At 42.1% G+C, this 70,836-nt stretch overlaps 6 protein-coding genes across 6 annotated transcripts in view; 3 read left to right on the forward strand and 3 right to left on the reverse strand.

Annotated features, from left to right (window-relative positions):
* Positions 1-7,254, reverse strand: part of snx30 (sorting nexin family member 30) — a 15,039-nt gene extending 7,785 nt beyond the window's left edge. Inside the window, exons 1-4 of the mRNA XM_028602068.1 lie at positions 6,973-7,254; positions 2,558-2,776; positions 204-314; positions 1-87 (exon numbers count right to left, since the gene is read on the reverse strand). The exon at positions 1-87 is cut by the window's left edge and continues 72 nt beyond it. Coding sequence (XP_028457869.1) covers positions 1-87; positions 204-314; positions 2,558-2,776; positions 6,973-7,095 — 540 coding nt within the window. The 5' untranslated portion in view covers positions 7,096-7,254. The remainder of the gene's footprint in view (positions 88-203; positions 315-2,557; positions 2,777-6,972) is intronic.
* A 657-nt stretch (positions 7,255-7,911) lies between these two features.
* Positions 7,912-10,561, forward strand: LOC114571154 (SOSS complex subunit C). Its single transcript, XM_028601981.1, has 4 exons — positions 7,912-8,267; positions 8,722-8,803; positions 8,950-9,037; positions 9,698-10,561. The coding sequence occupies exons 1-4, from the start codon at positions 8,243-8,245 to the stop codon at positions 9,797-9,799; spliced, it is 297 nt and encodes a 98-aa protein (XP_028457782.1). The 5' UTR covers positions 7,912-8,242; the 3' UTR covers positions 9,800-10,561.
* A 1,526-nt stretch (positions 10,562-12,087) lies between these two features.
* kiaa1958 (KIAA1958 ortholog) lies at positions 12,088-20,059 on the reverse strand. Its single transcript, XM_028601972.1, has 6 exons — positions 19,774-20,059; positions 18,075-18,383; positions 15,394-15,757; positions 14,296-14,457; positions 13,699-13,890; positions 12,088-13,106 (listed from the first exon to the last, which is right to left on the reverse strand). The coding sequence occupies exons 2-6, from the start codon at positions 18,372-18,374 to the stop codon at positions 12,781-12,783; spliced, it is 1,344 nt and encodes a 447-aa protein (XP_028457773.1). The 5' UTR covers positions 18,375-18,383; positions 19,774-20,059; the 3' UTR covers positions 12,088-12,780.
* An 838-nt stretch (positions 20,060-20,897) lies between these two features.
* LOC114571573 (sorting nexin-18) lies at positions 20,898-31,692 on the forward strand. Its single transcript, XM_028602609.1, has 4 exons — positions 20,898-22,370; positions 22,888-23,181; positions 24,094-24,476; positions 28,838-31,692. The coding sequence occupies exons 1-4, from the start codon at positions 21,574-21,576 to the stop codon at positions 29,062-29,064; spliced, it is 1,701 nt and encodes a 566-aa protein (XP_028458410.1). The 5' UTR covers positions 20,898-21,573; the 3' UTR covers positions 29,065-31,692.
* Positions 31,693-33,294: 1,602 nt separating this feature from the next.
* Positions 33,295-50,916, reverse strand: LOC114571317 (chondroitin sulfate proteoglycan 4). The gene is made up of 22 exons (XM_028602217.1): positions 50,895-50,916; positions 49,859-50,022; positions 48,121-49,239; positions 47,559-47,969; positions 47,354-47,475; positions 46,755-46,863; positions 44,646-45,974; positions 43,916-44,008; positions 43,060-43,557; positions 42,582-42,728; positions 41,813-41,998; positions 41,450-41,632; positions 40,862-41,038; positions 39,984-40,185; positions 39,746-39,877; positions 38,685-38,860; positions 38,350-38,545; positions 38,069-38,240; positions 37,424-37,796; positions 36,913-37,065; positions 35,858-36,439; positions 33,295-35,237 (listed from the first exon to the last, which is right to left on the reverse strand). The coding sequence occupies exons 1-22, from the start codon at positions 50,914-50,916 to the stop codon at positions 34,143-34,145; spliced, it is 7,641 nt and encodes a 2,546-aa protein (XP_028458018.1). The 3' UTR covers positions 33,295-34,142.
* A 16,186-nt stretch (positions 50,917-67,102) lies between these two features.
* LOC114571318 (uncharacterized) overlaps positions 67,103-70,836 on the forward strand; it is a 4,753-nt gene continuing 1,019 nt past the window's right edge. Inside the window, exons 1-5 of the mRNA XM_028602218.1 lie at positions 67,103-67,712; positions 68,005-68,193; positions 68,379-68,494; positions 68,612-68,881; positions 70,606-70,787. Coding sequence (XP_028458019.1) covers positions 67,590-67,712; positions 68,005-68,193; positions 68,379-68,494; positions 68,612-68,881; positions 70,606-70,787 — 880 coding nt within the window. The 5' untranslated portion in view covers positions 67,103-67,589. The remainder of the gene's footprint in view (positions 67,713-68,004; positions 68,194-68,378; positions 68,495-68,611; positions 68,882-70,605; positions 70,788-70,836) is intronic.

Here is a 70,836-nt window from a genome sequence, read left to right on the forward strand (position 1 = left end):
CTTGTCCAGAGCTTTCATCCTCGTCTCCACAAACTCCTCCGAAAAACGATCCACCACGCCCTTCATCACAAACTTCTCCGGCAACGGCTGGAGATAAAGAGAGATTGGAGGGGGGAGGAAAGAGGAGAAGTGGAGACTTTAAAATGAAGCGTTTCTCAACGGAAAGCAGGACAGAGAGTTGCGTCGTGGCTCATTTGACCTACAGGGATGAGGTGGGTAGGCTGGCTGTCCTCCAACTTGATCCTCAGCCAGTCAAAGTCCTGGTAGCGCCGCCGCACGCAGTACTCCGGCAGGTCAAACTCTACCCGTGTTGTCTGAAGGAGAAAAGAAAAACAAAAAACAAAAAAAAAACAGGGTGGCCAGCTTAGCAGGTTTTCTGTACATGCTTATTGACCATGAAATATAGCTGACAGTGCACATGCACACGCACACGCACACACACAGTAAAAGACAGCCCCCACATGCTCTCAATTAACACTCTGTGTTCATATTGGGCTGTGATATTTGTCTTCGTCCTCTGAGCCGAAGCACCACAGTGCACATAGCAACTGTTGTCATGACACTGCTCGGCGGCTCCTGGCAGGGTCTTCATCTGAATCTGATGAAGAACAACCATTTCATTACACGATAGAAGACCTCCAAAGCTACGATTCCCTGCTGAAAGTCAGAGCAAATCAACTTTTGTCAGGCAGAGTGGTGGTTTTGAGATCTGCTGCTATTTACTTACAGACGGACGTGTGTGTGTGTGTGTGTGTGTGTGTGTGTGTGTGTGTGTGTGTGTGTGTGTGTGTATATACACACACACACAATATATATGTTTTTGACATAATCTGATCCCTTAGGTTTTTATTAATGTCTGTGTGGTGTTATTTTTGTAAAAAAAATTTGTTTTAGTTAGTTATTAATAAAATAAAAAGGTCCCATCTCACAAAATAGCTGGAATGTAAAAACTTTGATGCTCAATATCTCAGAACTACCCTAAACAGAGATAGAACCTTATAATTCTAAGCTCACGAGAATATATATATATATATATATATATATATATATATATATATATATATATATCCCGACTCTGAGTACAAGGACCCACACCCAACCTACACTCCACCAGATGACTGGTTTAAGGACCAGGGTAACTAAGTCCACGTCTGGAAAAATAACCAAGGGCCTACAGATTGCGTCGTCTGACACAACATACGAGCTGCCATGCAGAAAGACAGTGATAAAAAGAGTCCAGCAGCTTTATGAAAATGAAAAGGAAGTTCAGGGTTTCCAATGTTCCGAATGTACTTGAAAGTATTGTGTTTTACTTAAAAAAAAAATAGTTTACAGAAGGTCTACCTACCTATAGGCTACCTGAATTTCTGAAATGTACTATATTTCTAAATGTTATTGCTACACTTAATGGCAAAAATTGCACTGGTCTGCTGGACTTGGTTGAACAAAAATAAACTATTTTGTTGCTTAAGCTTATGTATTCAGTCATTATTCAATGGTATACTAAAAATCCATGTGAAAAAAATTACTTCTCACTGTTCTCAGGTCAAATATTTATGCAATTAAAATGCGATTCATTTCGATTAATTAATTACAAAGCCTCTAATTAATTAGATAAATTTTTTTAATCGAGTCCCGAGATAGATAGATAGATAGATAGATAGATAGATAGATAGATAGATATATATATATAGAGAGAGAGAGAGAAACGTCCTCTCACTTTCAACTGCTTTTATTTTCAACATAAAACTTTGTATGAACATAAAACGATTCAACTACTAAGAACTAAACTGAACAATGTATCACAGACATGTGACTAACAGAAATGGAAAAATGTGTCCCTGAATAAAGGATGGTCAAAATCAAAAGTTTCAGTCAGCATCTGGTGTGGCCACCAGCTGCATTAAGTACTGGGCTCTTCGCTGGCCGTGGCAGAAGACTAACATTCCTGTCGTGCAGGAAATCGTGCACAGAACGAGGGCTATGGCTGGTGCCAGTATCATGCTGGAGGGTCATGTCAGGATGAGCCTGCAGGAAGGGTACCACATGAGGGATGTCTCCCTTGTAACGTCCCGCAACTTTTGATTTTGACCAGCCTTTGTTCAGGGACACATTTTTCCATCTCTGTTAGTCACATGTCTGTGAAACATTGTTCAGTTTACTTCTTAGTAGTTGAAATTTGCTATGTTCATACAAAGTTTTACGCATGTTAGGGCTGCAATTTACGATTATTTGAATTGTGGATTAATCTGTCTATTACTTTCTTGATTAATTGATTAGCTGCTTGGTCTATAAAACGTCAGAAAATGGTGAAAAATGTCAATCAGTGTTTCCCAAAGCCCAAGATGACGTCCTCAAATGTCTCATTTTGTCCAAAACTCAATGATATTCAGTTTACTGTCACAAAGGAGTGAAGAAACTAGAAAATATTCACATTTAAGAAGCTGGGATCGGAGAATATTAACCAATATTACGCCAGATGGAAGTTTCATACAGCCCCTACTGTCCAAAGAAAACCAGGTGGACTGTGTCACCATGACACCAGCCAATAGCAGACCTTGGTGGAGACTCTGTAGGTGATGTAGGTCTCCATGGTGGAGACGTGCTTCTTTGGGTCGCTGACTGTGACAAAGAGGTCACGGGTCTCTGTGGTTTCTGCGTAGGGGTCCCGGACATCTGCTTCCAGGTCGTCGTCCAGCTGCAGCCTGTTGAACAGCGAGGACGTGGAGGCGGGACTCGACGTCTCAACCGGCGTGCCGTTGGTCAACCCCGCTTCCTGCGTGGACAGGGACAATGGTGACATCAAATTCAGACGCTGCAATGTGGTAAAGGGTGCAAACAAAGAGCTGATTGATTTGTGGCGATGCGGTTTGTTTCTCTCGGTCAATGAGGCTCTTGTTGGGGCTGCTGCCGCGTACGCAGCCAACATCATCTGACACTACTCCGGTCTCTCTAATTGAATGATGGATGAGAGGAGAGAAATGGAGCATTTGTGGACAGGGGATACATTTCCATAGCCTTAATACTAGAGATGGTCCAATACCATTTTTTGCTTCCCGATACCGATTCCGATACCTGAACTTGCGTATCGGCCGATACCGAGTACCGATCCGATACCAGTGGGTCATAGATTTCATTATGTTTTAACAACTGTATACTACAATCCCCGTATGGATATGATTTCTATCTTTGTTGTCTGTCTGGCTCAGGTTAAACTCTTTGTAAAACATGAACAAACACAAACAATGAATGTCGTACAACTTTCTTTTATTCTCCAGTTTGACAGTCGGTTATAACGGAAAAAGAGTCAGTACTTCCAGTACTCAGTACTTCCCGATACAGATACCAGCGTTTTAGGCAGTATCGGAGCCGATACCGATACTGGTATCGGAACATCTCTACTTAATACAAATCCATTCCAACTGTGTGAAAATAATGGCTTGTTCGACCCTATTTAGGTTGATGAAAGGAACACATTGTCATTTTGTTAATTTTTTTGTTGTTGTGGTTATATTATACATATACACATACATACACACACACATACATATATATATACATACACATACATACACATATATATATATATATATATATATATATATATATATATATATATATATATATATATATATATATATATATATATATATATATATATACACACACACACACACACACACACACACACACACACACATACATACATACATACATACATACATACATATACCTTCATGGCCTGTTTTCTGGACAAACAGGCCTTTTATGCATTGGATTTGATTCTGATATTGATTATTGCATCGCAACGACCAGTTCAACCAAATCTGATTTGACAAAAACCGACCTGATAAATATCACTCTCAAACTGATGCCAAAGTATTCATAGACCATTCGCCCCCCCCACACGCTCCATCCAAACACAGCAAGAGTGCTTAAAAAAAAAAAAGCTATAAAAAGCAAATAACTGGACAAAAGTGGAGGCTGTGGAAAGTAAGTGCAGATTTGGACACGTTATTATTAGAGAAAAAATAATTATGTGGTTGATTTTCCACTTCTAAGCACTGTTTGATTTAATCTGTAAATCCAAAGGATATATATAAAAAAAACAAATGATGGATTAATACAGTATATTACAGCAAATTTAGACGGGACTCGGAAGATCTCATTTAGCAAAGAGCAGGGACTGCAGGCAACACAATGTGAAGTGTAAACAAAGTCTAAAGATGTAAATACTGCAACAGGAAGGCGGGCAAAACACAGATGCAGCAGATATGTATCATCAAAACTGTCTGTGAAAATAAAACTAAATCGCTCACAACAACAACCAGTGCTGCCACATTTGATTTGCTCTAAACTCTTGCGAACCCTTCTCACCAGTCCTCTGGGGTCACATCTTGCCTCACATCAAAGAAGATACAACGTTTAATATTTCATTTGCCTCACATGAGGAAGGAGCTACTTTCTTTCAGGTTAAGGTGTAAGCGGAAAAAGCAGGTAATGTTCAACCTTTATCGCTTTTTCTGACACACACTTTTCTTTTCTTAAAATCACCTGAAGTGGGCATGTGTGCAACATTCCAATTGAACCAGAGAAAAAAGTGCTACCCCTCTGTCTCTCACTCCGTATACACACTCTCCACACACACACACACACTCTCCACACACACACATCCACACACACTCCACACACACACTCCACACACACACTCCACACACACACTCCACACACACACAGCGTTACATCATTACACCACTGTGAATGAACAACCAGGCCACCGCCAAACACAGCCACGCTCCGACAGACAGTCAGGTAGAATTGGAAAATATTACACTGAGGGGGAACCAGATCTGCTTTCAGTACAGTACAGTGGAAGATGTATGGATGTTATAATCAACTGTTATAATCAACATTGTGATCTGGGAATGGATATGTGGAGCTCTGCTTATTGTAATGCTGTGATGGAGCTTAAATGTGGCATTTTAGGGCTATTTACGGTTATTTCAAATTTTCTAAACCTATTGGACAGGTTTAGCTGAGATGTTTAAGCTACTAGGTTTATAGGCCTTTCTCACAGCAGACATTTTGACATTTTGTCAGAGTAGGAAAAGCACAGGTGCTAATAATAACATTAACAATGGCACTGTTCTCTTCAAGCGTGACAAGCAGGTAAATGAAACTCAGCTATTATTTTCTAAACCATTTACACCTGTGCTTTTTCTACTATGACAAGTCAAAATATCTCCGGTGAAATGGGCCTATTAAATGACACCAACCTCTACTTAAGGATAGGACTACTATATATTGCACGCAACCGCTAATAGGCCTAGCTGTACCCAACATCTTACACCGCTATATTATGGCTATTGTGGGACTTAGTCAAAAATGAACTGGCAATGAACTGCAAATTCCAGATTTCCAAAAATGTCTGTATCAACAAAAAGTCCTGTTTGCTTTCTCAGGTTAAGAAACTAAGACTGCGTAAATGACAACATTTGGTTGTTTAACATCGTGTGTACACTAAAGTACTGCAAGTTTTTTCACGTGGACCCCAGTCGAAACAAAAAGAAAAGAAAGGAAGAAAACACAATGAAAATAAAATTGATAAGACAGTTACATTTCTGCTATACAAAATATGTTCACACAGCATTACACCTCTTATGGAAGGTGCATTTGAAAAACACTGCCTCAAAAATAAAATATTTTAAATATGACAAAACACCAGTTGATAGCACATTTTAAGAAAGCCATTCCCAAAAAATCTATACGTGGATCCTGATCCACGCCAAAAACTTTCATTACTTGTTCCGAGGCCCATAATCTAACTTTCCATCAACTTTTATTGAAGTGTGCTGACAGACACTTCTTGGCGGTGGGCGGTAAACAGAGGAACCCTTACAGGCTTCAGGTTTTTTAATAAGTGTGGAAGTACTTCTTGCCTCTGGTTGGCTCTGGGTGTTGTTCATAAATGAAAATTAAAATGTAACCTTGATGGAATGACATACATCATCCCCTATTGGCAATAATTAACTGCAAAAGCAAATTGGTGGCTCTGTGTTACTCCTTAGTACGTACAACACCAGCATGCAGGAAGCCTAAAAGCTTCATGATTTGTTTGCTTGGTGGTTCATCCTTGTTTACACGGCACACTGATGTCAGGTCAGCACACTAGCACTGGGCTGATCATGATAGCCAAAATATGTGGAAACTGGAGTGTGTATTTTTCTTCCCAGTTAACTAGGGCTGCTCCCTCTTAGTCGATTAGTCGACTAATCGGTCGTTTTGGTCTTAGTCAACTTAGATTTCTTTAGTCGATTAGTCATGTTTTATGCTTTTTTCATGCTGAATGACTTATTTCCAAGAAACGTACGAGCACATCTCTGGTAAACACAAGAATTAAAGTGGTGCTTTTGCATGACTCTTTGTGGAGAAACTCAGATTTACAGATATGTCGATTAAATCAATTAATCGATACAATTGAATGAGTGTTAGTCAACTAAGAATTTCTTTTATCGAGCACAACCCTACAGTTAACGTTGTTTTGTTTTATGACTGTGTTGCTGTATTGTAATGAAAAAGTAAGTCCCTTTATGTGATATAGCTAGCCAAAGACAGTGTTTTAAAATGTTGAGATTTAGCTTTCATGCAAAAGTGATTCAGTGGCAAACTCAAAGTGTTCAGGCTCAACTCTAAACCTTCAGTTACGGGCAGTGAACCTCAGCAAACGGATATAAGGAACGTTAACCGGGAAATACGCTGATTAATGTGTATATCCCCTTTTTCTCCATTAAACTTCCATCAGTTTACTTACTTGATGGATTTATAGCCACAAACACTGGTGCCAGCCTGAAAACAGGTTCGTGTGTGGAGTGTAACGTTAGTTTTGGTTAACCGTCCTCTCTCTCCATCCCCTGGGTGTTCTCAAACGACAGAACCGGTCTCGGTCTCGGTGCTGCCACAAGCGGACCCTACCTTGTCCCCTCCGAGGTTGACGGTGACGGAGAGCGGCTCCGCGGCGGCGGAAAGCGGGTGGAGGATCTCCGCGATGGGCTTCTGCCCCGAGCTGGCCAGGCCTCTCGGAGTGCCGACACTCATCCTGCGGGAGGCGGGAAGACGTGGACGGGTTTCGGGGGGTAGCTAACTGCTGTCCGGTTTTCCGCGGTTGATACGGTTAATGTAGATAGAGAGGGAGGCTTCTTTTTTTTCCTCCGTTCCTGGTCTTCTTCAGTGGAGATGTAGAACCCGCTGGTTGGTCACAACTGTCAGCTGACTACTACGGCGAACCTCCGGAAGTTAAACTACACGAACCCGGATGTAAACATTTGCGCCACGTGACATAGGCAACGAATGAAATTATTAAGATCGTCTATTGAGACGATCACTGAACTGTTGCTGACTTTAAGTTTATTGTTTGGAACGTCAACAAAACATACAGCGGAACCCCAGTATATGAATAAAATATAAATAAAAATGAATTATCTTGTTTTGAAAACATAAAACACGTGGCTGGACCTGTTCTATTTATTTGAAAAATGTTTAATTTCATTTGTGCTAGTACTTTTTGCTCTGGAACAACTTGTGCACATGACCAAGTTATTACATGATAAGCACGTCATGACTAATGTACTAAGTTTATGGAGCATATGCATTTAAAATTTGAGGAAACAATTTTTATTTCAACTCCTATGTGTGCCTATATTTTCCCGGACATCTGGGCTCCAAAGTGGGCTTCCATATACCTTTATTCATTTCAATAACTTAAGTTAACAGTAATTAAATTAACAATATTGTTTTAGGTAACATGGGCCTACTTTCATCATCATGATCGTTGGCTCCTCTTTCTCTTGGTTCTTCTTGATAAGGTTTTCTTTTTTTTTTACCGGAAATAGAAGCAGAGTGACACCTCTTCGTTCTTCTATCCAGCCTACCTATCTGTAAACCCGGTTTGTGGCAAAGTGCTGCTCATCAACCGTACATAAGCAAGAGTTTTTATCGCTATTTTAAACTTAAAGTTACTGTTACAACAGCAACTTCTGTGTAGTTTAGTTTATAGTTCCAGTTTAAGTTATAGTTATCATCGATTTTTTTAATCGTTGTCCGTTATCAAGCAGCTAATCGTTTGCTGGGCGAAAGGAAACACACAAAACGCAAACCATTAACGTTAGCTATAATAGAATCCTTTCTGTCATTTATTTTTATTATATTATTTTGACCAGTATCTTGCTACGTTACCTGCACCGACATGGCTACTAATCCTCCAGGACAAGGTAATTCTTTTAGTTTTGGGGCAAGCGATATTGGTATTGAAGGTCTTTGTCTTTATCGAGCTGTAACTCCAGGGGCGTAACGTTAATGTCAGCTATCAGTATTGTAGACCCCCCTGGAAAAAGTTTAGCTTTCTCCTTCCCCATGAGGAAATATAGCTAGCTAATTGTCTTATAGCTTCTGTTGTCCCCCTCCAACAGTGAACCTCTCATTTTACCTGAGTGCTAAAATATTTAGGATATTATCCAAGAAAGCAGTCAAATATATGCAGACATATGTTTTCTTAATTTACCATTGGTTCTCAGTTATTTTGTGGTAAGCACAATCACCGCAGGCATTTACTCAAAAGTGTTGGCCATCATTAGATGAAGTAAGTTATGTTAGCTGATAACATATTGTTCCATCCCTCATTGTCTTTCTGTCTCGATCCTCTTCTTTTTTTTTTTCTTCATCCAGCCTTTCCAAACAAGGCGCGGGTGGCGATCCTGGCCGAGCTGGAGAAGGAGAGGAGACGGCTGATGAGCACTCCTGGAGGCAGGTAGGGATAGGATTCAGCCAAGGAGGGTCACAGTAGTCTCAGTCACAACCTTGGAGAAAAGTTGTATGGGGGGGGGGAGAATTATGTATATCAATATTCAAATTGACACGTTTCCCCCTTGTCCTTTCCTCCTTCTTGTCCTGTAGCATCTCTCTGTCCAGACCTAGTCTGAAGGAGTTCAGGGACAACGCAGAACAGCAGCACATCGCTGCCCAGCAGAAAGCTGCCCTGCAGGTCAGACATTTCCACATACAGCAACAAGTAAAAAAGGACTATACATTGAAAAATGAATCCATACTTTTAGTTGCTCATCCTAATTCTTAATATCTATATTTTGTGTTGATTATTACAGTAGGGCGTCTTATTTCAATTCATAAATAATGTTGTTTGGTAAATATCCAGTTAGGCGTTCATTCAGTTTTCCTGTGTTTTGGCTTCATGATATTTGAGACTGAATTCACCATCACAAAGGCACCTGTACTGAGTCATGGATGGAATACCATTGTCCGGCTTGAATACAGGTCTTTAGAGAGAGAAGAGAGAGGGGGGGTGGGGGTGGTTTGAAGGCAACACGAAACATGTTATTGAAGTATAAAGAGGCTCGATAGTTGCTGCGTGGTTGTTGGTGCATCAGCTTCAATCACTGTGATATGCTTTAATGTGGTGTCAAATCTCCAAAAAAATGTTTGGCAAACACAGAGCCAAAAGGCGGTTCGGTAAGCTTAGCATAAAGAATGGACAAAGGGGGGGAAAAAGCTTGCCTAGCTCTATTCAAAGCTAACGGAATCCGGCACTTCTAAGCACACATCATGTTGTTGGATTAATACAGTTCTGAAATGGTAAACGTGGTCAGTATTATAAAACAAACCGCTGCCTTACTATCTTCTCTTGCAGCATGCACACACACACTCCACAGGCTTCTTCATCACTCAGGACTCCTCGTTCGGGAACCTCATCCTCCCTGTCATTCCACGCCTGGAGCCTGAGACTTCTTGACTTTTTTTTTTTTATTTTTAAAAAATTTGTCCTCCTGCTGCCCGGTGTGAGAAGACGGTTTCAAACAACACACATCACGCACATCAGACCCACATGGCTCCCGGTTTCTCTCTTTTAAGTCTGGGATTAATGGGACAGTTGTCAGGCAGGTTGCTAACAATCTCAGGGGGAAGGGGAATCTGTCATCTTTTTTACATTTTCCAGACTAACAAGCTGGCTGCTGAATTTAGGAAAGCTTTTCAGCAGCAGTCGGAATAAGGTTCCAGATAGCTGTGAAACATCACGTGGAGGGTTACAGGGGCTGAAAACAAACTCTACAGAAATAAATGCTGTCCTGCTCTGTTGCCTTTTTACTGCACTCATCCATAAAATGAACATTTTGTCAAGGTTTTTACATGAATGGATTAGTATCCATATTTGGATAATAAAATTGTCACACAATTGTTTATATATTGAATAGAACTTTATTTGATTTTTTTGCAAAAAGGGGGCAGATGGTCTAAATGCATAGTCCATGGTAGAGCTGGGCGATATGGGGAAAATCAAATATCACAATATTTTGGACCAAACATCTCTGTATCGATTCTGTAGGGTTGACTATTGGTGCCTTCACAAAATATTTTTGACAAATACTCATCAGTAATGTGGATATATATAAGTGGGTAAAGGCAAATGATAAAACGGCTAGAACAGTCTCGTAAATTCAGAAAATTACATCACTTCACAGTAATACAGCCTTTAAAAACACGAAAAGACAACACTTGGGACGTATTACGATATGATATCCAAAATCTAAGATATCCGTATAATATCAATATTTTGCCCAGCCCTAGTCCATGGCTATGTTCACATTATAGGGTTTTATGATCAGTCCTGATTGTCTTGTCTCACTGACTGACTGTCTAAACTGTTCACATCCATGTTTTAAAGTGATCCGTATTAAAAAGGGTAGGGTGTTACCTGAGGAAGGCAAGTGTGCCGATACACATCGGTGTCTTTAGCCACTTGAATGTCTGAAGTTAGTTTTTTTATTTTTTAACACCACGCAGTGCTCACGGACAAAGGCATATTTTCCTTTCTAAAATGAGGAAGACTTACTTACCTTCATAATGCTCACTGTTTCTAAAGTTGTTTATTGTAAAACATTGCTCAGCAGCACACAAATCAACAATTATTACGGTATACTACCATGCATTAAAAAAAACATGAAGTCAATGAACCTTTAATACTTGAAAGCCCGTTTTTCGATCCGACTATTTAACATTAAAGGCAGAGCCACATGATTATAAAGTGGTTTAAGTGACCACCACAGAATTAACCAATCACTCACTGTTTATCATTTTTATTGTTTTGTTCAAAAGCTGAAACTTTGTTCTAATAAATTGAGCTGCCGTTGACTGTCCTGGAGAATCTAAGAGCAAGAGGCTTTCCAGAGTCACAATTTTGCACAGACGTTTCACAACCATACAAGGAGAAATCCTTTGAACAGAAGGCACAAAGTCTTCTTTCTACAACCACACAGCAGCAGAAATGTGGCAAGAATGTAATGCAGCCACATGACGATCAGAAGAACACAAGATTGGGGATAAAAGAAAATGACAACAACCTTGCAATATAAACCCTGGAAGACATTGAAGACCACTGACTTAGACGGTGCAGTATCTGACAGTAGAGTAAGAGAATCCAATGCTTTCTTTTTATATGTACAAGCAGGGGTTAAAGTGGGATCTGGCAGGTGGGGGAACTATTATTTATTTATTTTTTAACCTTTATTTATCCAGGTAAGTCGATTGAGAACAATTTGTCATTTGCAACAACGACCTGTCACATTCACACAGTTACACATTGATACCTGGAAGCTGCCCAGCATGACCACAGTGTGATCTGCTGGCCACTGAGTAGCTCCACTGGAGCGGTTGGGGTTGCGCTGCTCTTTCACTTTCCCCACCCAGATGTTTTTATCTTGTCGGTCTGGGGATTGAACCGGCGACCTCCCACAAGCTCGCTTCTTTAACCTTTAGGCCACCACTGCCACTGCCCAGCTATAAGGTCTGTATAGGGGGGAGGGTGCTGCTAACACAAACTCTCATTCTACCACAACACCAAATTCGATTCTCAAATGTAACACTTTAAAGTTACTTTTAAAAGGTCCCATGGCATGAAAATGTCACTTTATGGAGTTTTTTTTTTAACATTAATATGAGTTTCCCCAGCCTGCCTGTCCCCCAGTGGCTAGAAATGGTGATAGGTGTAAACCAACCTCCTGAAACATTTTCTGTTATGTAGTATTTGGTTGAAATGCCTTTATTTGTGATTTTTGACTGTAGAAAGTGCTGATATTCCATTGTGTCCACTGCTAGTAGCTACACGGCTAACGGCAATAAACAATGTCATCTGGGCTGCCAATGTTAAATTCTCCCCAATTCCGGGTCACGTTACTGCTGGAACATGTCCAACTGGGTAGTGTTGGTTCAGAAGCCTGAAGGAGGGATTAAAGAGACAGGCACTCCTACAGAGCGTCCCATACGGAGGGTGAATACAGGTGCAGCAACCATGGGCATATAGGCTTTTTTTTTTACATTAAAGCATGTACACGTTCTAGTAGAAACACAAAATGCAAGTAGAATCCTGAAAATGCTATATAATAGTTGCCCTTTAAAGAAAACCCACTTTTAAAGCTGGTTCACCTGCTGCTCTATTTATTTCCTTGTTCCGAGCAAATGCCAGGAGTTGAGTTCTCATTTAAACAAAAATAATGACTTGTGTGTTAACTGGATGCCAAATGAATCGGAGCACATGAAGCCAAATTTCCTGCTAAAATGAGGGCAAAACAGCATCCCCCAATCTGTTTCAACTGAACATTCTCTGTCTAGTGAAACTGCCAATTAGATTAATTTACTTATCAAACGAAGATGCCCGAACACCGTTCCGGCCCTCTTTAACCCCTCGAGTACATGATGTGTGTATTGTAGGCCTCTGAGTCAGTGTGTAACTATTTGTATCTTTGACACAATGGGCAGCAGTTCGCCTTTGGCCTTCATCGTTTTGACTTTGGCCTTAATGTTGTCGTCCATGGCCTGTCGGCAGCGGTGGGCGTAATGTGCCAGCGTCTCCTCTTTCTCATCCCACGGCGCCAGCGACTGAAACACCTCCGGAGCGGCCAGACTGAGCTCAGCTATGGACGCCGTACGGGAGATGGTGTTGCGGTCCACACCGACCCGGTCAAAGGCCACCTTCATGGAAACATTGCGGCGATATTCCTGGAGGGCTGCCGTGTAGCGTGCTATCACACCCTTTACGTTTTTCACTGGAGAGGACAGGGACAGCAAGAGAGACACATCAGCACATACAAAACACAAATTAATGCAATATTTAATGTTTTTTTTTCCCCTGGCTCAGAATGAGCTTTTGGGGGGTGACTACGCACTACAGTAAGCATCATCCGTTTGCATACAGTAAAGGCAATGAGTCGGTGTAACCTTATTTGACAGAGATGTATGCATTTGCCTGTTATTTCTGACAATTTGATGAACAAAAATGTCCATTATGCTTGAGTAAATAAAACCCCAATCAATAAAACTGTAAAAAAATATGAATATTTAAATGCTACCGTTAAAATCAGCCTGACTCTGGACGGTCAAAGTGAGATAAGCGCTCCTATTCAAAACAGATTTGGACAGGATTTGAATTACTGTTTCTTATTTTAAATTCTTATCGTTTCCTTTGGTGCTGGCTAAAACCTCTCGGGGGGACCAAAAACTCTTCTATGCAGGAAAAGCCCTGATTTAGTAACAAGCATGCATTCTACTCTAGGCGTGCTCATTAACCACGGAACAACACTTGTACTGTGCCAGTGTTTTGGCGTGGTTAATCCTCCCCTTGTGGTGTCGTGTCCTTACTCCTGACTCGGGGGTTTTCTCCGTCCCGGCTCCTCTTGCTCTTCAGGGTCCGGCGGCGGTCCCGCAAGCTAAGCTCTTTTTCCTCAAATGAGTCAAACATGGTCGACGAGTCGAACCCGGCCGCCTCGTCAGAAGAGTGCATGTGTGAACCTCCCGCTTCCATCGGGTTAGAGCACCCAGGCCACGTCTTCTCTGAAATCAGAAATAGGAAAATGACAGTATGATAGTTTCGAGTACATGGAAAATTATTTTTCGATGCCGCATGAATTTTGATTTTGTTTTCATTATTTGTTCAGAGAAGTAGTTCACGGATTTATTTGACTTTTTTTTTTTTTACTACTACAGTGATCATGAGTACTTTTTTCTTACTGTTTGCAATCTATTGTATTACTATTTCAATCAGGAACTTTGAATTGCAATTTTGCAGGAAAGATAATACACAAAAATAGATGTGATTTGACCTTAAAAGGCCAACAAACGGCTAACCTGCCATCATTTTAAAAGCACTGCAATTTGCTTTCACGGTAACAATAATTTGTAAGGTCACAGTGTGTGCAGTGCTGGTATAATCACAGAGTTTTCCAAATCAAACTCTACCTGGCCGCATGAAGTCACAGATGAGTTCGGCTTTTTTAGTGAGTTCCTGCTGCAGCAGCTCTTTGTCCTGCTTCAGACCGGAGATGATCTCCGTCATCTGCTGGTTACGGTTGCGTTCTGCATAAAGTAACGCTCGCAGCTTCTCCAGCTCGGGCTGCTCGCCTGCAGATTTACACACACAAATAAAACACAGCAACAGTGAGCAACAGGAAGCCAGACTATAGTATACAAACACACATATACATTGGGTTAGAAAGTCTTTTTGGGATCGTATTGTATCATAAATTAATCTAGTGTTTCAATAATAATCTAATCTTGTGTTTTCACTTCTTAACAACTAGCTAGAGGAAACTTTTTTTCCTTTAAGGAACAGGAAATCTTGAGACGTGACTTACAATCAAATGCTGCATTATAAAATGTGCTTATCCCCTATCACAGAAAAACATTCCCATGAATGTCACGAGAAGGGAGACGCTATCTAGAACATTAACTATGATTCCAAATAGAGCCCGACCGATATATCGGCGGGCCGATATTATCGGCCGATATTAGGCATTTTCCAAACTCTCGGTATCGGCATTTATAATGGCCGATAAATGAATATTTAAAAAATAAACGGATGAAACACCCTTCAACCATGTTGCATAGTTTGACCACCAGAGGGAGCTCTACTGCGTCCCTGTTGACAACACTTTGATTTTTGTTGTTGTTATTGTGTTTTTGTTCAAAGGACTTTAAGTTTCATATCTTAAGTTTGTATTTTTATGCATTTTATTTATCAGAACTTTAATATATTTTGATGTTCCTCTGTTCTGTATAAAACAAACAAGTTTATTTTTAAACTGCATTGTATTATTTTAGTGAGGACTCATAAATACCTACAAATAACTAATCTGTTTATGTTTTGTTACGCATTTCTGGATTTTTTTTTTTTTTTTTTTATATATTTCGACCGATATATTGGAATATCGGATTTTTAAATCACCAAATATTTGTATCGATATCGGCCTTAAAAGTCCTTTATCGGTCGGGTTCTAATTCCAAATCGAGACGTGCCGTCTCTGCAGGTCATTCCAAGCCTCACAACATGAGCTGTACCTGCAGTCCTCTCTGTAGTCTCTGTGGCGGAGCTGGAGCCTGTCGTGCAGCTGCCTGCTCCTAGCAGCTTCGTGTCTGGGTCCACTACGCCCTCACACCCCAGATCCACTGCTACCCCCATGCTAGCTACGTTAGCAGCAGTGGCATAATCCTCCGCAGGAGTTGCTTCCTGCTTGACCTTCTTCCCGGTTACTGCTCCTCCTGGTGCCCCGCCTCTCTTCTTGGATCGGGGGGGCTCCCAGTCGCCATCGTCGTCTGTGGCCGACGAATCGCATCCAACGATGTCAAACAGCTGGCTGCTGAACTCCTCCCCCTCCGACGCTGCTTGGCCATAGAAGAGTTCACATGGTGGCTTCGGCGTCCCCTGGAAGGTTAAGAATGAGAGAAAAGATGAGAAATTAAAGTTACAGACTGAATCTATGTCTACTATGTACTGTAAGCACTGAACGCTCACAGTAAATGCCTGCGTATGGAACTTAAAGGGACATTTCAACAAAGAACAGCTGTATAATGTCCTTTGTCACTTCGGATGAGCTTTCTATGGTCTGACGATGTCATCAGGGTTATCTTGGCTTGAGATTGAAGACGAGACGTTTTTTGACAGAAATCCTGCGTTCCAAACTGGGGCAGGGAGACGTGGGCTTTAACCAGACAGGGGAACTCAAACAAAAGATGCAAGTGAGTTGCAGTATTGGAATTGTAGGATCCAGCGTTTTTGGAGCTTCACTTGTACCAAACCAGAATTAAGTCGGGGTCTCTGGGCCTCTACGGCATCGATTTTAACCATTCTTATTTTAATGTGTCTCTTGCAAGCCCCCCGACTCCTGAGGACTCTAGAAGTGCGATACTAAACGTCTGCCTGAATGTCTCGGGTTTCAAAAAAGTGTGACTCCTATGAGTGGTGGAATCAGAAGAAACACTTTGTCAGACAGCAACTCCAGCATCATTTAAAAAAAAAATTGAAGTGCTCATATTATGCTTTTCGGCTTACCCTTTGCTTTATTGTGTTATATATATATATATATATATATATATATATATATATATATATATATTTTTTTTTTTTTTTTTTTTTTTGTGCACGTTATAGTTTTACAAAGTGAAAAAGCCCAAAGTCCACCCACTGCTCCATTGTAGTCCAGCCTTTACTCCTGGGAGTCACTTTGTAACACATTTTATAATGCTCGCCTAGCTGCTAGCGTGGCACATTACATGGCATTTTATCCAAAGCAACTTACAATTGCTATTTATGTCAGAGGTCACACGCCTCTGGAACAACTATGGGTTAAGTGTCTTGCTCAGGGACACATTGGTTGCATTGGAACCCGGATCTCCCGCACCATAGGCATGTGTCATATCCACTGCGCCATCACCACCTCACGCCCTCATACTCTGCCTCTGACTGGCTAGTAGTCCTTACCTAGCTACTGTGCATGTGCAACTCCCAACAAAGATGGAACAGAAGTGAGATGTCTCTCTCTGTAGCTAAAACGGAGAGCTCAACACACAGGGTGAAAAAAGGAGCTGCAGCAATGTGCAGTACAACAAACATGTAAAGCTATTCTGGTACAACCACTAAATACAATTTTGAACCTGAAAATGAACATAATATGAGCACTTTAACACAATAAAATTGACCACATTTCTGCAACAAAATGGTCAGTTTTTTCCAACACAAATTTATTCAGAAACTGTTTTCTGGTCAACAAAATAAAAAGAAGACTAATCACTGCCTCTTTCAAAATCTACATTTCAAGACTGTTTGGACAAATGTAGATGACAAGACTAAGTGATGTGACACGTTTTTTAGGCTACAACATTTGTCAAATACAGCAAACATCTCACTATCCGTGAGCTGCCTGTCCCCTGAACACACTGTAAAAAAAACGCGGTCTCTGAAGACAGTCCAGACTCCACAAACACCGACAAAAACAAATCGTGTCAACCTGCACAACGAACCATAAAAAACAGCATTCCAGCCAATAACCGACAAGTAGGAGTTGGTTGAGTCATGAATACGCATTGTGGAAGTAGCCTACGTGCTAACGCTGCTGCAGTGATGGCTCAATCAACTCCTTCTTGTCAGTTATTGGCTGGAACACTGTTTGTTCTGTTTGGTGGTGCAGGTTGCTGCAGTTTGTTTTTGTTGCCGCTTGTGGAGCCTGAGCTGTCTTCAGAGACCGCGTTTTTTTTACAGTGTGTTCAGGGGACAGGCAGCTAGCGGATAGTGAGGAGATGTTTGCTGAATGTGACGAAAAATGTTGTAGCCTAAAAAACACGTGACATCACTTAGAGCACCTTTAATAAGCCAGTGTAAATTGGACTTTTAAGGCTGCAAGGGAATGAGCGAGTTGTCGCTACCTTTAATCCTCTGTCAACCTTATGTTGGTAATTATTAAATAAATGAAATACAGGGGGCCACAACATTGTAGGCTGCTTTCCTTAAAGCATGCCGCCTACCGAAAGGTGTTGGATAGAGCTTACAACAGGGCAGTTTTACAGGTCCTCCCTGTTTTTAACATTGTGGATTTGTGACGAGTCTATAAGGTGGGACACTGGGACTACACCATTGAAACTGCATTTTAATTTCTTGTAGTATTATAGTTGTGCTGAACATCTCAAATTGAGATACCACTCAATTTAAGATTACACTAACAAAATAGCTCAAATCCCTTCTTCACCTTATCGGACGGACGCCGTCCAACAACCCTCTCCTGGACCTGGCTGGTATTCGCTGAGCTTCCGCTGGCGTTGCTATGGTCACTGAGGGGCCAGTGGTAGGCGTGTCCGGCAACACAACTCCACACGGCGACAGGGTCGCCGCTGCCACGGGGAACAGGTTCAGGGGTCAGCACGTTGCCGTGGGAAGCATAGGTGAGGCGCTGCAGGCTTGGGATGAGGTTGCAGATGGTGCCGTGGCTGTGAGCCCAGCGGACCAGTTTAGACAGACTGTCAGAGGTGGTCGGAACCGGGTCGGACATGATAGAAACCTGGAGAAGAGGGAGAGGACAATCATTTATACGTTTGCCAAGTTAACCTTACTTAAGATGATGGTTGTTTTTTTTGTGCACTCAGTTCTTGGGGACACGCCCACGGAGAAATTAAAATTTGTGATTCAACTGACTCAACTCTTTTCATTATACCAGAAACATTTTAAAATGAGTTTTCTTTAGTTGGTCCACCACCTTTTCATTCCACTGCACTACTTCTACTAAAATGTAAAGGAGAATCCAGCTGATCCTTAGGAAACTTTCCATAATTGTTTATGGAAATAAACTGTATATATTAGGCTTTGTCTTCAATAAAAGTCTTGGTTTGTATGGCTCAGATCTGCCGGAGGAAGTCCAAACAGCTCTCTCAGATTAAGGGTAAGGTAACTTTATTAATATCCAAAGGTAGATTTGGCTTACAGTGGGGCGTTGGGTGGGTCAGCGTCCTTTTTACAGACAAACATACACATACATACACACACACACACACACACACACACACACACACACACACACACACACACACACACACACACACACACAGACTGTAGGACATAACGTAACAAAGGAGACATCATTGTTCATAAAATACATTAAGTCAATGGTTCCGCAGGCACAATATAATAATAATAATAATAATAAACAAAATGCAGCAGATCTGTATTTGATCTGTAAGAGGCAGAGATTTAGGCAAGGATTTGCTCTAATAAATATTGAATTTCTTTAAGATTGATACATATATATATATGTTTCCTTTTTGTAATTCCTCTCTTGAAAACGTTGCATAGATATCACTATTGTCAATAGTCAAACTGTTAACGTAAGCTCATTTATAATAGTGTAGATTTTATAATAGTGCGATTAAAGAAGCAACATTTTCAAATGGATAACAAACATGATATTAATATATTACACGCCATTATAGCGCTATACAATAGGCTAATGTGTACTGTATGTGTATACAGAAAACATAATGAGCAGGCCTTAAATTTCATATTGAAATGGTATTATATTACGTTTAATTATAATTTATAGTTTTATTTTGCAAAACTGGTTAAATCAGTCTCTCTCTCTCTCTCACACACACACACACACACACACACACACACACACACACACACACACACACACACACACACACACACACACACGTCAGAGCTCCGGACTCTACAAACCTCAGTTTAACGTTAACGTTAATAATAACACAGCTGGATAAGTGACTCGTTCATTCAACTGTCACTTAATCAACCTCTCATCGGGGACAAGCAGACATGTTGTGGCTCACCAACCTGCCCCACACGTCTAGCTACACATTTGTCTGCAGTCAAAACACAAAGTCATCAGGCTTCCATCAAAGCTCCAACAGTTCAGCAACATCTCTCATATTTACCTTTTTAAGACATTCCGCAGGTTTCACATGGTCCTCATTTCTTTCGCGAGTGTCGGCCGTCTCAACCCGAGGCGACTAATAATCTTTTTATGACGCAAAATAATAGAGTTTGATCAAATGTGGGATGTAGGTTATAATAATAACCTCTGATGTAGCGTTAGCCTTAAAAACATTTGTTTAACTCCGCTATTAGCCTACATTCTTTGTCTGGAAGGATTCACAGCGCCAGAATCTAACGTGAAAGTGTCTTTACTGCCAGCTGTTGGCCAGGAGGAGGAACTGCAGGTCGTCTCCCTTTCACTGGGATGGGGATCACTGACCTCTAGCGGCGGGGTGGACCAACGCGCACAATACTATTATATACTACTATAATATATTATATTATATTATATTATATTATATTATATTATATTATATTATATTATATTATATTATATTATATTATTTTGTTTTATTTTGTTTTATTTTATTAAAAACATTTCTAAACATCATAAACGAATCTGCAATAGACTTACGGGCAGGCTAATAAAAGAGCGCCTTTACTTCATTTACCAAAAACTGAGGGTTTGTGACCATGATGACACTTAACAGGTGCGATGATACAGGAGGAAAACAATCTAAATAAATATCCTAAATAAAAATTGATTTGTAAATTGGCTGAATCATTTCATTGCAGCCTAATAAAAGCGTGTGTTTTACTAAGAGCACAATACACCTATATGTGAGTTGAATTGCTTGTATATACATCATATACTAAATAATAATACGATTGTTCTATTATTACTGCTATTATTTGTTGGATACAGGCCATTGTTTTTCCACAGAGAAGTTTAATTAGCCTACCTCGTTAAACATTCGTAAAATAACTCCCTCGTCCTCCATAAAGTCCATGAGTTGTGTTATACACAACATACTTTAAATTGACTTTTAACGGAGAGATAGACCTATATGTTTGCAAACTCGTTAAATGGTTGGTTAATAACATTCAAATAACGAATATAGGCCTATAATTGAGATATGATCAAATAGCGATTTACATTTGCCTATCGAGTTGGATGCATAGGCCTATCACATATTCAAAGTATAGGGGATGACGTGTCGACAGCCTATACAGGTAGCCTACATATAGGGTTAGGAGCTTTTAAACATGAGGTTATAGGTTTTTTTTTTCCGTGTATGAATTCAGTGACTTGACTAAACTTGCTGCTGGCTCCACCCTCCGTTACTCAGCCAGGCCACTACGTGTTAGGACTGATGCCTTTAACTTACAAGCATCTCGGGAAGAGGAGGAAAAAAAGCTTTCCCCCCGGCTCTTTTCTGGAGGAATAAAGCTGCTACACGGCCGTCGCAAGCTCTTCAACTCTAAACTCTAACCGGCGTCTTTCCTCGGAGAAAAACTATCCCGTATAAAGGCAGCTTTCCCTCTGCATTTTCCGACTTGGATTAAGTTCTGCATGGAAACAAATGATATGTGAGAGGAGCGGAGAGAGGAGGTGGGTGTCGGATAGACTCTGTTTCTCTTCTTGTTCTTTAATGCATGATTCTCGGATACAACAAGCCTGCTTGATTTTGACCAGAGTGGAAGAAAAAATAAATAAAAATAGCCTGTATAGTCCCAGTTGTTGCTGCTGCTGCTGCTGCCACTGCGTGATCTAAATCCCATTGAGGTTTCAGACTTAAAAGCTTTAAATCCCGGAATAAAAGAAAAGAAAAGTTCTTGAAGCAACAAAGACAGGAAACAGAAAAAAAAAAAAAAAAAAAGACAACAAGTGATAGCCTGTTAGTAGCCTACTAAGAATCATGGCGTTAAAGGCCAGAGTGCTGTATGACTTCCACTCTGAGAACCCAGGGGAGATCTCCATAACAGAGAACGAGCTGGTGACTCTGTTCAACGAGGAGGAGCTGGAGGGCTGGCTGGAGGGGGAGAACAGCAGGGGGGAGGCCGGCCTCTTCCCTGCCTCCTACGTGGAGATCATCAGGGACCACATCACCTCCAGCACCACCACCACCAACAACAACAACGGCCTCTCCTCGCCCCCAACCAAAGCCCTGACGCCCACCCACACCTCCTACACCTCGTCGGGCACGCAGTCTCCGAGAGGCCTCGGGGCCGGCAGCGGTGGCAGCGGCGGAGGCAGCTTCCACACCAGCCAGGGCAGCGATGACGACTGGGACGACGACTGGGACGACGCCCCTCCCGCGGCGGCCGACGCAGGGAAGCAGGGTCTGGGCAGCTCGCCCGCCATGTACCCGGTGACCACCTCGCTGCCCGGGCGGCGCGAGAGCAGCCAGCTGCAGCAGCAGCAGCAGCAGCAGGCCAAGGGCTCAGCAACGGTGGGGAGGAACCTCAACAGGTTCTCCACCTTTGTCAAGTCTGGAGGGGAGGCCTTCCTGCTCGGGGAGGCCTCTGCTTTTGTGAAGGACGGGGACCGGATCTGCGTGGCGATGGGGAAGCATGGACCGGAGTGGCAGGAGGACCCGTATCCGTTCCTGTGCACCATCGACGACCCCACCAAGCAGACCAAGTTCAAAGGCATGAAGAGCTACATGTCCTACGGCCTGACCCCGACCCACACCAACGTGCAAGTCAACCGCAGGTAGACTACAGGGGATGTCTTCCTCGTCCTCGTATCTCCTCCTTTTCTTTCCTCTCTGGGATTCCCAAACGTATAGGCCTATATCTTCGCCGGATTTCCCACCCCCCATACACTTAAAAATACATGTTTCTGTGGCTTTTCCTGTGGCCACAATTGTTCCCACAAAATGTTAAAAACAGAGCTGACTGTGGCCTTTTGCCCTCTGGAGTCCTCAGGAATCTCCCCTTTTCCTTTCTGATATTCCCTCTGCACCTTTTACATTGTTCCCCTGTCAGTAGGTCTGTCATTTCAAACCAACACTTACTCCCCTTACATTTCAGCTTCCACTTGGTCCTGCTGGGAGGGGAGGAGGGGGCAGGGGGGGTCTCTCCTTTTTCACTCCCTCTCACTGCATTTCCTTCCGTTTACTTCACTTCCCAATCTCACTTGTTCCCATTTACGGAACCTTCTCCCTGCCTTCTCACCCACTCAAAATATCCCCCAATAAACCCTGTCTCCCCTTCATATACCCCTGCAGGTATAAGCACTTTGACTGGCTGTACGCTCGGCTCGTGGAGCGCTTCCCGGTCATCTCAGTGCCCCACCTGCCAGAGAAGCAGGCCACCGGCCGCTTCGAGGAAGACTTCATCTCCAAACGGAGGAAGGGACTGATCTGGTGGATGAACCACATGACCAGCCACCCTGTGCTGGCACGCTGTGACGTTTTCCAGCATTTCCTAACGTGCGGGGCGGATGAGAAGGCCTGGAAACAGGGCAAGAGGAAGGCAGAGAGGGACGAGCTTGTCGGGTCCAATTTCTTCCTCACAATCAGGTAAGAGGCTGGGTTTTAAAATGCTCTTTGTTTTGTTATTACGAGCTCATGAAAAGCATTGAGCATTTACTGAAAAGCCTTGGTTTGCTGGATGTTAAATACACTGATGATGACTTGTTGCAGTCCAAAAACAAGGGCTTTAGAGTCACCCTTTTCCAACAGCATTCTGCAATCATTCGAGGAGAAATCCATTGTCAGAAGAGGCGTAGAGACCAACATCTACACCAATAAGAGCAGGAAATAGACCAGAATGCAATGCTGCTATAACACAGATCAGGTTTTTTAATAAGGCCCATGGTCCTGACCTTCTTTACTTGATCACTTCTGCTGCTTTATTGTCATCATCACTATTACACGCTCGCTCTACGTCTATAACCAGCCAGTGAACGTATCAAGTTACAGCCCAGTCTTTTGGAGATAGAAAGGCATTCTGGGAAATGTAGGTAATTAGTATAGCTGAAGTACAGGATGTCGGAGTTTCAGGGAAAGAAGGTACCATGAATAACAGCACTTCACACAATGTTACAAAGAATGCCAATTAACTGTGTAGAGGGGATAGACAAAATGATAGGACCACTAAGGAAAGCTTGGAATGTTACATTTTTGTTCATAGTGTGTCAAAGAGGTATGAGTCAAGTTTGTGGTGCTGGGTTACATCATAGTATTGTGTCAGATATTCCTGTTATTTTGTCCACCCTGTGGAGGATCTTTGCCCTTTAGCAAAACACTGTTATCTCTTGTCCTTGTTTCACCTTGCTGGAAGCATTAATTTTGGGAGTGCCTGATAGCGAGGAGGAGATAACAGAGGAATAATCAACAAAGATGATGTAATGCTTCAATAAATAAAAAAAAGGACTTTCAGAATAAAGCAACAAGGTCTAAAATTACCGTCTTATTGGTCCTTTTCTTCAGCACGCCGGCTGTCCCGCTGGACCTCCAGGAAGTCGAGAGCAAGATCGAAGGCTTCAAGACCTTCACCAAGAGGATGGACGAAAACATCGTGGTCGTGAACGCCACCATCAACGAGTTCGCCCGCAAGCAGATGGCAGGGTTCAAGAAGGAGTACCAGAAAGTCGGACAGTCCTTCGCACTCCTGGGGCAGGCATTCGAGCTGGACCAGCAGACCTACTCAGCAGGCCTGAACAAAGCCATCGCCTACACCGGCGAGGCCTACGAGGCGGTGGGAGAGTATTTTGCTGAGCAGCCACGCCACGACCTGGCTCCCATTTCTGACCTGCTGGACCTCTACAGAGGACACCTGGCCAATTTCCCTGACATCATCCATGTGCAGAAAGGTAGGGAAGTGTGCGTTTTCATGTGCTCTGAAATTGTAAAACCACAATGTTAGCATAAATGTAGTCTCGCTTTACCAGACCTTCCTCCACAGCGCTGCGGAGGAGGGTCTGGCAAGTCCACACAGCATTCCCGGGATGGGAGGAAAAACATGCTCCGGTTTATTGGCATTTCTTTAAACCAATCACAATTGTCTTGGGCGGCGCCGGACAGAGCCACGGTGCCGCTGCGAAATAGCCTCGGGAAGGAACTGGTTTTGGTGGAACGTGTGTACGTTCAAAAGTTGTTTTTAACCATAGTCCTCATAAATCCACCGGAATTTAAAATTCCAAAACAAAGAAAGCGGAAGGTAACGGACATCTTGCCGAAAAGTGTGAAATCTGGCGGAATTGGACCGTCGTGGATATAGACTAGCATAAATGTAAACACAGTGAGCTCATTTACAACCACACTTTCATTTCTATTGGAAGTGGTATAAATAGGCCTTTTTGTATTAGTCTGAACTCTTTCTTTGTGGGATGTAAATGGCAAACATGTCATAGTTCGGGGCAGTGGTGGCCTAAAGGTTAGAGAAGCAAACTTTTGACCGGGAGGTCCTCGGTTCAATCCCCAGACCGACAGGATTAAAATATCTGGCTGGGGAAAGTGAAAGAGCAGCGCTTGTCCCTCCTTCCCTCATTACCACCACGAGCACTGAGGTGCCCTTGAGCAAGGCCCTTAACCCCAACCGCTCCAGTGGAGCTGCTCAGTGGCCAGCAGATCAGACTGTGGTTGTACTGGGCAGCTTCCAGGTATGAATGTGTAACTGTGAATGTGATCAGGGTGTTCCTGCAAAAGAGAGGCTTCCTCACAGTGAACCTTCCCCGAATAAATAAAGGTATAAAATAAAAAAAATAAAAATAGTCTGGGGGGGGGGGAAGGAAGTTGTGCAGAAGTATGGAAAAGGAGTTATTGACAAAAAACGACTTGCAAGAAAACAGATGCATGACCTAGCATGCTTTCCTTTTAGAGGGGAGGTCAGAGGTCAAGGGTTAGCTTCAAATAGAGCTGGTAGGGACTGAGTGGTCAGGACTCTTGCTCATGGACGCCTCTGCAGGGTGGAGGGTTTGAATCCAGGGAGGATTCCATGAGGCCTCTCGCTCTCCGCGTCCAAGACTCACAAATTAATTTACTTGGATTGCAAAATAGTTCAAGATGTTTCGAAATGCCATCCAGCCTGCAGCCTCCCTATGTATTAATCACGTCAATATAAAGGCACATAATACACAGAGACCCAGATTCTGACTGTTTCAACATGTGTTTTCATTTTACTGAATTGTCAGTTTGTGTCAAAAACTAAAGCCCATGCCCAGTCCATTGTAACACCCTGGGTACTGTGAGAGGCTGTACTCGCTCACAGGAAAACACAGAAAACACACACACACCGACACACACACACACACACACACACTCAGACGTGTATAAAGGACTTGCAGAGGAGTTAGCTTCTTAGTTCCCTGCAGGTTGTGAGGAGGGAGTTGCTCCTGGCACGCAAAGTCCTGACGTTTGCCTAACCTAGAGGCACTGTTTCTATAGTCCGCTGAGCTCTGTTCTCTAGACACATTCACCGCTCCGAACTATGGAAACAAAGTCTGAATCCCAATAGTCCCTGTGGCTGACAGGAGTTCATTTCACCTACTTTGTGATTGACAAGTAACACGTTGTTTTTATGTTCACCTAAGAGAGTCTAACTTCTCCCGCACTGGGAGATTCCTGTTCTTATTATGAAGTTTTTAAGTAATAAGCTTCAGTTTAAATTGACTTCTTAACTGCAGTAACGTGTGAAATGAATATTAACGTGTCTCTTATTTGTATGAAATGGGACAGCGTACAGTAAGAAATGGATCATAATGACTCAACCAGGCAGGGGGAAACATATACCCGAAACTGACTCAAACTTAACCAAACAAATTCTCATGAAAATCATCATTAAAAACTCATAGAACTGTCATAGGATATGATACCATCATTCCTGATTTCATAGGACCTCACAAAAAACAAACAACACAAAGTCATCATTCTTGGGTACCAGCATGGTTTTCACTTCTGCAAATGAGATTTGTGGTAGGAAGAAGAATAGTAGTCTTTTTTTTTTTTATTTCTTTCAGTTTTTTTAATTTATGTATCCGTATCCCATTTAAAAAAAAAAAAATATGGGATAACATGGGATACAGCCTAACTTTTCCACCACATGCCATTTCATTCTTTCAAAATGTCCTGCTACTTACTAGACAAACACACCCAAAAGACCAAAAACATATTGTAACGTGCATGCTTTGAAAGCTAATTGATGAACATGTTTTATGAGCTATACAAAGGGAGTCATTGACTCAAAGTTCATGACAGATGATAAAAGCACAGACTCTATGAGTAATCCACCACTGCTGTCACAGGAAGCCTTTTATTGTGCTGAGTCCATGATCACATCCCCACAATGCAAAGTCTGCACTTCTGTCATAGTTGTGCAATAACTACCTTAAACAAAAAATGGCTGGTTTGGTCACAGTTTCCATAACACAGCAGTCATTTTGTCGAAGGATCTTCACGGAGAGAACAATGTTTGCACTGGTGCAGATACGAACATTGAATTACATTCTTTTGATTCAGCACACAAAGAAAACCTGACTCCAGGTTTCACATTTCACATAAACTTTCATTCCTCCTCGCTGGTCTACATTCCACAAATATCTATCTATGTCATATAGCGCTAAACATTTCTCCAACAGCACCCAATTTACAAAAACATGGCAGCATTGCAGCACAGATTAGCTAGAAAAACAGCTGCTGGGCTCTTAAAGGCGGTCATCTTTGTTGACCTCAATGCCCCTATACAGTATCGTCCGACTACGCCGGTTCTGTCTGTGAGGTCCAAAAGGCTACATCTGATTTAAATGAGTGAAGAGATTCCTGGGCCTCTTGTCCTGTGTTGCCCTGGGACTGCAGGAATGCAAAATGGAGCAGTTTTAGGATTAGTTTCCCCTCCTCCTCTTTTCTTCTCCCTCTTTTCCTCCTTCCTCTGTGATACAGCGAGTTGAAGAGTAGAAGGATAAAGAAGAAGAGGGGAGGGCTGTGTGTGTGTGTGTGTGTGTGTGTGTGTGTGTGTGTGTGTGTGTGTGTGTGTGTGTGTGTGTGTGTGTGAAAGGGGGTTCAGATAGTTACAGAACTTAACAAGTTTCCCACCAGCCAACAGTACAAGAGTTCAAATTATAGCTCTGTAATCGCCTTGGCAATGAGGAGAGCAAAGTCCAAGATAATTTCAGTTTGTTAGTGTACTTGTTCAGGTATGGCGCGCGCGTGTGTGTGTGTGTGTGTGTGTGTGTGTGTGTGTGTGTGTGTGTGTGTGTGTGTGTGTGTGTGTGTGTTTTTATTGTGTGTGACAGAGGGAGATTTAGAAAGCGAGGTCAACAAGGTCAGGAAGGAGAGCCAGCTCATCATTTCCTCCACATGCTGCCATGTTACAGCCTTACTCTGAGTTCCTCTTCATCCATTTCTTTATGGATCCAAACTATAGTACTTCCCCCTTAAAAGTTTAGACTAGACATTCTGAGTCATGACTTGGCGTTGGGTAACTTCAAGGATCCTGGAAAAAGTATGCAATAACCTTGTTTCTGTAGTATGAAAAATGCCATGGTCAGCTGGGAGAGTTTGCCTGCCTTTCTCCCTTTAGTCTTTGGAACTGTAGGTTGTGCTAGCTTGTACCAACGTTAATTCCAGGCTACCTGCCGTCACACTAGCTTCTCTAACTTACACTAATGTAATAGTGTTAAAAAGTGAAACATTTCCCTCCCATGCTACTAAGCTGTAGGTGAGGGATTTTGACATATTGACCCATGGAAACATACATTGAACATTTGACCTAGAGAAAAAAACATTGCTAATAATATAAAACTTTGAAAGGTCTCTTGAATGTGTCTTATTAACAAATATATTGAGATGGGGAACAAAGGACCGTGGGAACATAGATAGGTATCAAAATTCTCATTTAACTCTCAGCAAGAAAGCAAAATCTGTGAAGAAAAGACAAGAAACAATGCGCTAAGGCTGCTAAAAACATATATAACATATTACATTAAACATAAATATTACATATCTTATATCTTTTGTATTTATTTAACTATGCCTGTCCAGACAAATGGAGTAAACCTGAATGACACTGTAAGTTGAGCACGATTACATTTCAAAGGCTGCGTTTTTAGTCATTTCTTTGTGATTGTGGCTTTGGTCGTAGTTCTAGTTTTAGTTCTGCTCTATATTTATTTGTATACTTGCCGCGCTTCCTCAATCTTCTTCCTCTCTTACCCCTCCCTCCACCACCTTTTTCCAGGTGCACTGACCAAGGTGAGAGACTGTCCAAAGCAGGAAGGTGAGCTCCACGACCGCTGCAACATCATTTCCTGCGCCACGCTGGCTGAGATCCAGCACTTCCACCGCACGCGTGTACGGGACTTCCGCTCGCAGATGCAGCACTACCTCCGCGAGCAGATCGGCTTCTTCCAGAAGATCACCGCCAAGCTGGAGGACGCGCTTCAGAGATATGACGATGAGGAGTAGGAAGAGAGGGAGATAACGGAGAAGTTGGACTACAAAGGCCTTGAGGAAACGGGTTGGGGGTGGTGGGTTTAAAGTGGGGAGCAAATAGGGATGATGGTTTCGTCCTCCAGTAATAGAAAATAAATGTCATCCTTTGAGAGAGAAAACTCTTTGATGTTGGGACTCCTGGGCCTGGTACAAGCATTGGAAGAAATATACTACTCGTTATGAAAAAAAAATATATAGGCCACTGGGCTGTGGAATGACAACTTCTTGGATTATCTGGACGGCTCTGATTAATGTACCAGTAACAGGGATCTTGCTGACACTCCAGGCACATCTTGCAACTCAGCGGGACTGCAACAGATATTAAAAACAGCTGCTCTCAATGTGATGGGGCTGCCTCTCCATTCCCGGTTTCAGGGTCACGTGATGTCTCCATGCCTCCACTGCCTCCCCGCTTCACTGAAGCCCTCCGTCCGGGAACACAGTAACTCAACAGAAACGTACACAGCAAACTCCCCAGAATCACTTAAACTGGATGTTTTAATGATTGAAAGACAGGACTTAATGAATTGAATGATTTTTGTTATCTCTATATGTGTCTGTGTTTACTTGAATTACCTGTTCAGTATTGTTTTGATGGGACGTGATTGTTTTGTGAATATGGAAAGAGGCAAAGTGGGCGTAAAGTTGGATTTCATTACAGCTTGAAATGTGACCTACTTCTGATGTCTAACATCCCTCACAACTCGGATGCCCTCCCATCTTTAGATTATAATTGGAAGCCCTGTGTTCTGCATTCTAGTTTATGCCTTGCCAGACCTAAAACAATAATTGATCTCAGACGATCTGCTTGTTTTGAGAAGTAGCTCCACAGTTTTATTTCTTTGGGTTGCTGCGGGCTTTGGGTTATTAAAACTCAATGTCCACGTCTGTCTCTCTGCTTTCCGTCAATCAGGAAAGGTCAGAGGTACGGCCCAGGGTACTAAAGACCATAGACTGTATTAAAGAAGTGGATGTAGCTTCCAGGAAAAGTAAAGCCAATGAGAAAGTGCATTAAACCTGAATTCTATCTCATTTCCAGCCGGAGGTGACTTCACTGGTTGCAAAAAGAAGTAAGTCTGATTGAGTAAGTCTGATTGTATCTATGAGACAATGACCCATGCCTTAGGGCGGGGCTACCTTGTGATTGACACGTCGCTACCACTGCAACCTGTCAATTATGATACAGGCTTAGCAATGCATATCCATGGCAGTGTGTACATTCAAATAGCTGTGAACTTGTTTTTGGGCGCTGTCCAAGTTTTCGTCTTAGAACTTTGTCCCCTCTCACAGTGTGTTTTAGTTCATCAAAGCAAAACCTTTTGTTTGCCAAAAAAATGTCATGTTCGGTTGCACCTTGCTAACCAAGCTAGCTAGCGCTAGTGTTAGCTGTTAACTTGATGGAAACATTGCTGATATTCAGGCAGCTCTGTGTCACTGCAGCGCAGACAGTACATGCAGATGAACTGGATGACGTACGTCGGCCGGTTGAAAATTAGCAAATGTTCCATCTTAAACGTTTAGCTTAGCACAGCGCCTTTGAAGCAACACTGGCCTAACGCTCCTCCCAAGCTCCACCCTCCTGCCAAATATGGTCATTTCTGGTTCCAAAACCAAGATGGCGATGGCAAAAATGTTACTCAAGGCTTCCAAACGGTAGTCCACAAAACAATGGGTGACATCACAGTAGCTAGGTGCACTTCATTTATACAGTCTATGGTAAAGACACTTTAACACGATGGATGCTTTCCCGGCATTAAAGCTTTGAATCCAGATCTTCCAGCTTAAGGCCACAGTGTGTTTGCGTTTTCAGCGATTCTTACGAAAATCTTATGAGGGCATAGTTTTGTTTTATTGTAAAAAGACAATCTTCGTGAAGATCTATGTGTTTAGTTCACCCAATTCGGTCTTTTTTTTTTATACTGCCACTTGAGGGCACCAAAGTTGGACATTTTCCGATTCTACATAGTGGCTTTAATGACGGTTGCTCTTCTCAGTGGGCTCTACTAACCTGCTACTCTAAAGCATATCTTGGTAAACTAATAAGTAACCAATATAAACTCACAAAACTGTTTGTTGTAAGTCCCCAAAACATCACAGTATTTTGACACCAAGAGAGAAGTTTAAGATCTGGTGAATATAACCAATACAAATTGAACATAAAGTAGATCACTGAGATAATCAATTGAATGCATTACAATGGTTTACACCAGGGGTCTTCAACGTTTTTTTAAGCCAAGGACCCCTTAACTAAAAGAGAGATGGGGCATGGACTCCCTATTATTTATATTTTATAAAATTAAGTTGCATAATAAACTGTGCCTACAATAATGTGTAGGGTCGCCTAAAGCCTTTATGCCTTTTTGCATAGAATACTAAGCTAATAAATAGCCTACTAATTGTTGGCACGATTTTATATATCATGTTTAAATGTTAAACATACATGTAGCACAGTGAACCCTTAACATGAACTGTGTATGTGGATGGCCTTAGTGACTACCTTACCTATGGGCCAGTTAGCAGTAGGGATTGATGTTTGCTAATAATATGTTGGTTTCATGTTAAGACTTTTGGTAACACTTTACTTTAAGGTATCTACATAAGAGGAACATAACACTGTCATGACACTAACCATAACTTGTCATGACAAAAACCGAAGTGTTATGTCATTAAACATTTATGACTTGTTTATAATGTTCATGACACGTTCATGACAGTGTCATGTCAGTCTTATGTAGATACCTTCAAGTAAAGTTTAATTTTTTTTAAGCACTTTTTTAAAAATTAACAATAATTTGGAGGCCCCCCTGCACTGACTCTGAGGACCCCTTAGGGGCTACGCACCCAATGTTGAAGATCCCTGGTTTACTCTATCTAGTGCTGTAAATGTTACACTCGCCTAGAGTATACCTGGTAAATGTAACGTCAGGTGTGACTTATTCCTCTCCTGGGATTTTACTTCACACGGTTTAGAATGGGATACACCACCAGCCAGTCGCTAACAGTGCTCTTCACAAACCTGTAATCCACTATGATGAAACTGTTTCTTAACACTTTTAATGTAACACATCCGAACAGCATTTCAGTAGATAAATGAAAGTAGAATTTATTTCAATCATATATCTGTATTTTTGACTGTTTTCCCTAAATATAACTTATAGTTTCACTTGACCCGTTCTTTGTCTTTCATAGCGTTTTGATGAATATGAAATGTTTTGGTTATCTTCAGTATATTTAAATATTTAGTTTTTGAGTGTGAGTCACTCCAATGCTATTTATGAAAGTCAGATTAGAGTACATGTCCTTAATATTACTTTTTTTTTTTTTTTTTTTAAACAAGACACCGAATCCATCATATCTTCATATTTCCAATGAGGTTAGTCTATTATAAAAACAAATATGTATTCTGTGTGTTTTCCATGCAAAGCTTTCCCAAAGAGAAGCATGTTATCACTAGTTTTTCCTGTGGAGGCAGCAGCAGTCCAGTCGCTGATATCTGACACCACAGTTCACAGACTGCAGGTCAGGTTACTGCAGTCGCAGCCTCTTCATTATTCAGACGTGCTCCTTTCTCCCCGTTTTCTTCTTTAATGGTTACTGCTAATCATTTCAAATTCTCGGATATTCTGAGCCAATACAATTTAATTCATGAAGATATTCTAAAGATTAGGATTTTCAAGATATTTTCTTCCACTTCATACAAAAAAAAAAAAGCTTTCCCACTCTCTGAGTGCTGCACCTAATCCATTATGTTTTGGTCATGGGGTGATTTGAAACATTTACATACACACAAATTGTGTTGTGGCACATATATGCGTCAATATATATCTGGAATCATGTTTGAAGTGCTGACTTAAAATAACAAATAATGTATTTCGAGTACATGTAGGCTAATGCCTCGAAAACCTTTTTTTGTTGTCTTTGATTATTGAACGGGCTGAGGCCTACTTTTACAAGTTATATAAAACCTAAAGGGGGGTATGTAATTGTCACACAATTGTCAAGTTTGAAGTGAGTGTTTTATGTGTTCAAGTACTCAGCTCTTAAAATGTAAATCCCCGTTGTCAGCAGATGGACGGCCTGTTGCAGGTCATTAACATGATTCTGACTTTTAGATGTATTCCGTTGACCGATGATTGCACTCAAGTGTTTAAGATTAACACACAGAAGTGTTCAAGACATATCTTTTATTAAAATTCAATCTTTCACAGTGCATGGCAAACAGAGGCTGGCATAGTATAAGGGGTCACAATTGACAAAAATAAGTCATAAATCAAGAACTGAGAAAGTTACTTATGTCTCACTATGAATTGACACACGAAATGAAACGTGTGCAGAGCAGTTAAAGAGGGGTGAGTGTTAAAAACAATAGTTTGCATGCATGGCCTTGGAAGCTTACAGTGCTTTTAGTCACATTTACAAAATGGCAGTGTGATCTAATAGCTGACATACATGGTTTTTGAGAATGAACACATCAACTCTGTACAGTTACAATATTGTGGGTGAGAGGTGTCAGTTACCAGTTACACTACAATTACTCTTTTGAGCTAACTTTAAATTAGGCTACACTGAATATTTTACAGTAAATGCACAATACGTCAGTCTATGTTTCACTTCCTTGTTCAGCCACAGTTCCAAAATTATAATACATCACAGCTACAGAAGTTAAAACCAGTGTTTTGAGGAATCCGTCAGGCTGTTTGTTACAATAGTTGTATATCTTTGCACAAGGAAACCAGAGGTGGTCGTCATACCACCTCACACCTCCTAGTTAGCTGGGTAACGTTTTCAGTACATTGTTACTGTAACAAATATGTGTTTGGTTCAAGTTAATTCAGTGAAATGGCTTAAATATAATGGCCGTTATGCATTTCCTACAAAAAAGGAACAATTTCTTCAACAAATGTCCATACTTTTGTCCTGTTTTTAGTTTACAGCAGGTCAGATGTGCCTGAGATGACTACAGATGGCCCCTGGAGAGTACGTGCATGCTATTTATACACTTAAACTAAAAATACACCTCTAAGGCACAGATTTCCTTTGGATTACTTCCATCAAACCCAGTACTGGTTGTCTTTAAGATTCGGAGTAAGGGACCTAGATCTCAGAGAGGTCTTGAAACCTGCAGTGACGTTATCTCTTTCGTTATTGTTATCACTTCTAATATTCCCATCACCACCTGCTCCATCAGCTTCAAATGGCCCCCAGAAGGTCATCCCAGGGGCCAGACTCCTTCTGGGACTTCTGAGTACCCTGGGTGAGGAAGGGCAGCTTACAGAGCCCAGCGGGGTGACCACCACGGAGGGCATAGCCACGCTGCGCTCCGCCCGGCCCAGGTAAGGGCTGTCCTCAGTGGGTAAACCCACTGCGGCGAGCTGCTGGAGGAGAAGCAGCCGCGCCTGTTTCTCCTTGCGGCGGCGGAACACCAGAATCAGAATTACGAGGATTATGATGAGGAACAAACAGGCCAGCAGCGGCAGGATAATATGGAGAGGGTCGGATGCGGGGCGAGGGAGCACCTCAACGTGGACCGGGTGTATGTCCGGAGGGATCGCTGGGCCGTGCCTGTCTGAGACGGAGGGGGTGTGGGGTTGTGGGGCATGACTATGACTCCCTGCTCCCTCTGCACCACTCCCCGATCTTCCTCCGTGACTCCCACTGCGCGTGTGGTTCCCCCAGCGGCTGTGAGGCCTCAACTTGTGCTGAGTCCTGTTGTGGCTCTTATGTGACGAAATGTGGGGGGGCAAACCCACCCCAACCTCGCTGAGCGTCGTGGAACCCCCTCGCCCACCTCCTCTTCCGGTGGTAGTCTTATTGTGGGTCGGAAGACGGGTTGTCGTGTGTTCGTGGCTTGCACCCTCCGTATTTAAACTGCTCGGACCATGATGCATCTGGTGGTGGGGAAAGATGGTGAAGTGAAGCTCGCCCTTCGCTGGCTGGACGTTTCCAGCCTTCAGCAGGAAGATGAAAGAGTCATTGAGAGGTGTGGCGGGGGCGTGCCCTCGAGTTGTTATGAGTGCTGATTTGTTGTCATGCAGCTGGCTGTCACCGTCACGGAGAGTCTCCTCGATGGCGACGCGGCCTTGCACCACATCTCTGAACGTAAACGACGTCAGGACCTGTGACGCTCGGTTAGGGTCATAGGTCATCTGCATACACGCACACAAGACACAGCAGAAGAGACAGTAAACTGAAATGAGATGATTAGATTACTAGTAGTCTCGCTTTGCCAGACCTTCCTGCACAGCGCAGCGGAGGAGGGTCTGGCTAGTCCACACAGCATTCCGGGATTGGGAGAAAAACTTGCTCTGGTTTACTGGCATTTCTTTAAACCAATCACAATCGTCATGGGCGGAGCAAAGCGACGGACAGAGCCACGGTGCTGCTGCAAAATAGCCTCGGGAAGGAACTTGTTTTGGTGGAACGTGTATGTTCAAAAGTTGCTTTAGTCGTGCAACAGAAAACTCAGATTGGACAGATAGTCTATTTAGCTGTCTGGATTTACCCTGCAGAGATCAGAGGATCAGTTAACCATAGTCCTCAGAAATCCATCGTAGTTTAAAATTCCAACACAAAGAAAGCGGAAGGTGATGGACATTCGGCCAAAAAGAGTGACATCTGGCGGAATTTCCGGCGGCAACAGAGCAATCCCGGAAGTGGAACATCGTGGATATAGACTTTTTCTTACTATTTGATTATTGATTACATCCATACTAAGTATGGCATGTTTGGTTAAACTTTATCATAAGCTTAAAATTAACAGCTTTACCTTGACTAGTTTTCCATGTTTTGGTGGAGACAGAACCTCAAAGACCGGGTCAGCTCGGCTGATTCTCGCCAGCTCAGAAGCGTCGATCATGGCTTTCCCCAGTTTGACCGCGATACCACTGGGCACTCTTACTGGCTCCCTCAGGTAGATCAGAGGGCGCACAGTTACATTCACCGTCTGCGCTGTTACATTTCCATAGGCCACACCGGGGGACGAGGCTGACACTGAGACTTGGAAGCTGTCCTCGGATTCGCTGAAATCAGTCATGTGATAGACCACGCGGCCAAACTGCAGGTCCTCGTGGCAGAAGGTTGTGACTTCCTGGTCGTTGATAGCAATGCGCCCGTGGCGAGGGTGTGTGGTGACCGTGTAGGTGATGATGGCCTGCGTGCGACTGTTGGTTTGAGCTGCAAACTGGTTGGTTGTCAGGATCACAGCGGTCCTGCCTTGAACCAGTGACAGGCCAGTGTTGTTAACCATGGAGACAGAGGGCTTCATCACCTCCAAACTAAACAGCTTGTAGAGCGGACGATGATGACCGTCGGTTACGTTAAAGTAGAAAACGCCTGTTGAGGGCTCTCCCTGACAGAGGGAACACAGGAAGGAAAGATAAAAGAAAAGTACCACAAAAAGTTTAATAGCACACTAAAAGACTTCAACACATATAATGGAAATCAATGGCTATCTGAAAGTCAGGATAATTAAATAAAAAAAAAAAAAAAACGTAGGTTAGGGTTAACTTAGTCTTGCATTGACAGACCTTCCTCCACAGCGCTGCAAAGGAAGGTCTGGCTAGTCCAGTACTCCAGGATGGGAGAAAAACGTGCTCTGGTTTATTGGCATTTCTTTAAACCAATCCCAATCGTCTTGGGCGGTGCAATGGCGCCTCTACAAAATAGCCGCGGGAAGGAACTTGTTTTGGTGGAACATAAGTATGTTCAAAGTTGTTTTGTTGGAACAATCCCGTAACATGGTCGCCCCTGTTAAACAATTATATAATCACATACAAATTAGACACTTCAAGGCTTCAAATGGTCAACCCCAAAAAAATTCACCTGCTGTATAAAGTGCAGCCGGCCGTGGTTGACGTCGTACTGGGTGAAGGAGGTCACCGGCTCCGGTCGTTCCCCTAGCGTCAGGTAGCCGTTGTTGGGCTTACTGATCACAAGGTAGTGCAGCTCCTCTGGAGGGGTGTCATGATCCTCGACCTAGACATGTAGATTGACAGGATTGTATTCTATAAGACTAAAAAGTAACGTTCACCCAAAGTAAAACATTCAGGTTCAAGTATTGTTCCTGCAGGTCTAACAGATCTCAAAAGGAGGAATACTGAGGATCTTCTTACACCACCATTAATAAGAAAAGACTTCTGTTATTTAAGATACACTTAATCGTGTATACGCTTAAAATAGCACTTTGCGTAGAGTAAAATGTAAAATTTTGTTTCCAACGATCGTTAAATAATTGTGAAAATCAGAATGTCAATACTGATTATTTAAAACATTTTGAACCATAAGTGCGCAGGCCCGAACCACAGCTTCACATGCTCTTTTATTACTGGCCCACCTGCAGGTAGTCTGGTCCTAGTACGACTCTCTCTCCGACCACCACCTTCATACTCCGAGCTCTGCTCCTGATGAGTGGCGGCTGGTCGTTGACCGGCGTCACCGCGATGCTGAACGTCTCCGTCACCGCCAGCCTGTCCTCGGCACGCCGAGGAGAAACCACATCTAATGGCGAAGGGGAGGATGATAAGGCTGAATAGAGATGGGAAAAGGACGAGGAATCAGAGGAAAAGGCAGACAAGGAAGAGGAGGAGAGATCCAAAGGAGCCACCCAGGCCCGGAAAGTGAAGCTGTCGCTCGTCGTCTCCGAGTCGTCGTGGACGTATGTGATGCCAAACTTGTTTAGGGTGACCTGGGAGAAATCAGGTTGGTTCCTGTGAAAAGATGAATATTAAAAAAATCTGTACTATTATTTGTATGTATTATTTATTTCATATTTGTCTGGTAGTTTGGTGGAGTTTTTTGTTGAAGTCAGCAGGGAATTTTCAACATGTGAAAATACTAATATCCTTCTTTTTTATCATAAATAGACCGTGTGATATATGCAGGTTCCCCTGAAGTGTCTGTGTTGTTGTGTTCAAATGATGTGTCTGTGCCTTGGATTTGTTATGACTCATTTTGAGTTGAGTGTTCAGAAGCCAAGGACCTGGTGAGGTTATGTCCTCGTATAGACAGTGTCCCGTGGTGCGGCAGGGAAATCACACGATATAGGATTTGGTGGGCTTTCCGGTGGGGCTCTGGAATCTTCCCAAGGAGATTGGAGGCATCGAGTTTTGACTTGTCAATCGTCACCCTGCCTCCCTCGGCCACCACAGCACCTGAATGACATATACAAACACCTTGGTTCGTCCTTTTGAACTTATAGTCTCTCTGGTACAATAAATGTCAAAAAATAAAGGGAGATTTTTGCAAATAGTGGCACAGTACCTGCGTTGTTCAATAGTCTGGTCTTGTGTTGAGCTCTGTCGTGGTGTTTGTTCGCCTGGTAGGAGATTAGGATGGTGAAGATGTGCGGAGGAAGGAAAGCAGGAGGGGAGGACACAGTGAAAGAGAACGAGTCTGCTGCCGACCATCCCACTGACTGTGGCTTGTTCTGATCGTACAAGATAACGCCATCATTCACCTGAGAGACGAAGAAATGACAAAAGAGGAAAGGGCATTGTTTCATTTGAGAACTAAACAAAATGCTTTCTGTTTGGAGCAAAACTAAAAATACATACTGTACATACAACAACAATACACATACAGGCACAGCTCCCTACCATGCTTTGTGTGAATGTGGAAATGTTTCGTGTAGAGTTGTCGGGCATACGTCGGACCAGGCTGCCAAGTTTAGGAGGAGTGGTCACTGCAAACACCACCGAGGGGTTTCTTCTGATGTCGCTGACATCGTTGGTAGTGGCCTGAAGCTCCAGGTCAGAGATTGGTGTCACAGAGCCTTTAAAAGGTGAAAAAACAAAAAACAGTGAGAGAGACAGGACAAGCTCACAACAACAGAGAGGAGGCAGTGAAATATCCTGGTGGAAATGGATTTTCAGTAGACATCACCATGCTTCCAGTTAAAAGAGCCACAAAAGGGCAGATGACAAGTATATTGTTAAATAGGGTGGTGATGGCGCAGTGGATATGACACATGCCTTTGGTGTGGGAGATTTGGGTTCGATTCCCACTGTGATACATCAACCAATGTGTCCCTGAGCAAGACACTTAACCCCTAGCTGCTCCAGAGGTGTGCGACCTCTGACATATATAGCAATTTTAAGTCGCTTTGGATAAAAGCGTCAGCTAAATGACATGTAAGGTAAATATATAAAGAAATCAAAAACTATCGAACTATAGAATATCAGCTTCACTTGTGTAACCTTGACCAGTGAGTATGCTTACAAGTTAGCATAACGCAGCAACATAATACTTAGACCAGTGATGCCACCCAGTGCCATTGTTATAAAACTGCACTACATGTACTGTAGCTTTCCTTTTCAGATTCCATTTGATCAATAATCACAGGAGGAATGAGGCTACAAACTATTAAAACATTTCAAACAAAAAATGTGCAAGAAAATTGGAAACAATAAATACATTGATGATAATACATTTCTATCTAATAAATCTTCTAATGACCCTGAAGGGTGGTCCAAATACCTAGGTTTTCAAGTGATAGATTCACAGGCTGGTATCACCAGTTTAGATGTAAAAAAAATAAAAAATAAAACGCATGCACTGTACTTGAGCAGGAAAATGGCAGCCTAAGAACCTCTCCTACCACCAGTCACTATAATTTAGTGCAGAGTGTTGCACCAGGTTTTTGATTGTAAAACCATACCTGGGTAGACCTCCATGGGATGATTTCTCTGCAGGGTGAGGACCAGAGAGTAGGCAGTTGTGCTGAAGATCTGGCGAGGGGTAAAGTTCACGCCGTCGTTCACCTGGAAGTGAAAGCCACCCGATGAAGCACCTACACAAGACAGCCAACAGAGGGGTTGTTTTTTTCATTTATTCCAGACTAATCAATTGGTCTAAAAGTTTAGAGAAAGATATTACAAATAGCAAAATATGCTCACCGCTGTGCACGAACATCAGTTGTCTGGTTTCTATGTGATTCTGGGTGAAGTTCAGGATGTGTCTGGAGGGGGCGCTCTTCAGGGCCAGGTGGCCGTTGCTGGGTGGTGTGACGATGAACTCCAGCCCCTCAGACTCAGGAGTGTCCAAGTCCTCTGCTCTGAGATCATCTCTGGTGATTTCTGTCACTGAACCCACCCACACCTGAGGAAACGAGACAGGAAGGCTATTATCTTTAGCTAGCCTATTAAAAGAGTAGTTTTCACTTTTAACGTTTTGGAAAATTAACTTTTTCCCTTTGGTGCCAGTTACATGAGAAGATAAAACGTACACTAATGAGCTATTAGGCCATTAGCTTAGCTTAGCTGAGTTTATCGTAGCGTAAAGACTGGAAACGGGGAAACAGCTAGCCTGGCATGGTCGAAAGGTAAAGAAATCTGCCTACTAGCTCCTCTAATTTTTTACAAATTGACACATTTTATTTTGTTGGTTTAATCTGTACACAAGCAGAAATGTAGGCTATAATCAACAAGTTGTAGTTTTACTTTATGCTAAAGTGAGCTAAGCTAATGAGAGTTGAACAGATTTGATCAAAATATATTCTCCAATATGATTATTTTTTACATAAACACAAACAAATACACTTGATAAGGATACCTTAAATATCTGCTAATTCATTATTTATTGGTCTAGTTCGACATTTTTCCCAATTAAAGGTTTGCCATTTGAGAACTCCCTAATCATGTATATTTCGACCAAAAACATGGAAGTAATCCTATCCAGCCTCTCTTTACTCAGAAAAAACTTGTTTGGGCTGAAAACAATCATGAAGTCTACTTCTTATCAACAGCTCCTATGTGTACATATCGTCACTCCCCACCTTCAGACCCCTATTGGTTGTAACAACAGGAGTCTCATCATTGACAGGTATGACACTGATGTGAGCGGTGCAGGGCAGACTGTGCTTCCTGATTTCCGTCTGATTAGCCACAATGGTAAAGTTGTCTCTCAGTGTGTCGCTGCCGTCATGGATATAGGAGATGTACTCACGTTCCACCTGGAGAGAGCGGCGCGAGAACATGAAGAGACTGATTCTAACACGGCCCTGCTCAAATAAAAAACTAGCAAAACAACAGAAATATAATATATTATCACACGGAGATGAGTGTTCCCCATTTCATTTAATGGAAAAATATATTTCCATTAAATGATATAGATCAAGATCAATAAGTCTGATGTTGAAAATGCAGGAACAAAATAGATGGAAGTCTGTCTTTTGACAGAGCTGCAACCATTTCCCAAAGCACATTAACACTGAAATTATTGCAAAATATCATTCTTGTGCATTGCTAATGAACAAACATGTATTGGATCACACATTGAATCTTCCTAATTACCCCTTTTTTTTTAAAAACAAAACAAAGGTCCAAACCAAAATTTCAAAGATTGTGTGTGTGCTCAGTCAAACCTCAGTGTGAGTGAAAGCAGTGATGGGCATTCCCGGGATCCGGCTGTGCTCCAAGTGTCCATGTCGCGGTGGAACGATGACCTGGTACAGGAAGTTCATCCCTGAGAAGTGACGATTGGCCACCTTGATGATGTCGGAAGTCAGCGGCAGGGACGACCCCTCATCAAGGGTCAAGTCAGACACCTACAGACCAGATCACAGTAGGCTACTGATTGACGGGTTGAAGAAGTTGGCTAACTGATCAATTGATTTTTCCTTTGTGCAATCCTTTGGTTGGGAAAATGAGTTTCTCTCCATTTCATGCAATTCTTTTCTTTTTCCTCTTTTCCGAGGTACTCTAACATCGAGACATTCATTCTGTACCTGTAGAGGGAGCAGCATTGGGATGATGTCAATCTCCAGCCTGATAGGTCCGACCATTGTGAGCCCGTTGGTGGCCTCCAATAGAACAGAGTCGTTGGTGTGTCCTGCAGCCTGCTGATAGTAGATGATCATTCCCTGGTTCAGGTCCTCCTGGGTGAAGGAATTAGTTGGCTGCTCTGTGATGCCCTGCGTGGAGGAACGGAGCACACAAAACATCAAGTGCTGTTTCTGTGGAAATCTTTTTACATTTAAAGCTGCAGTGTGCAACTTTTGTGGATCAGTTTTGCTTTTACTTTGATATATCAAAGTGGAGAGTCACAGAATATATGAATGAGTAAAAAGGCTGTAAAATGAGACTCCTTTTCTTGGTAAAGTGGGTCACAGGTCACTTATATAAACTCTATAATTATAACCCAACTCTGCATTGACTGCTTTGCACTACTACAGGGCTTTTTGGTTTGTGGCCTAAAAATTATGTTTGGTAAAGAAAATGTCTTTTTTAATTAGTTTAACAGTCTCAGTTAAATGTAGGATAGTGTGGGTTTGGTTTACAATGCTGGCATTATCAGCAAACAACCACATTTTGATTCAAATGTTGCTACTCTGATTGGTGCACAGAAATATGTGAGATCACATTTACCAACTGAGCACTACCCACTTTAACCAAAGAGAGAAAAGCAAGGACTAAAACATAAATGCAGAAATCTTTCATGTGAAATAACAAGTTTGCAAATAGCTGGTGAACATAGCGGGGCACGTTTGAACCTACAGTGGGCTGTACTTGATAGAGGCGCTGCTGTTCTCCTTTGTTGTTCTTGTGCTTGTCGTTGGGGGGAATCCTCTGAAGGAAGCCCAGGGCAGGGGGACTTTGGACAGTAAAAGCTATCTCTGAAGGCTGGCTGTCCTCATGAACCACCTGTTCAAACAAACAGAACTAATTTGTTTAAATATGGAAAATTCGTGACAGTTTGTCGAAGTTATTGTCAATCATCATTTGGGGAGAAATAATTGCTTTGAAGGGTTAACTTGGATAATCTACAGTATGACTAACAAAGCATGGGTTAACAGACATAAAATTCCCACAATATGATCACAGTTACAGACAATAAACAATAAACCTTGATAAACTGCAAATCCCTAGATGCAAGTAACTTATCTTGCAATATCAGAAAAAAAATACAGGCCATAAAGTGACCACCTGGTAACCAAGTAGCCGATGAGTCATATATGTACGGTTATTTGCTTACCTCTAAGTGCTCCTTGCTTATGGAGACGTTCTGTCCCTCCGCCACTACCACTGGACGGTTACTTATGACCGTTGGCAGCCTCTGGTGACTTTCCAGGTAGATTTTTACCATCACTCCGATGTCCAAATGTACCTCCCTTCTCTCTCTGTCCATTCCTCCATCTGTGCTCTTCTCCTTTGCTCTTGTTGTCACATTGAACCCATCTGACAACTCATGGCTGCCGTCATGGCGATACGCCAGGCGCCCTGCCACCAAATCTTGCTGGGTGAATATTGAAATTGGATTTGCGCCTGTTACAGTCTCACAACTGCCATTATTAAAGCACAGCATGCCGTGTTTAGGTGGAAGGAAGACCTCAAATGTCACTTCCTGTGGGTCTCGGATGTCAAGGTTGCTGAAGATGCTGAGGTTAGTAGAGGTGATGGTTGTGAGCCCACCTCGCTGGACCATGAGGCCTGTGTTGTTCTCGACCTGAAGGTAAGGATCCTGCGCCATCACCTGTATCAGCCAGTTACACAACAGAGAGAGAAAAATTTGTTATCTACAGCAGCAGTCAGCGAACACATTGCTAACATCCCCTTTTCACATTAAAAGTAAAATGCCTTGATACCAGGAAATAATTTGTAGAAGGATCTTTAATTACCATTTAAAGGAAACCATCACACACAACCACTAATAAATTACACCAAAATATAAATACAAAACATCCTTAATGATGATTGCTCCTACTACACATACTTTTTGACCTACTCTCATTATTTCAATGGCTAATCAACTGTGAAATTGACTAAAAATCAATGTAAAATATAAATAAATAAACCCCTAAATACATCATGTGTGAAGCCGTTATAATCACCTCCAGCAGCGTTGAAACGTAATGTTTCCCATCTGATACGAAAAGCACAAAACGGCCAAAACTCACTCCTCTGTGGACAAACAACACTTTTTTCTGAGAGGAGAGAAAATGAGAGAATACAAGACAGAAGAGGAAAAAGCATCAGCAGGCTTTTTAATTAAAAATAACATTTCCAAACTGAAGAAACACCAGTATTACTCTTTATGTACAACAGAGTATCTGAAGGTAAAAAGCTGCTGGACTTGCTGTTTTAAAGTGATTGTCGGATATTCAAGCAGAGTCTGAAACCCCCTCCCTCTTAACCTTTCTAACATTGTAACTGGGGGGCTGCGTCCAACAATTCCACAGGCACGCCCACTTCATGCAGCAATTGGCCAGGTGTGCAAAGGTGAGAAACTATGACGGATTGTTTCCTTCTTCACGCAACTGCTTCATCACCTTTTGTGTGTACAACCAGGTGCAACACATGAATACCAACACATGTGTGCCCTTATCCCCATTTGTATTATTGTAAAAGGGCAACATTTCCTGTGAACTAGTTTGCTCATCAGTGTTACTGGAAAGCTGCAGGACTTTCAACCTTTTTTGTGATCAGTCAGAAACTGTAGATCACCTGAGGGTCGCTGTAGCTATGACAGAAACATCCGAGGACTAACCTTTGACTTTGTGATTCTAAATAGTCTTCTAACAGCTGGATGATCAATCATTTTCAAAGATAAACTGTGCTGACCTGCTGGAGGTCCCGTTGTGTGAACTCGTACAGCTTGTGACTGGTATCGCTGGTCAGCACCAGCTCTCCCATGGGAATCCCCCTCCGCGTGTACACCAACCAATTGTCCTGAAAGTCTGAGTCATCGTCCCGGTAACGAATGTCAGTCAACGTCACCAACCTCTGCCCATTGCGAGCGACATGGAAAACTTTATCCACAACCCTGACGGGTCTCTGATCGTTGACGAGCTGCACAGAGATATTAAAGGTGTGCTCTACTATGTTTCTATCCTCCTTCTTGCTGGTGCGTTTGTGCGGTTTGTAAACCATAATGTGAAACGTGAAGGAATCCTGCTTGGTCTCGCTGTCATCGTGAACGTACATGATCCTCTCCTCAATGATATCCTGATTGGTGAATGTCACAATGTTGTCGTTAATGGAAGTTGAGTTGGAAAGGTTGATCCTCCTTATCTGCCCGTGCCTAGGGCTCGCCGTAATGCTGTAGTGGACCTCCTGGTTACTTGCTGTGTGGGTGAACAGGATTTCTTTGTTGATGACTTTACTTCCTCCTTCCAGGGTTGAAAGGCCTTTGTTTACAACGGTGATGGCGGTTGACTCGGCATGGATGTTTATTCTAAAGTCGTAAGTTGTTGAGTTGGCATGCGTTGAAAACACCTGAAAGCTGAATGTGTCTCTTGTGTCATCGTACAGCATGTTGAGGAGCTCATACTTCATCAAGCCATCTGTGATATTCTTTTGGCTGAAGGTTGAGTTCCTTACTAAAACTTTGTTGTCCAGGAATAGCTGCCCTTTATTTGGCACTGATAGGAGCCTAAAATAGAGGTCACTCTCATTAAGTTTAACACCTTTAGAAATCACATGGAGGTCCTCAGGAGTTACAGCAGCAGTCTGAACACCATTGACTTCCATCTTGCTGCGTGTGACCTTAAACTGGATCCAGTGTACCCTGATTGGGAAAAGGACTTCTTCTGTAGCCATGGAACCGATGCTGATCTTACATTTGAAGTAATCAGTGATGTTGTTCCGAGTCTGAAGGCCGTGGTAAGTGCTGAGGTATCGGATCCGTTCTTTTTCGAGAAGCTTCTGAGAGAAGGATGTTGTCCGTTTCCAGTCGCCACTTGAGTGCAACCGCTGGAGCTCACCATATTGTGGCAACTCTGTAACGTCATAGTGGATTTTCACTGCCTGATCATCCACATTAACTTGTACTGCAAGATGAATGGTTGTGATGAGGGAAGCCCCGCCTTGGTTCACCTCCAGTCCAGTGCAATTCACCAGTTTGTGTTCGAGTGGCACCGCCATAATCCTCAAAACTACTGTGTTGCTCAACTGTGGAATGGAGACAAAACACCAGTAAACACCAGAGGTGAGGATGACAGATGAGATGAAGGGAGAATAAACAAGAGAGGATGCAACAGAAGATGAGGAGAGGAGAATGAAGATATTAGAACAGGAGCAGATGGTTTATCAGTAGTCCACTGTTGTAACATCTAATTTAATGGCAACATGTAAAATGTGTTTGTGTGTGCAATAAAACAATCATCAACAAGTCAACAAGACCAAGAGGCTACAGCCATGCCAGTGGCTCTGTGAGGCTGTACTGAGGCACAGCAGTTGAGCTGATGGGAGTGTTGCAGGCAAGTATTGAACAAAAAATATTGACCTGATGATGGCAATATATGGACAGTTAATGGAACACTTAAGTGATTACAATTCATCCTGAGGGGAATGCGAATGTACCAAATTTAATGGCAATCCATTCAATAGTTGTCAAGATATTTCACTTAACCCACAAATGTCAACCTCATGGTGGTGCTAGAGGAAAAGCTAAGGGATCACTGAAGTCATTTGGATTCATCATCTCATAAACATGAATGTCGGTACAAAAAGTTGTGGCAATCCATCCAGTAGATGTTGAGATATTTCATTGGTTTAGTGAAAACTTTGACCTGCTGGTGGCGCTAGATAAAAAAGTCAGAGGATCACCAAAGTGTATCCTTGTGTGTGTGACGTTAGCATGGCCAAAAATGCTCCAACTCTATATCTCACATCCTTTATGTCACAGTTAATGGGTTTATTTCATCTTGGGCACACTAATACACTGCTTACCTTCAGGCCGTCGCTGACTCTGAGTGCCAGCCGAGAGTTGGGGACCCCAGTGTGGACAAAGCTGATCTTACCCCCCTCCAGATCATTGAGAGAGAACAAGTTAATGGCCCTGGAAGATAGATGCAATCCCGTAAATTTCTGCTTGTTAGGGTTTGGGCTAGCCCTAATCCTAACTCTGATTTGAAACATTAACCCATCTAATTGCTGCTAGCATGAATTGTGGCTACATAGCCAGGTGCAACAAGGTAACAAAAGTGTTTTAGACTGAATGTGGAATATGACTAGCATTATCTCTATTCCATTGTTGGCCCAGTATTTATAGATGCTGATGATATTATTTGCTAACACAAAGAATTGGTTAGTTTAGTTAGTTATGTACCAGCAGATTCAACAAGCAGTTACAGAGAGATGCAATCTACAATTAGCTTTTGTTCCACTAGCATGATTTTCACAATGTATTCTTGCATAACATATTTTGTTTTATCTGAACAAAGATTGTATTATTTTAATTAATATTTAACAACCAATAGACCTCTATGATGATTGCTTGTAAGAAGATTTGCAAGGCACTGTAAAGCCCCACAAGCCATAGCACCAACCTGCCAGGGTAATCATGGTGCTCAAGATGTCCAGCCTCAGTGTTGAGGTTTCCCAGGGAGCTGAACATCAGCTCTGCAGGACTGCTGTCAGGGTCTGACACCCTCACCACGTCTGAAGTCAGCTGAGGACATTGTGGTTGTATTAATTTTCATTTTAAACTCAACACGCTTTTCACATAGCATCCAAGCGCTCTGCTTTACCTACCTGTCGTTTTGACTTCTCCAGCAGAGTGAAAAGGTTTCCCTCCGGCAGGCTGAGCACAGGCGCATCATTAGCAGGACTGATGATGATATCAAATCGATGCAGACGGTTGCTCTTCAGAAATACAGGAAGCTTCTTCTTACTGCTGGAGAAGACCGAAAACATGAAGAAGTCATATTGGTCCTCTGACCCACAGTGAACGTACATCACCCGACCCTGCCACAGGTCCAGCATACTGAAAGTCCGGTCGACCTCTTCTGCTCCTATCGTGATAGTCCTTTCCTGCCCCTCGCCCAGCATTCCATCGGGGTCAGGACTGAGGTCCAGCCGGAGCTGGCCGTGGACAGGCTGCCCCTCAATGCGGAACATCAACTGGGATGGATGAATGCCCAATTTTCGAAAATCCAGATTCACCTGGAAGGGAGTGCAAATAGAAACTGACTTATATATTGGTGAAAATTACATAAGTCCACGTTATTCTTTACTGACATTTATGCATATAACCTGTCAAATAACTAAAAGTGAAAACTAGAAAAACAGATCAGCAGGAGACAACCAGTCTTACCCTGATGTGTTTGGGCTCCAGTGATGCCCAGCCTCCCTCCACAACTTCTAGCTTTCTCAGCATCAGAAAGTTAGGGTTCTTCTTATTGTTGGTAATTGGTCGTGTGGTTGTAACATCAAACTCAGGACGATTTGTTGGGCTAGTGGTGGCCAGTGCATTTATAGCTTGCCCTGTATTACAACCCACAGTGATGTCCTTGGTTATGGCAGCATGAGGAAGGCCTGTTCTTTGAGTATTCACCCTAATTTCTCGGAGGCAGCCTTTAAAGGAGCCTCCTTGCCCGGCCATTTGCCCCCCAGACACAGCGGACATCAGCCCAGCTCGCCGTGCCTCTCCCAGGGCTTCTTCGTCCAGTCCTCCCAGGAAGAGAGGCCCTTTGAGCTGGATAGCCTGGAGCTCCAGGCTCAGGGTGGCCTTGATCAACTCCTCACCCACCTTCAACTGGACGCTGTTGGGAAGCAGGTGCAGCTGGATGGGGTACCAGGTATGGTTGCTGTGAACATGTGTTAGAGAACGCAGCTCAGTCTTACTGCCCTCTCCATTTCCTACCGTTGCCACCAGGTTACCATCTTTGATCTCTATGGCAACAAACCCTCTCTGGCTACCAGAGCTAAACAGGACCACGCCATCTTCTTCTCTTGCAGAGGGGTACAATTCACATTCAAACACCCCCTCCTGTGGCCCCTCCCAAGGCGGGAGAGTGATAAATGCTTTAGAGCTGAAAAAGCTGACAGAATCTTCTTCTGTTGCAGAAAACTGTGGACTACAGCCCAGAGATACCTCGTGCACGCTCTTGTACCCAGAATAGGGCCTTAGGCTGGACAACAGGTTATGTTCATTGAACACAACTTCATCTACGCATCCTCTAAAACCGGTGGAGATGTTAAAAAGGTATGGGTGGTTCAGTCCAGCTGCCCCGCCAACAAAAAGCCCATCCTCGACACTGAGCTCCAGATCTGGTCCTGGCATACGGAGGCTGGTATGAAAGTTTCGGTCTAGGGTCATGTTGACATTATGCTGGTTGTGGGTCAGCTCTATGGAATGCCATGCCAGGTTGCTAAGATGGATGCCCTTTTCTGAGTGTAGTGAACGCTCACCTGAGCCCAGGTCCAGACGTACCTGAGGGATGAAGGGGGGAGGCAAGGAAAGAAGGAATAGAAGGTGATAACCAAGACACATGCAATGCAAGACTTAAGAACAGGATACAAACATTAATCAGTAAGACAAAGTGTTGCAAGAAAAGCAAAAAAGCAGGCATAACATGGGGATGAAATCTTGAATGTGCACAAATAAAACAGAATCAGGGGAGTTGTTAATGGAAGATCAAAGAATTATTCTACACAAATGCAACCAAACTCTTTCAGGAGCAGCTCCCCTTGCAATGTACTTGGAGTTTTCATTAAACTATTGCGGTCTTCTCTCTAAACCTTGGTCATGAAGGAACTTGTTCTGAAAGTGCCAGGGGGTTATTTGTTTTCTCTCTGCGAGCAATCCGACACCAAGCTGAGTGGGTTCAGACTTCTCTCCTCTCCTCAGGATAGTAAATGGCATTATATGAGCCAAACTCGCTCAAGGGAGAAATATTTTCTCTTCTTTTGAAAGTGTGAGGCATTTACTTTGACTCATTTGTATTCATATTACTTAAATCCAAATGCTCTTTCCCTGGCCAAAAAGAAAAAAAGTGTTCTTTAAAATTAACAATAAACCAGCTTTGCTTGTTGCTTGTGCTTCAGCGTACCTGCAGGCGCCCAGAGATCAGCTCCAGCAGCAAGAAGTCTCTGCGTCCAGCTGCCAGAAAGAGCATCCCCGCCTGACTGGAGGTTCGAAATCGTACATGGAGCAACGTCTGAATGGACGCCTCCACTGTCCGTAGGTGGATGTAGCCATCGCCGTAGAACGACACTACAACAATGGACAAGAAGACAGGTAATGCAGAACTACGCTGGATTTTTTTCCCATGCTTTTATTCCTTTAATAACATTCTTAGTTATAGCTGTATACTTAAACACCTAACAAATGAAATAAACATGTGGTGATGAAAGGCATTCTCCCAGCAAAGGCTATCCCATTAATCTGTATTGACTGGCTTATCTCAATGTGGTGTCTACTCTGAACTTTACACCTGCTATCTGAATTTAATCAATGACAACTAATGCATTCTGGAGTGGGTCATCCTGAAATGTTCTGATGCTAATTAGACTTCACTGTTGACCTAAATGACGCAGATTGGACATTTAGTTGTACAAACATTACTAAATGACAGAGCTGCTCTGAAAGCACAATGCCATTAGTTGGTGTAAAGTGTGTGTTTTTTTTTCCCATCACATGTGACCATTAGGCCTCGAATTGGAAACCCAGGATCCAAATATAAATAAAAATGTGTGAAGGACTACTATTTAAATTCATTAATTTATGACCATGATATTGACATTCTATTGTTATTACATCCTCATGCCAGATATCAACTATGCAGCTATGTGGCCAGTTTGAACTTGGAACTTTAAAACAAGATTCAGTTTACAGCTATGCAAACATCAGCATGCTAACATGCTCACAATAACAATGCTAACATGTTGAAGTTTATCAGGTATACTGTTTATCATGGTCACCAGCTTAGTTTAGCGTGTTAGCATGCTAACATTTGCTAATTAGCACTAAACACAATATCCTCTTTCAAATGGGTTTCAAGTTCTTAGCAATGTTTTTCCCAGGTCAAATTAATGTTCAATGTAGGTCCCTGGGTCAATATGTGAAATTACCCACCTACAGCTTACAGCCTACTACGTACTCCTTCATCTTTGCAGGCAAGACAGTTTTCTTGACTGGAGACATTGATTTCTGGCTGAACTGATTTTTACCATTCAAACTGCATTTGAAATGCCCAGCTCCCATCATTTCTTTGCTATTTGACCTGTAGCCCTTACCAATGTCTAAAAAAACTCAACACAAGGCTAGACTAGGCCCTTGGGAACACAGGACCCTGGGAACATAGGGACGACCCTGATGTCATTAGTCCTGCAGGTATTTGGTCATAAACCATAAGTATTTTGACCTGGTTATGACACTAGATTAAATACTAAGGGATCATCAAAGTCAATCAACCTTATCCTGAGTAAAACATAAATGTCTGTTCCAAACAAACACAAATGTCAACCTCATAGTGTTGCTAGAGGTAAAAAAAGGGGTCTCCTCCACAATCATTAGCATACATTATCTGGGAACCACGTCTCATGTCTATATAAATTTGTATGGCAAACTATCTAATAGTGGTCGATATATTCTGTTCATTGTCAGGCCTAGAGTCACGCGGTGGTAGGCTTTCATCTAAAGACTTGTACAAATTAGGTTCAACTGATCAACACTTTTTATTCTAGGTGTTTATAATTGTCTTTATATGTAATTGCAATGTACTTGTTTTTAGTAGCGAGGCCAGTGTACCAACCGGTAAAAAAAAACGGTAAAACAGTCTTGATTTTAATCGATTTGATCTACAAAGCAGCTGTATAGGAGCACTCTGTTAACATGACATGTCAGTTTGTGGAAAAAGAAACACAATAGGGGTCAACAGAGAGAGGGAGGGAGAGGGAGAGAGAGAGAGTGTGTGTGTGTGTGTGTGTGTGTGTGTGTGGGGAGGGGGGAGGTGGCACTCTAAAAATTTCCCAGCTCTTTAAACATTACAGCAGTGTAGAGTGGCAGTGAGACTAAACACAAGATAGAAATTAAAGAAGTAGTTCAGTGATTCTAATAAATAAGCAGAACCGAAAAAAAAAAAAAAAGAAACAAAGAAAGCGTTTCATACAACAGACTCTTTCTTCACTTATCACAATGAAAGGGGCTAAATCTGCCTGAGGGGGTGAAAACCCGAAGCCGAAACTTTTTATGAATGAATTACTCACAAAAGCTGCTGTGTACAGCCATAGACCAACATGGCATAGACAGTAAAAAAAATACACAAGGTGTACAGCTCAACAATTCTACAGTGTATTTACATGACAGCCAATCATTCACCACATCACACAGAATAAGTCTAGCAGCAACACAAGCTAGATTTTTACCTGTAGGGAAATTATAACCAGTTAGCATTTAACATAGTGTTCATTCTCTTAATATTTTCTGACAGGTCGTTAAAGCATCTGCCAGGTTGGCCCACATTGCTGATTCATTCATAAAGTTACAGTTTTTGTGACTGACTTTAAGTAAAACAATTTGAGGTAAACTTTTTGACTAATGTTAGGATAAATCATTTTACGTTAACATCCATTATGAAAAACAGACTCCTTTTTGTACAAATAAGTATAAATGTACTTTTAAAAACAAATATAAAATAATTATATTTTACATCTGGTCTTCTGTGTTCCAAATGTTTTCATATTTTATCCTTCGTATTATAATATATATATATATATATATATATATATATATATAGTGGCATAAATATGTCTTATCCCTTCGCAACGCTGGTTGGTAAATGCACTGCCTGCTAAAAAAATATTTTATTATCAGGACTATAATTACAGTATGTGTTATAACACTGGTCCCACTGAGAAGTTCTCAGTCAGCAGGCTGGCCCAGCATGTCACCTTGCATTAGGCTTATAAGCCTGCTGTTAGTATACCCCGTGCCTGTCTATCTCTCTCTAATCTGCCTCTATGATACAAGTGAGCACTGGATTATTAGTAATCTTCCTCTGTGAATGTGAATGCAGGTCTGTAATGCACTGTCAGGAGCAGGTGTGAGGAGACATGTACGATCATCTGAGGCAATGAAATGCTACTCCTGCGCATACAGCAACTTGTGTTAGGAAATGTTCATATATTAGTGGCAGTTACTTAGATTTGATTAAGTGAAACAATGTCCACTTACAGATTGGTGTGTGGAAACAAATTTAGAAAAAACAAATGAATACTGATTTTGCAATGTGCCATAGGAAAATTATCTTATAAACCAAACTTTGAACTGTCTAGGAGTGCATTTAGTGAGCACTGTGACATCAGATCAAGTACCCATGACCCTGTGCAACTGAAGGCATCCATATAATCCCGTATCCAGCAGCATATTGCCATATGTCTACAGACAATATTAGACTGGATTAAACATTAAGCTACCAACTGTCTTAGACACATTTGAACTTAATCATCTACAACAATACCATTATCTCCTGTGTTGATTGATTAAATCAGAATCAGAAAAGGATGTATTGCCAAGTAAGTAACACTTGGAATTTGCCTTGGTAAAAGGTGCATACATAAACATATTAAAAGGAAATAAACAATAAATGTAAAAGAAACAATTACATAAACAATATATACAATAAGAAAAGAAGGCTGTATGGTTTAGTCCAGGATGAGCAAAGATGTTCAGTATGAGCAAAAGTTAAGTACAGTACCCTATAGTGTGCAATGGACAGGTGGGGGAAAACTATAGGTGTACGTGCTTTTTTTTTTACAGCATTACCAGTCACATCATTTTTTACAGCGCTACCAGTTATATCATAACAATGCAACAAATTGTTCAACTACAATGCTGTAGCATAATCATTCTCAGTTGTAACTTTTGCATCACATTTAAGAAGAAAAGTAATGTCTCTTCTGCAGTGCCTTACCTCCATAAACGTGTCCTGCAGAAATGAGCAAGAGCAGAAACAGGTCAGCCACAAATCTTCCCATTGTTAATTAGGCCTTTATAATTTAACTTTAATGAAGAGCAACATCTGGCTGCTTGATTGTGCTGTCCATTGTCTTTACTGCACAGCACCGGCCCTCATTTCTACTACTGACAAGTTCCAGACAGCCTGTACTTGCTTTGCTGGTTGTAGCTTACAGCCTTTAAAAAAAATGTACCTGTGCCTGTGAGCAGGGAGGTGAAGCTCCACCCTCTGATTCCTCCCCCTCCACCCCCTCTTGGCTGCTGTAGTGCTTAGTACCAAACATGAACACAGAGGGGAGGTGTCACAACACATACGGAGACAGAAAGGGAGAGAAACAAATGAAAAGAAATGTGCAGAGGCACTTTATAAAGTGCATTGATTGTATATAGAGGACCATTGTTCAGTAACCTATGTTACCACTTTTCTGGGATTCATTATATAAGGATGTCTTCCTCCATTAAGCTTGCTTACAATGTTGGCTAATGAACTACAATTCTGTAGTTTACTATGCAGATAGAGCTAGAGGAGAAGAAACCCAAAACTGGACACAGAACTAACTTTTTCGTGATGATTTATTTTAAAACAGTGATTCCTTGATTTCAGATGTAACCCGTTACCTTGTGGACAGGTTCGTAAGTTTACGCAAGAAGACAAAAACATGATTTTAGTCGGCTTTCAGGGCTAGAATGACAACTGTCGCTGCTGGGATATTTTATCAGATATTATAACGTAGCTAAGCAGACTGTAACAGAGTAATAACTGCAATGCTTACTAGGGCCACAAGGCGATGCCTCCCTCTGTTAGTATGGTAGTGAAGACGTGCCGCTGCAGCTTTGTCCCCTCGGACCGAGACACATCAAGAGAGACCTCACTAACGGGTTTTGCTGCTCATGTATGATAAGTAAATATAGCGCCGTGGACACCTGGTATTGTATGGTCCATGTTGTAGAATAAAGTAGCCTATCAGTGTAGAAACTCCGTTTAGTTGTCTGTCGACTCTTTGAGCTAACTGGCTAACTGCCAGCTCTCTCCTACACCATTCACTTTACAAGACTTAAAGTGTAAAGTGCAGGTTAACCACCACAACCAATTAATATGTAAATAAAGTGCTCAATATGTATGTATGTGAACATTTCTGTCTTAAAATGCGTTAAAATAACATTTATTGGGGTTTCTTCAAAGGTAGCATGTTTTTTACAGTAACTGGGTGATGACGTCATAGCAACCCATAGCAGGTACATAGACAGGCCAACAACGGGACAATTTTATCCATTTTCGCCATCTTATTCATCACTAAATTCACTTCTGAGAACGTTTTAGGTGAGAAATTAACTGTTTAGATTTCAAATATAGGCAGTCTTCCTAAAACGGTTGCTGAATTGACAATTTGCTTCAAAGTTTTCGGAGTTGAGAAGCTCCATAAAGTAACGCAACAACCAGCAGCGCCTGACCCGGCCGCTACAGTATTGTTCGGACACACCGCTGTAAACCGGAGGTCTCTGAGACGTAAATAAGAGGCTTTTGTTTTGTTATAAAAAGCCATACAAAACACTGGTGGGCGGCTCTAATCTTTATGCTTAATAAGCACATTGCTTAACTTCATGAAAAATGTAACCTTAAATTTACACTTTAACGCTAGATATGCCTCCAGCTGAAACCTTCTACTATGGCTGAATCCGAATAAAAGAGCGGTCAGAGAGTGGTGGTGCTGGTGCCTAGCAACGGTTGCTAAGATGCATTCCATGTTGGGGGGGGGAGCTTAGCTGGAACATCCTTTGATCTGACCTCAGTTTCTAGAATGCCCCTCATCCTTTGATGAATGACATCATGACATTTTGCCTATAAGACAGATTCAGACATTAGGGGAAATCATTCTATACTATGGTTTACTCTACATCGGTTTACTTCAATCTGCTCAAAAAGCTTCTGACAAACCAGTACCTGTAAAACAAGACGAGACATTCAGAAAACACAGCCTATCTAATACAGTCACCATGACCGAAATGGAAAGTTCCCAGACACAGGAGATATCGAAGATCAGAGTGGAAGATGTCCGTCCAGTGGTTGATTCCTTTTTTAAAAGGATCACACTGGAACAGCAGAGATTATTGGAGCAAGGTGCACCTGATGATGCCACATCAACATTGATGGCGGAGATGATTTTGGACCTAATATCACTAGTGTCTAAATCCATTTTGGCAACTCTGCAGAATAAATACAGCCAAATAATCTCTGAGGAGCGTGTTCGGTCCAGTCTGGGCGACACACTTCCTCTGACTTTTGCTGAGGTTCTGCAAGTAAAGGACCCTGTCCACTGTGACAGCTCAAATATATTAAACAACATGTTTGTTACAGAGGTTGCACAAAGCATTTACTCTGCTATCAGCAATAGTGCGGACACTTTGGAACCTGTATTTAGTGAGCGCGTGACTCCCCCTCACAGACTTAATGCGATGGTACGACATGCCTTTAATATGTTGAAAGCATTTATGGGCGAGATCAAAGATGTTTTGTGCTCATGTCGACCACGTAAACCACGAACGAGACAGTACATCTCCATACAGAAGGCCGCTGATGGACAACAAGAGATGGAAGATCAAGAGGAGGCAGATACTGATTGCTGCCAGTCAGCAGCCAGATCTGTGGAATCAAAAACCCCGGACAAGGTCTCCAGAGCATCAGAGCACTTTGTGAGTGTAACAACCACAGCTGTGAGGGAAATAATTACAAATGAGGTCAGTGGACTCACAGAACCTCTACTGGATGAAATGACCGACTCAGAGTATGATCAGCTGCAATCTGACACCTCACGGGAGATTCAAATTATTGCAGAGGACATTACTCATTTAATTGTTCAGGAGGTTAACAGTCTGGAAGATCAAGATGCTGCAAATATTAGTCCAGAACCCACAGAGACAAGGACCAGCCCAGAAGCCTACCCAGAACCCACAGAGACAAGGACCAGCCCAGAACCCTACCCAGAACCCACAGAGACGTGTATCAGCCCAGAACCCACAGTGATGTGTTTCACCCCAGAATCCAGAGAGAAACTGTCCTTAAAAGGAGTGGGGAGCAAGATAAAAAGCTTTTTTGCCACACAGTTTGCCAAACTGTCAATACATCGCATGGCCACTCAACTAGACAACCAATTCCACCCTGACTCCAGAGTTAAAAGTGAAAAGTCAGTGCAGTCCTTTATGACTGATGTTGACTCTCTGTTTTCAAAAGATGGTGTAAAACAACAAGTTGGAAGTGAGGTTGTTTATAGTAAATTGCGGGATATTTCCAACGGTAAAGACCAGGTGTTCAAAGAAGAGCTTACTGGTCTCCTCTACAGTTACGTCTCTGAGGGGAGGATTCCAGAGACTGTCCCAGGATCAAATGAAAGGACACTGTCTGCTTCCCCATCCCGTGATACAGTGTATGGTGAAATACATTGTAAAGTGTGGCGTTACCTCGGACTGATGAAATGGTGGCTGTGCACACAGGCTGGCATCCACAGTAACAAGATGAAAAAGGCTTTCAAGAATACTGAGTCACTGTCACCCACCGCTACACCGACACCCTCACTCTCACTCTCACCCTCACCTACACCCAAACCTACACCTACGCATACACCCAAACCTACACCTACACATACACCCAAACCTACACCTACACATACACCCAAACCTACACCTACACATACACCCAAACCTACACCTACACATACACCCAAACCTACACCTAAACCTACACCTACACATACACCCAAACCTACACCTACGCATACACCCAAACCTACACCTAAACCTACACCTACACATACACCCAAACCTACACCTACACCTACGCATACACCCAAACCTACACCTACGCATACACCCAAACCTACACCTGCGCATACACCCAAACCTACACCTACGCATTTGCCTACGCCCAAGTCTACACCTACGCCAAAACCTACACCTACAGTCACAGTATCTGAGGAGGCAGCTGCCAGGCCTGTGCAGAACTCAACAGCACAGGCAGAGAAAAACAAAATTTCTGTCAGGCTACTCGTGCAGAAGCTGGTTTTGCAGACCTTTAACAAAGCAAAGGTGAACACAACAATTGGAAATTCAGAAGCCATCATTGAACGCCTGCTCGAAAAGATATGGGCTGAAGTCGAGGGAGAAGATTTTCAAATCACCAATGACACTTATGAGCATCTCAGCAAGGCCATTTTAAAGGACATGTGCAAGAAGTGGGGCTGTGCACAGGACGTGCTGGTTTCAATGAATCTAGACGAACCAGCAGTTGACAAATGTATTGTCTCCTTCTTCAGAGATCACCTGATGAAACCAAGGAAGCAAAGTGTCATCAAAAGAGTCTCCTCCTCCATTGCAAAGTTTGGCCTGACACTCCTTATTGTTTGCACTATAGTAGTGATTTGGTGTTGTGCGGATGGCGTTTATAATGTATAGTGTATATAAGACAGAGGACCAGTGAATGGCCTCTGTAGGACAGAGACCAGTGATTGGCCTCTGTAGGACGGAGACCAGTGATTGGCCTCTGTAGGACGGAGACCAGTGATTGGCCTCTGTAGGACGGAGACCAGTGATTGGCCTCTGTAGGACGGAGACCAGTGATTGGCCTCTGTAGGACGGAGACCAGTGATTGGCTTCTGTAGGACGGAGACCAGTGATTGGCTTGCGTGGGTTTACTCCGGGTACTCCGGTTTCTTCCCACTTTCCTTTAAACCATGCAGTAATTGGGCACTAACAACATCTCCCGAACACTAATTGGTTTCATGTTTAACAATAAACACCATTTAAAAAATAAAAATCTGCTTATCTCTCTACTATCATTTGTTGTAAATATTCAAGCCGTGCAGAAGTTCTGCCGATTGAGTTTCACTCAAATGTTTGTGAAGAAAATACTAAAAAAGTACTTGACTTTACTTTAGGTAAAACAATTTGGGGTAAGCTTTTTGACCAATGTTTGAACAATGGATAAATCATTTTACGTTAACATCCGATATGAAAAACAGACTCCTTTTTGTAAAATAAGTATACATTTGCTTTTAAAAACAAATCTAAAATAATTATATTTTACACCCGGTCTTCTGTGTTCCAAATGTTTTTATATTTCATCCTTCTTTTGTTTATTATTTTATGCCTGCATAGGTATAACTTTGCATATATATGGCTTATTATTCACTTGCCTTTTAATCCCTTCTGGCTGGTAAATGCACTGCCTGCTAAAAAATTATGTTATTATCAAGACTACTATTATAGTATGTGTTATAAGACTGGTCCCACTGACAAGTTCTCAGCCCAGCATGCCACCTTGCATTAGGCTTTTAAGCCTGCTGTTAGTATACCCCGTGCCTGTCTATCTCTCTCTAATCTGCCTCTATGATACAAGTGAACATTGGATTATTAGTAATCTTCCTTGAATGTGAATGCAGGTCTGTAATGCATTGTCAGGAGCAGGTATGAGGAGACAGAAAAAAATGTACCTGTGCCTGTGAGCAGTGAGGTGAAGCTCCACCCTCTGATCCCCCCCTTGGCTGCTGTAGTGCTTAGTACCAAACATGAACACAGGGGGGAGGTGTCACAACACATACGGAGACAGAAAGGGAGAAAAACAAATGAAAAGAAATGTGCATAGGCACTTTATAAAGTGCATTGATTGTATATAGAGGACCATTGAAATGTGCAGAGGCACACACTGAGACTGGAACTGGAGTCTTGTTAGACTATTTAAGATGAATTGAACCCCTCTTTAGTATATATATATATATATATATATATATATATATATATATATATATGCTGGACACAGGATATATATATATATATATATATATATATATATATATATATACTGTGATTGGGTAATATTCAATCAAGAGTATTGGTACTTTTACTTGAGTACAATATTTTAGTACTTTTTCCACCTCTGGTCTTCACTGAAGATCACCCTGGCTTGATTTTTCATACAAAAGAAATCCATGCAGAATATTGTTCAGCTCTATATGAAAATCCTATGTTGGTGACAACATTTGGTGTCAAGAAGACATGCTTGCTAAATACATTGCATTTTTTTTCACACCTCTGACAACTATGCAGTTGATATCATGCATGACATGCTTGAAGGTGTAGTGCAGTACGAACTGAAATACCTTGTCAAGGAGAAACTTTTATCTATGGAATCATTGTCGGAGAATTCAAAGTTTCAACTATGGTTATACTGAGTAGAAACAGGCCAAGTGGGTTGAAAATGGATGAGGGTGTGGTGCCTTGTGCAAAACGCTCCTCTCATTTTTGGTGATCTAGTTGAAAGAAATGAAAGTTATTGGAACATGCTCCTCCTCTTGCTTCAAATCGCAAATAGTGTTTTCACCAGTTGTTACTAACGGTATGGCATATTATCTGAAGCATTAATTAATGATCATTACAAGCTATTCAAATCTGTATTTCCTGAGAAAAGACTTACTCCAAAGAATCATTTTATGATCCATTACCCAAGGTGTATTCCTAAAATAAACCCACTCCTTCATGTACGGTGCATGAGGTTTGAGGCCAAACACATTGTTTTTTTTTTAAAGATCTGTCAAGAATTTTAAAAAGGATTGGTCAAACAACACCTGAGACAGCTAGCTTATCACTGGGAGAATTTTAGGAAGTGATTGATAGCTTGGAGGGTGGAAAATATTAAACCGCATGAAAGTTCCTAAATTTTTTTTCTGGACATAGTTATGCTTGAGCTCTCTACAGCAAGGATTAACAAAGCCAAGTCATCGACTATAGACCTATGGAAAAACACAGCGTCCTAATGACCACAGCATCACAAGAAGGATGAGGAGGGCGATTAGGCAAGGTGGGATTTCTGTTTTTGTTTATTTTACCTCGACACCACAGAGGGTGGGGGGTGGGAGAGGGTTGTTGTTCTTGTTCAATTGTGTTTGTCTGTTCTATATGTTAAAAAATATAAAAACAATAAAAAAATGTATCATAAAAAAAAAAAAAAAAAACCTTGTTCCTCTTGTTTGGCCTGCAGGAAACTTTCACATATTTCACTATTTTTGAGCGTAGACTTCAGGGTTCCTAAGATGGGTACATAAACAAACTTCTCTGTTACAGGGATCTGATTGTAAACTCCTGTTGTTCCATCTCTACGTACATCAAATCGCACCCCAGGAACATACTCAACAGGCTCAACTAGTTCCCACTTTTCCTTGAAGGACTTCTGTCGTTTGGCTCCTGTATTTAAGACTGAGAAAGGATTTTGTAGTGGTTCAAAACAACTGTCTAGCTTTTTTTCAAAGTCTGTTCCTTGAATCTCTGAACTACAGTTGAGAACTGCGTCTCTCGCTTGACTGTGAATATCATTTACAAGCTCTGCCATTGACCCTACCATTGCTTGGATAGTGCTCTCAGCAACACCTGATGATTGTAACTGCTACAACGGAACCACACGTTTACCAAATGATGCTTGTCAACAGAGACCTTGGTGGTTACTGGAATGTCAGTACAGATTGCATTTGAAGTTGAAGGCTCATCTATTATTTGAGTGTCCATATTGTAAACAGTATTTGTTGAAACAGTGTCCCGGTGCAAACGAATAAGGCGTTTCTTGAACCCTGAATAAGTGCCAAAGAATGAAGAACATCCCGGCTGTCCACATTTCAAACGTAATGTCTTTCCCGGATATAAACCATGGTAAACTCTCAAATGCTGACAAAGCAACGCAGAGCTTCTGTGGTGTAACTTGCAGATAAAACAAATCAACATATTTGCATCCAAGGATGTGTGTCACCTCAGATACTTGTGTTCAGCAGTCTAGCTCTGAGCTCCTTCACACAGGGACTTTCCTCGGTACTTCCCACATCAATGTTGAACACAGTGGTTTGGATCAATGTGTAGAAGCTGTGAAGGGATTCTTGGTAGTTCACATTGAAGATGAAGTGGGCCTTGAAGAGTTCATCGAACGCTGCCAGGGATGTCTGAGCCTTGCCAGGGATGGCCTTGTGGTCAACGATGATATAGAATCTTTGGAGGTTGTTCTTCTGTTCACCGACACACATGAGGATGGGCTGTCCTGGTTCCAAACTCTCAAGGAAGGTCTCGACACTGGCGCCAATCTGGAAAAAAATCAGAACCATGAGGAACCATTTTAATGGCCCACTACATTACTAAAAACGTATGTGGCCCCTTAACAAAAAGAACTAAATTAAAAAGCATATTAAAACATTGCATACCCTCAAATATCTCCCAACATGTTAGACTGCTTGATGTGAGCTGATTCTAGGACTCTTCTTGGGTCCTTTTGCAGTAGAGAAAAGTAGGTGAACCAGCAGTAGGATGCTTGACAGGGCACTGTCCCAGCCTAGGAGGAAAGCAGAAGAAAGTACAAGATTGTAAGAAAGACTTACATGTGAAAATAAATATATCCACATTATGCTACATACAAGATTTCGGAATCGGGCAAGTAAATGAATGTTTTAAAAAGATAATGATCGATGCTTACCAGACTCATCTGAGGATTGATGCCCAGACAAGAGGTCTTCAACATGCTCATTAGAATTTTTGCAGTCTGCCAGGATCCTGGGTTTGAAGTAGCCTAAATGGGCCATTTTGCCAAAATCTGCCAGAAACCTCCTCTCCAAACATTACGGTGAAGTCGTGATCAATCTACAGAAGAAACTCCTTAAGTTCATCCACACAATTTCAGTACGTTTATGCTTGTGTAACTGAAAGCGTAAACCTTAAATACACATTGATCACTTTAAAAATAAATAAATTAAACATGCATTACTTACCAAGCCAGGTGTATCGTGAAAACGTGGGAAAACATCCAGGACCATTGAGGAGTTTTGCTGGTCTTGAACTAATGTCTGACTGTATTGAACTGTTGCCCTCATTTTCTCTTTGACAAGCGATTCATCAGTTGTATGCTTCAATATGGAGATAGCCTCGCGGCATTACACGCCAAACAGCTGCTTGTCAGGAAGGAGAAAATCCCTCTTGCTCTTTGGACCATCTTGATAGGTAGTGGTGGTTGAGCATCTCCGGGACTGAACTGCAGTGTTGGGCTGGACTGTCTTTATCCTCCAGGCCAAATAACCAGATCCACTTATCAGCATCATAGAAGTGCTCCTGTGAATAAAGAACACAACTAAACATAACTGATGGGTCACAGCAATACAAGGCAAATTCAGAATAACTCAGGGCTCCAGACTAACATTTTATTTACCAGCACAAAATGTAGGTGCACCCAATTTTTTCCTCATGTCGCCTTTAACGCACCAATTTCAAGGTCACTGTTTTATCACGCTCCATATACATTCATGTATATTATGTAAATGTTTTTAAACAGGAATAAGTGTAGATACATACTTTTTTATTTGAAGCACAATTATACTGTATATAAAAATAAAAATCTTTTTAAAAAAAATACAAAATGTTTAAAGTGCTTCACTGAGCTGTCAAACTAAAACATTTTAAGCAAAAAAAGCTCTTATTAAAACAAATTGTGATCAAAATAAAATGCAAAGACAGGATTTCCTTCCCAGTTTGAAAATATACAGCTGCAACACATAATAAGTAGCCTAGGCTATATTTAAAAAATAATAATAATACTAATATCTCTGAGATATCCTTCACTTGTTTTCAACAACAATAAAAGAGATTATAAATAATAAAAAGACAGATTAGAAGAGAAAGAGGGCGCCCGGATAGCTCAGTTGGTAGTTCTACATAGAGGTTTACTCCTCCACGCAGCGGCCGGTTTGACTAAGACCTGCAGCCCTTTGCTGCATGTCATTCCCCCTCTCATGTCTTCAGCTTTCCTATCAAAATAAAATCTTAAAAAAAAAAGACAGACAAACATAAGAGAGACAGAGGAGAGGAGAGAGGGGGAGTGCGATGGACTGAAGCATGCTACTCACAGAGTGACGGCTGACTCATTACGAACGGGTCCAGCACGGGTTGAAAGCGCTTTGGCGGGTCAGCGACGTTACAAACATCTTGTGTATGAAATATCTGTATTAGGGCTGCACAATTAATCAAATTTTATTTACGATCACGATTTTGGCTTCCCATGATCAAATTCACGTGATCGATTTAAAATGTGTCATTCAGCTCATAGACTGCTCCGTATTAAAGTTTTTTTTCCCCCAAAGCTCCGTAAACCACTGTCTGATCACGTGCCTCCATGAGCCAATCAGAGTTTTTCCCTGCACCGCACAGCTCAGTTTAGATGTAGACGGGAGGACAGAGAGTAACGTGAGGACAACAGATAGCAGTCGGTCATAAGTCGGTCACGAGGTTTACCGTTTAGCTGTCAGCATTTTAGCCGTGTTTAATCCAGTTCCTACTGTAGCTAACGGTAGGCTAACGTTACCTGCTGTGTAATGTGTTTTTAGGGTTTACTGTAGCTAACGGTACTGCTGTGTAACGTGTTATTAGTGTTTACTGTAGCTAACGGTAGGCTAACTTTACCTGCTGTGTAACGTGTTATTAGGGTTTACTGTAGCTAACGTACTGCTGTGTAACGTGTTATTTGTGTTTACTGTAGCTAACGGTAGGCTAACATTACCTGCTGTTAGGCCTGGTCAAAAAATCGATTAAATGAATTAATTTGAATTTCTTGTTGCGGGCGATTTAAAAAATAAGTAAATACATTTTGTGTAATGGCGCATTTTTGGCTCCCCGGAGCTTCCGTAGGGTTAGTTTCACATAGCAGTATGGCAAGCGACAACAACAACATCATAGCACACACGAAACAGCAACAGCAAGTGACAACATGGCTACCGGTGAGAGTGGGAAGTTTGTTCCCAAGAAAGGAATAAAATCATCTGTTGTTTGGAACTGGTATGGGTTTGCTGCGACAGACGTGGAGCTAGAGACCCCACGCTGCAACTTTTGCCTAAAGCCCATCGCAGTCAAAGGCAGCAGCACCACAAACCTATTCCAACACCTGAAACAGAGACATCCAGCCGAATATGAAAAATGCCAGTCTCTCCGAGACAAACAAAACTGCAGTGACCAACAAACATTAGCTAAAAAACAGCTAACTGTAGCCGAATCCTTTGCACAAGGCACCGCATATGACAGGAAAGGGGCACGGTGGAGAACAATCACCGAAGCGGTCACTTTGCACATAGCCAAAGACATGGTTAAAGACAAAATTATATATATATATATATATTAGGGATGTTAACCGATGACCATTTGACCGGTGGTTAACCGTTTCAACGTTAACCGGTCAAAATTATTGTTAGTAAAAAAAAAAAAAAAGTGATCTCTAAATTAGGCAATTATAGATATTGGAATAAACGCTACTACAGTTAGCCATCTCATTCCAATATTTTTTTTTGTGAAGTGAAATAATCCCTCACGCAAAATTTTTCATAAGGCATAAAAAAAAAAGAAGTTTGGTTCCGGTTTGTTGTCTGTTGAGGTCATGGGTCGATAGGGAATTTATTTTTTATTTTTATTTTTTTCCCAGTGGCAGCAAAGGATAAGTAGGATTTTTTTTTTGCCTTTACAGTAGCGATAGATACTCAATATTTTCATAACATAGCCTACCTGTTACTACATGTACAGTTGTCGCTTAATAAATTGAAAACATGCAATTCACGTGCATATTAAGTAGCCACGTGTATTTGTTTTGGTCTTATAATACAGCCACAGGTTTACCGCTCCAGCGGAGAGGATGGTTCGTTTAGACAGCAGCTACGTTTACAAGAGTTTGTCCAAAAATCAAGATTCGGTGCAAACTAAGAAACAGACTACAAACTGACATCTTTCATTTTAGCTTGTTTGTAAAGTCGCTATTTGCAGAGTAGAGCTTTGTTTGCACAGTGCGGTGAACAAGAGTGGACAGCGCATGAAGAGCAGACTGAAATATCGGTTTCTACATGTTTAAATTTGCCTGTAGAACAGGTAGGTGGGTTTTGATAAATATTGACTCTTTAATCATGGAGGGTTTATTGTAGGCTTCTTACAGTTAACGAGTGTACCGTTAGTTCATCTGCGCCAGCGGAAGTAAATAATGTATAAGCTGTAGCTATCGTTTCTGCTATCGACATTGAACACAACATATAGTTCATGAGTGGTTTCATCTGCCCTGTTTAACGTGTTTAAGCTCCCTGGCGGCGCAGTAGCGCTGTGGCTGGCCGCCGTGGCCGGTGATGGCTGGTTGAAGGCGCTGTCCTCACGCTGCTGCTGCTGCCCTAAAACTGGACACGGCAAAGTTAAGTGCCGCTGCGGCGACATCGGGTCCTCTTCCAGCAGTGCTGGAGGAAAACGGGCATCTTGCATCGCAAGAGTCCTGTACAAAAATGTAATTATAGTTTGCCTTAAACTTTTTATTTGTGTATTTGTTTAATTAGTATCATTTCTTCCCCAAGCTCATAAAATAAATTTGGGTCGCACATTAATTGACAGGGTGGGTCGGAAACCGGAACCAAACAATTAATTTTGTTAGGCCTAATCGCCTGTTTTACGCATTCTGTAGGTGCCTGTTTTATCCATTGGTTGTATCCTGTTGCAGTCTATTAGGCAATATTCCGCATAAGATGGGCTTATATTTGGAAACACATTACATCTGCATTTCAGTGGTAACAGATAAGGTGATGATGATCATCATCTTTCTTTATTATTGTTAGCACTACACTCAAACTAAAGCGGCGTCTCTTTGGAGCTGTCATTTTCTCAAATGAGCCGCGGCAATGTTTCTAATGAGCTTCTAACGCTAGACAAACGACTTTATTTTAAACGCGATCACCTGGCTTGTACCCAAACTATTTCGAAACTAAGGAGCCATTTGTCCTCCGATTACATACAAGCTCCTCTGCGCCGCATTTGCGGGACTTGTTTCGCGCTGTAGGGGATTTAAAAAACGTGACCTGAGTGGAAGGGCGGTGCCGGGGCGCGACATTACGAATCCCACTATGGCCACGCCAAGACCCGCCCTTCAATAGCATTCACACACTACTATTGGCCAGGCGTCCATGTTTACATGTACAGGTCCTATCCCCTGACCAATCCCCTAACCCTAAACTTAACCACTCAAGGTGAAATGCCTAACCCTAACCAATCGAGCTGCATCGTGGGGGCGGGTCTTGGCGTGGCCATAGTGGGATTCGTAATTTTGCTGCGGGCGCGATATTACGAATCCCACTATGGCCACGCCAAGACCCGCCCTATGCCTACCTCTGATTGGCTTACACGCACATCGTCACCTCCAGTACCTCCGGCGCGCCGCCGCTCTCCAGCACAGCCGCTGACGTTTCGCCGGCACCGCGCAGTTTGAAATATGTGTTCAAGAAAGGAGACGCTGGAGACGCTAATAACGGTAAGAAAAATGAAACAACTAAACGACGTATATTAATATCGTTTGCACCAACCGTAGCCTTACAAATGAAACAACTAAACGACGTATATTAATATCGTTTGCACCAACCGTAGCCTTACAAATGAAACAACTAAACGACGTATATTAATATCGTTTGCACCAACCGTAGCCTTACAAATGAAACAACTAAACGACGTATATTAATATCGTTTGCACCAACTCCTTCACCACCATTTCTATTAGCCACAATAGCTTATTAGCCGCTAGCAGCACAATAGCTTAGCACCATAAGTCAATGATTGAAATTTACCCTGTACCTTCCTGTCCCATAGAGAGTGACAGAGCCAGTCTGCAAACTGCACTTGGATAGGTAAGGCATAAAATGTCTTTGTTGGATGCATAGACAGTAGCTATATAAGAATGTTGTGTGTATTTTTTTTTACCGCCATATTGTTGTGAGGGACTGTGACGCTTATACAGTCTTTGTTTTCTAATGGTTTTACATTTCAAGATATCTTCTTTTTTGTTTTTAGCCATGAACAGTATGGCTGCTCCTATTAAATGGTGCCATATTTGCCAGACACCTGGCAACGTGCAGCAGTTGGAGGAGCTTGAGGTTAGGTGCGATAGATGGTTAAGACTAAGATTATAAAACAAATGATCATATTTTCTGCATTGACCCCTTCAATGTTTGTGATCATCTAGAGCCAAGGTTGGGTGCATGCACCAATTCAATCAATTCACACACACACACACACACACACACACACACACACACACACACACACACACACACAATTCAATGGGATGGAAAGCTTTCTGACTCCGACATGTGCACACCTTTTTTCTGTGACATGAACCGTGAATGGGTCAAACTCCCTTGTGAGTGAACAGTTTTTGGATGACAGAAACTCTTACCATCTGGATACACACATCTGCTGTGTGTGAAGGAGGATGAGTTTCGAGCCCATTTAAAAGTGCAGCTCTCCACTAAAGAGGAGGTGGAGAAATGGCTTGAGGAATTTCAAAATTCCTCCACTTTAACATGGAGGAATGCCAGAACGTATCCGGCGTCAGGGCGATACAATGTGTATAGAGTAAGTAGAGCACAGCTTTTGGAAGTGGAAGGGTAGTGTACAGGGAGAGGTATAATGAGAAGTTTTTCAATATGTGTTTTTGTCTGACATGGAGCATGAATATACATGAACAAAAAAAAAAAAAAAAAAAAAAAAAAAAAAAAGAGTACCACAAGCAGGTCTACTAATTTCTGTATACTGTTCAGGTTGATCTCAGATGCCAGCATAAAACCTACGCATCTGGCAAATACTCAAGAAACACCAACTGCCCTGCCACACTGTTTCTTGTCCTCAAAAGAAGTATGGAGAATAGGAGGTCAAGGTACAATTCAGAATAAAGCTATGTGCACGGTGTCTAAATTTCCACTCTGTACGATCATTTTATTGCATGTGTGTATCCTTCAATGTCATTAATGTTCCACTCCTCTGCCGTTTACAGATCGTCAGATCGACACATGGCAGAGGGTTACCTCCTATATGTCAACTTGAGGAATGAGCACAACCATCGCCTTGCTTGCGCCGATGCCCTGAGGAAAAGGGATGTGTCGGCCGTCACCATTGAAAGGCTGACTGAGCTCTTTGAGAAAGGTCATTCTCCCTCATCTGCTCTCGATACCATCAAATATGACCTGCAGGAGGAAGAGGGAGACGAGTACCACTATGCAGCAGCAGACCGCGCCATCTGCCCAGACGTCCAGTTCTGCTACAGGTTAGCTCATCAAAACTGATTAAATCCTGCGTTATTTGGTGGTTGATCGCTATTTATAGGGCCGAAATGCAGTGGTAGAATGTAACAAAGTACAAATTCTTCGTTACTGTACTTAAGTACATTTTTCACGTATCTGTACTTAAGTAGACTCAATAGTGCATAGCCTACTTTTGACTTTTACTTTGTTACATTTTGCAGCAATTATCTATACTTTCTACTCCACTACATTTCTACAATGTTCAGTTACATTTTCTGATCAGTTTCCCCCCTGCCAAAACGTCTTCCTGTCCGTCACAAGTTTGTCTCGCCAGTGAAGTTTGGTTGCCATAGATACTGTATATATGGGTTGCCATAGATACCGTATATATTGGTTGCCATAGATACTGTATATATGGGGCACCGCTGATCCAAGCCGGCTCTGGTGCTGCACAGCCCGGGCGCAGCGACGCTGATCCTCGGTAATACAGCCCCGGTAAAAGCGAAAATGTTTGTTTTTTATTATTCACGTTTTTAAATCATAGTTGCTATATCTATTTCCCTCCACAGCGTCGTTTACTCCTCCGCCAGGCTGCGTAAGACGCGTTCATATCTTATTTATTTATTTGGCTGGACCTGTTCACATCTCCCCATTTGCGCTGCTTCACACACTTTATTTGCTTACTTGCGCGGTTAAAGAAAATAAAACAATCTTAAAATACATTCATGAATGAAACCAACCGCATTCCGATTCTAACAACACATTTCCGTTTTATGCTGGTTAGGATAGGAACTTCTTTTTGAAGTTTGTGGTAGTGGACACCTTCTACTTTTACTAAAGTAAATATGTCTCTTATTTGTACTTTTACTAGAGATTTAGTACTTTCTCCACCGCGACTCCGACAACCATCTCTAACATCTCTGACATTGAGAATTAGCTTCAGCTAAAATGTTGTAGTATGTAACATGAGTGTATGTTACATACTTGTCCCTATTCAAATAAACTTAAATAAAAAAATAAGCAGTCTCCCGCTTCCCAGTAGGTGCACAGGACGCGTCATGTCCTTATATGGGAATTTGCAAGGTGTTTTCTTAGGCTAATTAGGAACAACTGGCACACGCTTTCAATTATGAAGATGTGGGATTCATCAATCCTAAGAACACAGGTGCGAACAATTCTGCTGTTTAAGAACACGTCATGAATCCGACGTAGACTTTTCTTAGAAACTTTCTTAAGAACATATTTAAGAGAAAACTTAGGAAGATATTGGTGAATGAGGCCCAATCACCTGTATGACGCGCCGTTTGAATAATTCAGATCCACTTCGAGATAGGCTTTTAAGGATTTATTGTTCATTTGAAAGTTTGAAAAAAACAAACAATAAACAAAATCCAGTTGCCTGAAAAATACTGCAAAAAGTAGATGTGAAGAAACTTGGGGTCAACAGAAAATGCAAAAACCCAAGCTCACCCCCTCTCTAGCCACCACCATGCAAGTGTCCAAGTGTATAAATAGACTGATTATTGTGAGACCAACCCCCGGCCCCATGACGTCCTACGTTATGTAATAGGTGAAAATTATAAACCATAAACAAACATAATATACATGGCTCCTATATGTATATGTGTGTCTGCATACGTACATCATACAGTTTATATACAGTTTAAATATTGTTATTTTAATATATATTTCTTGTCGTCCTTACCATTAAAATGTAGGAGGATGAAGTCAATTTTACGGTGCCCAGCGCATCAACTGGTGGTTGGTACCACGTCAATACAGGACTGAGCTGCTGCACCTGCCCTGTTGGCCAAACTGGCGCACCTTGCAAGCACCAGAGTGCAGTGGTACAAACATTTGGTGTGAGTGAGACACTCCCACTAACAAGCATACCTCATCTCAGGAAGCTCTTCTATGAAATTGCTTCAGGTAAGTGACTTGTGGTTGTTCTACATGATGGGATGTGGACTACAGTTTG

This window comes from Perca flavescens, chromosome 16 (genome assembly GCF_004354835.1).
Source record: "Perca flavescens isolate YP-PL-M2 chromosome 16, PFLA_1.0, whole genome shotgun sequence".
NCBI lineage: Eukaryota > Metazoa > Chordata > Actinopteri > Perciformes > Percidae > Perca > Perca flavescens.

What these genes read in the sequence shown, in the direction of transcription:
- LOC114571154 (XM_028601981.1), top strand. Translation starts at nt 8,243, where the DNA reads ATGGCTACTAATCCTCCAGGACAAG. An exon ending in TACTAATCCTCCAGGACAAG is followed by an intron (nt 8,268 to 8,721) that starts GTAATTCTTTTA and finishes TTCTTCATCCAG; the next exon opens with CCTTTCCAAACAAGGCGCGG. An exon ending in AGCAGAAAGCTGCCCTGCAG is followed by an intron (nt 9,038 to 9,697) that starts GTCAGACATTTC and finishes CTTCTCTTGCAG; the next exon opens with CATGCACACACACACTCCAC.
- LOC114571317 (XM_028602217.1), bottom strand. Translation starts at nt 50,916, where the DNA reads ATGAAGGAGTACGTAGTAGGCT. An exon ending in TAGGACCAGACTACCTGCAG is followed by an intron (nt 37,066 to 37,423) that starts GTGGGCCAGTAA and finishes CTACATGTCTAG; the next exon opens with GTCGAGGATCATGACACCCC. An exon ending in AACATGGAAAACTAGTCAAG is followed by an intron (nt 35,238 to 35,857) that starts GTAAAGCTGTTA and finishes GCGTGTATGCAG; the next exon opens with ATGACCTATGACCCTAACCG.
- LOC114571573 (XM_028602609.1), top strand. Translation starts at nt 21,574, where the DNA reads ATGGCGTTAAAGGCCAGAGTGCTGTATGACTTCCACTCTGAGAACCCA. An exon ending in AACGTGCAAGTCAACCGCAG is followed by an intron (nt 22,371 to 22,887) that starts GTAGACTACAGG and finishes ATACCCCTGCAG; the next exon opens with GTATAAGCACTTTGACTGGC. An exon ending in CATCATCCATGTGCAGAAAG is followed by an intron (nt 24,477 to 28,837) that starts GTAGGGAAGTGT and finishes ACCTTTTTCCAG; the next exon opens with GTGCACTGACCAAGGTGAGA.
- kiaa1958 (XM_028601972.1), bottom strand. Translation starts at nt 18,374, where the DNA reads ATGTCCGACCCGGTTCCGACCACCTCTGACAGTCTGTCTAAACTGGTC. An exon ending in GACGGCGTCCGTCCGATAAG is followed by an intron (nt 15,758 to 18,074) that starts GTGAAGAAGGGA and finishes TTAACCTTCCAG; the next exon opens with GGGACGCCGAAGCCACCATG. An exon ending in AGAAAACCCCCGAGTCAGGA is followed by an intron (nt 13,107 to 13,698) that starts GTAAGGACACGA and finishes TGTCCTCTCCAG; the next exon opens with TGAAAAACGTAAAGGGTGTG.